This window comes from Triticum aestivum, chromosome 3B, assembly GCF_018294505.1.
Source record: "Triticum aestivum cultivar Chinese Spring chromosome 3B, IWGSC CS RefSeq v2.1, whole genome shotgun sequence".
Lineage (NCBI taxonomy): Eukaryota > Viridiplantae > Streptophyta > Magnoliopsida > Poales > Poaceae > Triticum > Triticum aestivum.
This window is the reverse complement of record NC_057801.1, coordinates 94,886,653-94,958,741: the sequence shown is the minus strand read 5'-3', so window position 1 is coordinate 94,958,741 and position 72,089 is coordinate 94,886,653. Positions and strand designations below refer to the sequence as shown.

The 72,089-nt window shown below is 46.2% G+C and overlaps 1 non-coding gene and 3 pseudogenes across 1 annotated transcript; all 4 read right to left on the bottom strand.

The window, feature by feature from the left end:
* Positions 1-47,091: 47,091 nt before the first annotated feature.
* On the bottom strand, positions 47,092-47,174 carry LOC123073007 (small nucleolar RNA SNORD24). Its single transcript, XR_006435535.1, has one exon. It is a non-coding gene; the product is annotated as a small nucleolar RNA SNORD24 (small nucleolar RNA).
* Positions 47,175-47,259: 85 nt separating this feature from the next.
* Positions 47,260-47,335, bottom strand: LOC123073075 (uncharacterized; annotated as a pseudogene).
* A 111-nt stretch (positions 47,336-47,446) lies between these two features.
* On the bottom strand, positions 47,447-47,522 carry LOC123073078 (uncharacterized; annotated as a pseudogene).
* Positions 47,523-47,884: 362 nt separating this feature from the next.
* On the bottom strand, positions 47,885-47,959 carry LOC123073073 (uncharacterized; annotated as a pseudogene).
* Positions 47,960-72,089: the final 24,130 nt, after the last annotated feature.

The following is a 72,089-nucleotide window of genomic DNA, read 5'->3' as shown; positions in this document are numbered from 1 at the left end:
CAATTCTGGGCTAGGCCTCCGGTTAGTAGGTTAGTCCCAAAAGTAATATAAAAGTGTATAATAAAGCCCAATAATGTCCAAAGCAGAATATAGTATAGCATGAAGCAATCAAAAATTAGAGGTAATAGCACCGCAGGTCCTTCAACTTGTCTTGTATGTGATAGTTTGGTCCTCAAACTTGTAATCGTAGATTATTTGGTCCTTCAACTTGTCCTCAAGGTGCATATTTGATCCTGGCCCAATCAGCAACTGCCAAGTGGAGCCAGCTGGACCGAGCCGGTCAGCGCTGCACCTTTTTTATTTAGCCCCCTGTCGTTTATTGGAATTAACCCGTGGGACACTTATGCTGGAGTGTCTAGCTAGCTCGCTATAGCCTTGCCTCGATGCACCCATGCCAACTGCTCGCCGGCTTCACCGGCTCGACGGCGGGGACGTGCAGAGGGACCCGTCGACCGAGGTACCTAGGCTCGGCCGGGGGCAGGTCGGCGGCGAGAAGACGACCGAGAGGTACTCGTCGGTGTAGCACGCGAAGGTGGAGCGGCTGAAGTGCCTCACCAGCCTTTGCCTGCCCTGCAGAGACCAACGGCATTGACGGCACAGAGAAGGCTTGTGCGTGCGTGCACGTTCGTTACCTGCATGTACGCGGCGCCGATGTTGATGATCTTGCCGTTGCCGAGCGAACGGTTCCTGCCGCGGCCGTGCAGAGCGTAGTGCCGCCCGCGCGCCGCGTCGGCCGCCATTGACGAAGGCGCACCCCTTGTTGCTGCAACGCTGCCTGCTTTAATTTGCCCGTTGCAAAACAGAAGAAGATCGTGACCGTTTTAACTCCGGTTCATTCAGGCTAGAAGACCAAACTAAAGTTATGCATGCTTTCATTGGCTGTTTGTCTTCTTCCACGGGCTTTGTTGGAGATAGTACTACTAGTTTTTACAGATATACTAAAAGGCTGCACATATTTTTAGTTGGTAGTTGCACAGTTTGCAGTTTTTGCACATACTTGATATTCCTCCATATTTATTTTTGCAAGACGGAAAGATCATTATACCTGACTAATAATAAAGAACACCAAAGCACACCAAACAAGTCGGTACGTACGGACTTTGTGAAACTGTGTCTCGCCAAAAGAAGAGGAACTTATTGAAAGTACGCTTCTTATTTTTCTGACTTAGAGGATTAACGTTGGCTTCGTCCATTTGATGCTACTATACTTGATAAGAATCTGTTCCACTACCGCACAAGCATAAATGCAGGCAAGAGAAATCACCCTGTCAACCCATGACAGAAGAGCAAACATGAGATGAATCACCTGAAATCCATGGGCAGGTAGAAGATATCGGACGCGGCAGCCACCGCTCTGGGGCCGCGCCGCCTGTTCACGCGGGCGCAGGGGTCGTCGAGCAGCTTCATCATCGAGGCGCGCCTGCGACGGCGCACGCCAAAAAGGCGAAAGATCCATCAGCTAAAACGCACCGCAGGCACGAACTGAACAGTACAACGGTGGAGAACCGAGAAGGCGTAGCGTGGCTGGGCTAGCTGGTCGCTTACGTGAGCTTGTTGGGGATGTCGCGGATCATGACGGTCGTGCGGCTGCGGCCGTGCCAGGCCCAGGACGGCGGGGGCACCGGCCACGCCCTCCGCCTCGTGAGCGACGGCGACGGCGACCTCTCCCGCCCTCCAGCGCTCGCGGCCGGCACGTACACCTTGCTCCTGCCCCTGGCCCGCTGCCCCCGCGACCCGCACGGCGGTGCCGCCGGCAACAGAGGGCAAGTCACGGGTCCTCCCTTGGCCTTCCCGGCCGCGGCCGCTCGCCCCTTGTGCTTGTAGTTGAAGCTGTGCATCACCTGCGCGTGCATCTTCTCAGGATCGAACATGACCCCGCGCGGGCGATGGTCGTGACGCGGCGCGGCGACGTGCTCGTGGAAGAAAGGCCGCGGCGGGAGGGGCCCGGGGTAGTGGTGCTCGGGGAATGGCGCGGGAGTAGTTGGCGGCGAGCGGGGAAGGCGGCGGGTAGCTGACGTCGCCGTGGTACCCCGGCATCATGGAATGGTGGGGCTTTAGCGGGTGAGGTGGGCGCGCGGGCGGAGCGGCGGCTGTATGGCCGCGCGTACGTGTTCAGCCCTGTAGCTGCCATGGCTGGGGAAGCCTGGTGGGAGAAGAAGGATACGGCGAGGTTGGAAGACAGGCGTTCGCCGGCGGGGTAGCGCTCCCTGGCCGGGGACACGATCTGTGATCTGTCCAACGTCCGCCTCGCGGGCACCATCCCGGTGTCCATTGCGGTGATGCCCAGGCTGTCGTTCCTCGCAGTAGACCACAACCGCCTGTTCGGCACCGTGCCCGCCAAGCTCGCCGCGGTGCCGAGCATTGGCGCCATGAGGTGTCCCGCGAGTTAATTCCCATAAATGGCAACGGGCTAAATGCAAAAGGAGCGACGCTGACCGGCTCTGCCCAGCTGGCTCCACTTGGCAGTTGCTGATTGGGCCAGGACCAAATATGCACCTTGAGGACAAGTTGAAGGACCAAATAATCTATTTTTGCAAGTTTGAGGACCAAACTATCACATACAAGACAAGTTGAAGGACCTGCGGTGCTATTACCTCCAAAAATTATAGATACGTTGGAGATGTATGAGTAGCTCACGGAGGCTCTCAGTGCGGAGGCCTCAGCACGCCGTGCCGCCAACACTGCTGCGTTGTGAGCTCGGTCCTCGCGCTTAAGAACAAAATATCTTTCCTTGATGTGATAATCAAAGAGAGCAGCGCACACAGATATGTGTCCACAACATGTGATTGGTTAAACAACAAATTATAAGTGAAGTTATCAGCCCTTCCCTTGAGAATCTTATGCTCCTTTAAAACATCAAAATCTAAATATCGAGTGGGTAGGATAGGGTCAAAGGGGAAAGGTGAAACACCCAGTCCTCGTGCTAAACATGTGGCATAAATTCCACCATAGAACCAGCCACTTTTAGTGTTATGCTGAAGTCTACGTACGTGCAACAATCGCTCCAAGGTTATAATTCCTTTCACCAGTGAGAGCGGTGTGAACGAGGCTCAAGTCTGGCGAACAAAGTATGCTATAGTCTTGCTTGCCTATTATGCATTTCCCGTTAAATAATGCAAGGTACTGAATTGCGGGAAAGTGAATGCTCTTTATTCTTCCTTGCCTTACTCCCCTATTTTCACCGTAGCAAAGGCTAGCCAAGAAAATCTCATACTCAACCTTTGCTGGCTCATCAAACGAACCCAAATGGAAGATTGCAATGGTAAGCAAAATTTTCTAGTGGAATAGTAAATGGTTCATCATAAAGCATAAACGACACCCTACACTCACATGGAAAATATTTAAATCCTTTGACAAATGATTCAGTGAGAAGATGGCGCTGTTCACACTTATCTGAGAGGTAAGGACCGAGACCGGCATTGTGAACATATTGCTCAAATTCCTCCTTGATGCCCACCTGCATCATATACTCATCGCAAGGCCATAAGCATGTTTTGGTGGCCAAATCTCGCGTGGAACTTTCACTTGGTTCAACGTAAAACCAGCGGGCAGAACAGTCACTAGAGGATGCCCCCGAGGATCGTCTCCTCGAAGAAATCCTTCCAAATAGGTTCATCATGTCCGTGTACAATTTTCTGAAAATAAAAATTTTGGAGTGACAAAAATTTGTCAAAAAAACTTTGTAAGATTGATAGCAACTACTCATAGGGATACACAGAGGCCATAACAAGCATTCAAACAACTTAGAACACTAAGAATTCAACATGCAAGCACATCTACAGCAGCACCAAGAGTAGCTATGTATTCAAAGTATAAACCACAAAACAAAAACTAATTGGACAAATGGTGGAGTCACATACCAATCAACAATCTCCCGAAACAGTTTCAGAAATGGAGCTTCGACCAAAGAGATCGAAATTGGCAGCAAAATGAGCAAGAACACGGGAGAGAAAGGGAGAGTGATTTTTTGTGGAGGGAGGTGACAATGTGGGACAAAGAGATAAGTGAGGGGGCCCACGTGGGGACCACAACCCCCAGGGCGCGCCAGGGGGTGCTGGCGCGCCCAGGTGGGTTGTGCCCACTTGGTGCACCCCCTCTGGTTATTTTCCACCAGAAATCATTAAATATTCAGGAAAAATCATATAAAATTTTCAGGACATTCTGAGAACTTTTATTTTTGGGGTCATTTTTTATTGCATGGTAAATTCAGAAAACAAACAAAAACATGGCATTTTATTTTATTTAACTAATAAAAACAGAAAACAAAAGGTAGGGACAAAATGTAGTGCTTACTAAATTCATCAACTTCATAGCGTTCAAAAATGATTCATTAATAAGGTTTATCAAGTCTTATTAACAACCACTTTCGATTATCATGAAACCGAAGAACTTTCGTAAATCACTAAGTTACCTCAATGGGGATATGCATTTCCCCAACAATAAGCATTTCATATTTCTTTTTGACAGTAAGTAGAGGTATTTGAAAACTTCCAATAGTGATTGTCGGAGACTTTTCAATAACATTAATACCATTCACTTGGAATTGTTTCTTCGGAAAGTGCACCGTGTGCTCATTACCATTGATATGAAAAGTGACCTTGCTTTTATTGCAATCAATAATAGCCCATGCAGTATTCAAGAAGGTTCTACCAAGGATAATCGACATGTTGTCGTCCTCGGGCATCTCAAGTATAACAAAGTCAGTCAAAATAGTAACATTAGCAACAACAATGGGCACATCCTCACAGATACCGATAGGTATGGCAGTTGATTTGTAGCCATTTGCAAAGATATTTCAGTAGGTGTGAGTTTATTCAAGTCAAGTATTTTATATAAAGAGAAAGGCATAACACTAACACCAACTCCTAAATCACACAAAGCAGTTTTCACATAATTCTTTTTGATAGATCAAGGTATAGTTGGTATTCCCGGATCTCCAAGTTTTTTAGGTCCTCCATCTTTGAAAGTATAATTAGCAAGCATAGTGGAGATTTCAGCTTCCGGTATTTTTCTCTTATTTGTGATGATGTCTTTCATATATTCTGCATAAGGAGGCACTTTCAAGATATCAGTCAAGCGAGTACACAAAAGGACTGGCCTCAGCATTTCAGCAAAGCGTTCAAATTCTTCATCATCATTCTTTTTAGTTGACTTGGATGGAAAAGGCATGGGTTTTTGAACCCACGGTTCTCTTTCTTTACCGTGTTTCCTAGCCACAAAGTCTCTTTTGTCATATCTTTTATTTTTAGGTTGTGGGTTATCAAGATCAACAGGTGGTTCTATCTCAACATCATTATCTGGTTCTTTATCATTTGTTGGTTGAGAGTCTTCATGAACCTCATCATTTTCTTTTTCATTATCATTAGGTGAGTGTTCATTACCAGATTGAGTTTCAGCATCAGAGATAGAAATTTCATTTTCATTGTCAGGAGGTTTTTCTATTTCAGGTTCACTAGAAGTGTGCAAAGTCCTATCATTTTTCTTTTTCTTTTTCTTTCTAGAAGGACTAGGTGCACTAGTGTTATCTCTCTGTGAATCTTGTTCAATTCTTTTAGGGTGTCCCTCAGGATAAAGTGGTTCCTGAGTCATTTTACCTCCTCTAGTTGCAACTCTAACAGCAAAGTCATGCCTATTATGATTCATTTCATCAAGCAATTCTCTTTGTGATTTAGCAACTTGTTCTAATTGAGTTTGAACCATAGAAGCATGTTTTCCAACACCTCTAACATCATTTGATATTCTAAATAACAAGTCACTCAAGTGAGCAATCATATCAGAATTATATTTCAATTGCTTCATAACATTTGCATTGAAGTGATCTTGTTTTCTAATATAGTTTTCAAACTCATAAAGGCATTGACTAGGATGCAGATTGTGAGGATCATCATTTTCATTAAACTTCATAAGAGAATTTACCTCTACCACCTTAGGCAGTGGTGGTGTATTAAGCCCATGTATTTATTCAATAGGAGGTAAATTTTTAACATCCTCAGCTTTAATACCTTTTTCCTTCATAGATTTCTTTGCCTCTTGCATATCTTCAGGACTGAGATATAATGTACCCCTCTTCTTCGGAGTGGCTTTAGGCGGTGGTTCAGTAATAGTCCAATCATCATAATTTTTCAATATGTTATTCAATAATTCTTCAGCTTGAGCAACACAACCAGCACAACTATCTAGGAAGTCCCTAGAAGCATCGGTTAGTCCATTATAGAAGATATCAAGTATTTCATTTTTCTTAAGAGGATGATCAGGCAAAGCATTAAGTAACTGGCAAAGCCTCCCCCAAGCTTGTGGGAGACTCTCTTCTTTAGTTTGCACAAAGTTAAATATTTCTTGTAAGGCAGCTTGTTTCTTATGAGCAGGAAAATATTTTTCAAAGAAGTAATAAACCATATCCTGGGGACTACGCACACAACCAGGAGCAAGAATATTGTACCAAGCTTTAGCATCACCCTTTAATGAGAAAGGAAATAATTTGAGAATAAAGTAATAATGAGTTTTCTCATCATGAGTAAAAAGGGTGGCTACGTCATTCAACTTAGTAAGATGTGCCATAACAGTTTCAGTTTCATAACCATGAAAAGGATCAGATTCAACCAAAGTGATTAACTCTGGGTCGACAGAGAATTCATAATCCTTATCAGCAATACAGATAGGTGAAGTAGCAAACTTAGGATCACATTTCATTCTAGCATTCAAAGATTTTTGTTTATACTTGCATAGTAATTTCTCTGGATCATCTCTATCATTGCAAGCAAGAATATCTCTAGTTGCTTCTTCACTCATAACATAACCTTCCGGTACCTTAGGCAATTCATATATAGGAAGGCTAGTTCTAGCAAGTGTTTCAGGAGTTTCAGTTTCAAGCTCATCATCAGATTCAACAACATCATGTTGTATTACTCTAGCAATTTGTCTATCAAGAAATTCACCAAGTGACACATCATCATTATCAAGCAAGGTACTAGCATCATCATAAGCATCATTCATAGTAGAAGTAGCATCATCAATAACTTGCGACATATCAAAATTTATAGCATGTGGTGATGTCGCAAATTTACTCATAACAGAAGGTGAATCTAAAGCAAAATTGGATGGCAGTTCCTTACCCCCCTCGTCTTAGAGGGATAAATCTTAGTCTTTGAATCCTTCAGATTCTTCATAGTGATAATATGATAATAATCCCAAGTGACTCAACAAATATAGTTATGCTCCCCGGCAACGGCACCAGAAAAAGGTCTTGATAACCCACAAGTATAGGGGATCACAACAGTTTTCGAGGGTAGAGTATTCAACCCAAATTTATAGATTCGACACAAGGGGAGCCAAAGAATATTTGAAGGTATTAGCAGCTGAGTTGTCAATTCAACCACACCTGGAGATTAATTATCTGCAGCAAAGTGATCAGTAGCAAAGTAGTTTGATAGTTTTCATAATAGTGACAACATCAACGGTAATAGTAATAGTGATAGCATTAATTTGTAGCAAGTGTAACAATGATGATAGCAGTAGTAACGCAGCAAAATCAATAAGGATAAATTCGTAGGCATTGGATCGGTGACTTGTTGGATGATATTCATCATGAGATAGTTATAACCTAGGGCGATACGACACTAGCTTCAGTTCATCGATATAATGTAGGCATGTAACGCCCCGGATTCGATGCGCCAGGTGTCTGCCAGTTATTCGCCGTCATTGCCATGTCATTTTCTTGCGTGTTGCATTTTATCATGTCATCATGTGCATTTCATTTTGCATACGTGTTCGTCTCATGCATCCGAGCATTTTCCCCGTTGTCCGTTTTGCAATCCGCCACTCCCATGTCATCCGGCGTCCCCTTTTGCCTCTTTTCATGTGCGGGTGTTAAAGGTTCTCGGAATGCACCGAGGTTTGCCAAGCGGCCTTGGTATAGCACCAGTAGACCGCCTGCCAAGTTTCGTGCTATTTGGAGGTCGTTTGATACTCCAACGGTTAACCGGGTAACCGTAAAGCCCCTTTGTGTTGCAGCCCAACACCCCTTCAAAGTGGCCCAAAGCCCAGCAAACTCCCCTCCATGCTCTCGGTCGTTCGATCATGATCGCGTGGCTGAAAACCGCTCCTCATTTGGACACTCCTAGCTCCCTCTACCTATATATAGGTGCCTCCCCCTCCATTTTCGCGGATGAAACCCTAGCCCCGCTCCCCTCGCGCCGCCGCAGCCGGACACCTCCACCCGCGCCCACAGCCAATCACGCCGCGCCACGTCGCCTCCCGCGCCCGACCCCGCCGCCTGCCCGCTGCAGGCCCGCGGGGCCCGTGCGCCGCCGCTGCCTGGCCCGCAGCGCGCCGCTCGCCCGCGCCCTCCCGCCGGCGCGCCTGGCCGCCGCCACCCTCCGCCGCCTCACCGCCGGCGTCCTCCGCCCGCCTCCTCGCGCGCCTCGCCGGCGACCGCCGCTGCTGTCCGCCCAGCCGCGCCCCGTCGCCTCCCCGTCTCCTCGCGCCGCGCCCCGTCTCCGGCTCCTCGCCCCGAGCCCCGCCGTGCTCCTCCGCCCGCGCGTCCGTCCTCCGCCGCCGACAGCTCCTCCGCCCGCCGCCGCCGATAGCTTCGCCTGAGCCGCCGCCTCACCGCGGATCCGGTCGGGCCGTACCGGATCCGGCCGGCCCCGAGCATCTCCGGCCTCCTCCGTCACCGGCGAGCTCGCCTCGCGCCTGCAATCGCCGCCTGCCGGCGTTGACCCACCGCTGGGATGGCCTCGTCCCAGATCCCCGATGACCCCCGAACCAAACGGCACGCCTGCACCGCCCCGTCCCCGAACCTCACCGTCCAACTTTCTCCGGGGTGAGATTTTCACCAAGTCCCGGAGTATTTTGTTATTATCATGCCATGTTCGTCACATCGTATCTCTGCAGCCGTAGCTCCGTTTTGTGCGTATAATATGTCAAATTGTTCGGCTCAACGAGTACGTAATTTCATTCCATTGCGTCATTTTCATTTGAGCTCATCTTGATGCCCGAAATGCTGTTGGAAGAGTGCATGTTGATGTTAATCTGCTGAAACTGTTATAACTTGCTCATTTGTCATTTTTGCCATGATTGATGTGTGCATCCTATGAGGTTGATGTCTACATGTGTTTTGATCTATGATATGTCATCTTTCCAGGGGTGCCATCCATGTATTTTTGTGAGTTGTGTGCTGATTGCATCGAGCTTGTTAAGTAGGGTACTTGCTGTTGCTGTTTTGCTAGGCAAATTCTGTTATATTTTGTTGCTATGTTAACCTGCTGCTACAAGTCATTTCGTGCATAATCTGGAGATGTTCTATAAACAAGTTTTGATCTAAATGTTATGCCCTATCCATCCATGCCCCTGGTTGCATTTATAGCTTGCTGTAGATTGTTCATATCTTGCTCCAAAGTTGCTTGATAATATTGCTATCAGCCTGTTATCATTAAGTTCACTAGTTCCCATGTGTTTTGCTAGTGTTCCATGCACCCTATGACCTTGCTCTTGCCATGTATAGCTTCACAAACATGCCTTCTTACTGTTGGTTGCCTTGCCATGCCATGTATTTCTCTGTGGTGAGTGGTTCAAGCTCACCAACATGCCTACTAATTGTTGTTTCTGCCATGTTTGAATCTGTAATATAACTTGCCATGTTTACATGGGTGCCATCATATTTTTTGTGCCTTTTTGGCTCATGGTTAGTAAGGGACTTTTGATCTATGCAATTAGTAGATTCATTCCATGCCTTTGTTTGCCATGATAAGTTCCTGTAACATGTTGTTTGATAGCTCTAAACATTGCAACCTGATGTTATTAAGTCTGAAACTGTTATAATTTGCAATCTTCCCATGTCATTTTGAGCATGTTCTAGTTGTTTCTGGAGATAACTCAGTGTTCATGTTTTGTTATGCTTTACCTGTACTTCATGCCCATGCCTTTTGTTATTATGTTTGGGTGCTGTAGCATGTTGTTTTGGTGCTTGCGATATGCCTAGTTGCTGTTATGGACAGATTGTTGTTATGACTTGTATAGGGTGTATGTGTTGCACCGTTGCTCCGTTTTGAGTGTGCTCTATATGAAACTTGCGTGATTTTGCATGTAGCTTCATATTATCATGTTGCATCCTTTCTTTGAGTGGTTTGCTTGATGTTTGGATGCATTTTGCATCAATGCCATGTTTAACTTGTTTTGCTCATATCTTCTAGGCCGTAGCTCCAAACTAAATGAACTTTATATGTAACTTGACTAGAATTTCGTTTAGATCATCTTGGTGCATCTTAACTTGCTGTTTAACAACTTCAACTTAAGGTTTATTCAGATCTGGACCAATTTCGAAATATGCATATGAGGACTTACCGGAATTGTTATATGTTGTTCCCGGCCTCATTTAAACTTGCCTTGATGTGTTGTTCTTGTTTGCATCATCTCTTGCCATGAGTAGCCTCATCTAGCTTTGTCATGCATCATGCTTGTTGTGCATCATGTCTTGTTTATGTGTGGTGTGTTTACCATGTTGTGTGCTTCTTCTCGATAGTTCCCGTTTCATTGCGACCGTGAGGATTCGTTCGTCTCTGCTTGGATTCGTCTTCCTGGCTTTATCTTCTTCATGGACTCGTTCTTCTTTCTTGCGGGATTTCAGGCAAGATGGCCGCTACCCTGGATCTCACTACTATCATTGCTATGCTAGTTGCTTCGTTCTATCGCTATGCTGCGTTACCTATCATTTGCTCTTCAAGCCTCCCAAATTGCCATCAACCTCTAACTTTTGACACCATTCCTAGCAAACCGTTGCTTGGCTATGTTACCGCTTTGCTCAACCCCTCTTGTAGCGTTGCTAGTTGCAGGTGAAGTTGAAGATTGCTCCATGGTGGACAGGGTTTATGTTGGGATATCACAATATCTCTTATATTATTAATGCATCTATGTATTTGGTAAATGGTGGAAGGCTCGGCCTTATGCCTGGTGTTTTGTTCCACTCTTGCCGCCCTAGTTTCCGTCATACCGGTGTTATGTTCCCGGATTTTACGTTCCTTACGCGGTCGGGTGATATATGGGACCCCCCCTGGCAGTTCGCTTTGAATAAAACTTGTCCAGCAAGGCCCAACCTTGGTTTTACCATTTGCCTCACCACCACCTATACCCTTCCCTTGGGTCGGCCAACCCAAGGGTCATCTTTATTTTAGCCCCCCCGGGCCAGTGCTTGTCTAAGTGTTGGTCCGAACTGAGCTGCCTGCGGGGCCACCTCGGGGAAACTCGAAGTCTGGTTTTACTCGTAGCTAGTCTCATCCGGTGTTGCCCTGAGAACGAGATATGTGCAGCTCCTATCGGGATTGTCGTCGCATCGGGCGGCTTTGCTGGCCTTGTTTTACCATTGTCGAAATGTCTTGTAAACCGGGATTCCGAGACTGATCGGGTCTTCCTGGGAGAAGGTCTATTCCTTCGTTGATAGCGAGAGCTTTTCATGGGCTAAGTTGGGACACCCCTGCAGGGTATGAACTTTCGAGAGCCGTGCCCGCGGTTATGTGGCAGATGGGAATTTATTAATGTCCGGTTGTAGATAACTTGACACCTGATCCGAATTAAAATGCATCAACCGCGTGTGTAGCCGTGATGGCTCTTCTCGGCGGAGTCCGGGAAGTGAACACGGTTTCTGTGTTATGTTTGACGTAAGTAGGAGTTCAGGATCACCTCTTGATCATTACTAGTTGACGACCGTTCCTTTGCTTCTCTTCTCGCTCTTATTTGCGCAGGTTAGCCACCATATATGCTTAGTGGCTGCTGCAACCTCACCACTTTACCCCTTCCTTACCCATTAAGCTTTGCCAGTCTTGATACCCATGGTAATGGGATTGCTGAGTCCTCGTGGCTCACAGATTACTACAACAACAGTTGCAGGTACAGGTTATGCGATGATCATGACGCAAGAGCGATGCTTGCTTGCGTTGAGTTCTTCTTCTGCTTCTTCTTCGATCAGGGGATAGGTTCCAGGTCGGCAGCCTGGGCTCGCAGGGTGGATGTTGTTAGAGTTTCTGTTTATGATTCATCCGTAGTCGGATGTTGTTCTTGTATGTTGTATTGTTGTATTCATGTGACATTGTATGTATTGGATGTATCCCCACTATTATGTAATGTTGATGTAATGATATCCACCTTGCAAAAGCGTTCCAATATGCGGGTCTATCCTTGGTGGGACCTTCGAGTTCCTTTTGGATAGGGTCGCATATTGGGCGTGACAAGTTGGTATCAGAGCCTCGACCGACCTTAGGAGCCCCCCTTGATTGATCGTGTAGTTTGGCCGTTGTTGAGTCTAGAAGAAAACTATTTTCTGAGTCTAGTTATATCGGAGAGTAGGAATTCTTTTTACTCCTCAGCCCCTTCGTCGCTCTGGTAAGGAATCTTGACCTAGGTGTTTTGAACTACTCCTCTTCCCCTTCAAATTTTTCTTTAGGATCACGCGGTTAGTTTTTGTTCGTTGTCCATCCTCTTTTGTCCGGCGCATTCCTCGTCAAGCTGATTCGAACCTCTCTCTCTTTGAGAGATCAATCCTCAGCTCTTTTCGATCGATATTGTTTCCCTGTCCGAAGTTGTCTTTGTTTTTCCCACCCGCCCTCCCTTCTTTTTCTCGGAACCGGAGTCCGTAATCGAGTATCCATCCTACTCGTGCGAAGTCTTTACTTTCTTTCCTCAATGTTTTCAACCGGTGTTTCCTCTTCAAGATATTCGTCGTTTTCCCCCTTCCAAGTTGCCTTTGTTTTTCCCGCCCTCCCACCTTTTTTCTTCCCAGATTTTGAGTCTCTTTCGACCATCAATTTCATTCGTATGGAGTCTCTTTAGTCTTCCCTCAATTATTTCAACCGGTGATTTTTCTTTTGTTTGACATTCTTCATCTCTTTTTCTTCTCCGGTGGACTCAATTCAAGTTTTTCGGGTTGATCAGATTCTTTTCCTTGGATCAAGTGTTCTCCTTGCTCGTTTGCCTCTCGCCATTCAATCATTCTGGAGTTCAAGAAATCTTAGGAGATTCGTCTGTGTTCCAATTAATTCGAGGGTGTCACCTCATTCAAATATTTCAATTGTTCCGGTGCTTCATCTATCTGTTCATCATCCCTTTCCAATGGTGTTCTATTTTAGTGGGCCCTAACCCACATGTCTTTTCCCAGGATCTTACCTGACTCTTCTAAATTCCCCCGGAGTTATTCTCAAATTCTTTTCAAGTGTGACGTAAGTATGAATTTCATCAGTCACATACCTTCTCCAAGATCGCTTCCAATTCTTTTCATGGTTGCCTCAACCTCTTTGCTTTTCATTCAACCAGAGTATCTTAGTAATTTTGGTGGTGTTTCTCGCCGTCATTTGAAGATCGAGGAAGAGTTTTTCCTCTAAATCCTGTCCATTCTTCTGAAGATTCAGGGTTCTAGCTTCTTTTTATCTCCTCAATTATTCCATTTGTCAGTTATTCTTTTCACCCATCCAGAGTGTGTCAGAAGTTATTTTTCCATTTCTTTTACCGGAGGCCATCATTCGAGTTATCATTCTCTATTTATCCCGGTGCTTCGTTCAAGTATTCTTCAATCAGTTTGCGATCTCTACGTTCTCGTCTCTCTGAATTCCCTCAAGTGCCTTCGTGCTTTTCTAATTCTTCACGGTGATTCATTCTCCTTCGTCATTCAATTTTGTAATTCTTACGGTGGTTCGTTCAAGATTCTTTTTCCTTGTTTATCATATTAATCCATTCGTTAATCCTACTGGTGATTCATGAAGACCTTCTCAAGTTTGCGTTATGTCACTTCTCAATCCTTTTCAAGAAGTATAAGTAGTATGCAAAATCTGTTGCTTGTCATCAATTTAATTTGATGAAGGATAAGCATACAATAAATCTTATTCTTATTTCCTCAAAGTGAGTAATCCTTTCCTTCGGAGTTTGTTTGTGATGAATAAATTCTAGTTCCAAGTGTTCTCATCTTTTCTTTTCCGGAGTTCAATTTCCTCGGCCATCTCGTCGGAAGACCCATCTAAATCATCGCAAGGCTCATCTTATTCTTTCATCCTTCATTTCTATCTCATCACCTTTTTGTCATCAGAGTTCTTCATGGTGGTTCTTCATGATTCAATTCATTCTTCAAGTGTTCATCAAGATTCTTGTTCAAGGAGTTCTAGTATCTTTTAATCTTGCATCTCGAGGTGCAATTAAATCTCTGTATCCTTTTGAAGTGGAGTTTTGCATTTCTTCTCTCTTCTCAGCTATCCAATCATTTCCGCTTGTGGTCGGAGATCACCTCATAATTTTGAGATGTTATCCATAAGTCCACTACAAGCTAATTCTTTTCGTTGTTGATTTTCTCAACAACTCCATTCAATCTTTTCTTCTAAGGGTGCTCTCTATTTCATTCGTGGCACAAGTTGTCATTTTCTTCTCCGTTCTTTTCATTCCATTCTTTCAATTCTTTTCGGAGGTTTTGTGTTATGTCTTCATCAAGTGTCCTTCCATCCTCTCAAGCTCGTGTTCTATTCCCCCATGTTTCAGTCGGAGTGCTGCCTAAATCCTTTCAATCTTATCCGTTTCTTTTCCCATTCTAACCACTCCGGTTAGAACGAGTGATCTCATAGTCTATCTGATTCCGTGAGTTTTTCGATTCTCGTCATTCTCGTCATTCCTCTCTTCTTCTCGAGTGCTCTCTATTCTTTGCTTCTTCTCTTGATTTCTTGCTTCACCTCATCCTTTTCTCTTCCGTCTCGGTCCTAAGATCTCGGGACGAGATCTCTTGTTAGTGGAGGAGTGTTGTAACGCCCCGGATTCGATGCGCCAGGTGTCTGCCAGTTATTCGCCGTCGTTGCCATGTCATTTGCTTGCGTGTTGCATTTTATCATGTCATCATGTGCATTTCATTTTGCATACGTGTTCGTCTCATGCATCCGAGCATTTTCCCCGTTGTCCGTTTTGCAATCCGGCACTCCCATGTCATCCGGCGTCCCCTTTTGCCTCTTTTCATGTGCGGGTGTTAAACGTTCTCGGAATGGACCGAGGTTTGCCAAGCGGCCTTGGTATAGCACCGGTAGACTGCTTGTCAAGTTTCGTGCTATTTGGAGGTCGTTTGATACTCCAACGGTTAACCGGGTAACCGTAAAGCCCCTTTGTGTTGCAGCCCAACACCCCTTCAAAGTGGCACAAAGCCCAGCAAACTCCCCTCCATGCTCTCGGTCGTTCGATCACGATCGCGTGGCCGAAAACCGCTCCTCATTTGGACACTCCTAGCTCCCTCTACCTATATATAGGTGTCTCCCCCTCCATTTTCGCGGATGAAACCCTAGCCCCGCTCCCCTCGCGCCGCCGGACACGTCCGGCCGCAGCCGGACACGTCCACCCGCGCCCACAGCCAATCACGCCGCGCCATGTTGCCTCCCGCGCCCGACCCCGCCGATGGCCCGCTGCAGGCCCCCGGGGCCCGTGCGCCGCCGCCGCCCGGCCCGCAGCGCGCCCGCTCGCCCGCGCCCTCCCGCCGGCGCGCCTGGCCGCCTCGCCGCCGGCGTCCTCCGCCCGCCTCCTCGCGCGCCTCGCCGGCGACCGCCACCGCCGTCCGCCCGGCCGCGCCCCTTCGCCTCCCCGTCTCCTCGCGCCGCGCCCCGTCTCCGGCTCCTCGCCCCGAGCCCCGCCGTGCTCCTCCGCCCGCGGGTCCGTCCTCCGCCGCCGACAGCTCCTCCGCCCGCCGCCGCCGGACAGCTTCGCCTGAGCCGCCACCTCACCGCGGATCCGGTCGGGCCGGACCGGATCCGGCCGGCCCCGAGCATCTCCGGCCTCCTCCGTCACCGGCGAGCTCGCCTCGCGCCTCCAACCGCCGCCGGCCGGCGTTGACCAACCGCTGGGACGGCCTCGTCCCAGATCTCCGATGACCCCCGAACCAAACGGCACGCCTGCACCGCCCCGTCCCCGAACCTCACCGTCCAACTTTCTCCGGGGTGAGATTTTCACCAAGTCCCGGAGTATTTTGTTATTATCATGCCATGTTCATCGCATCGTATCTCTGCATCCGTAGCTCCATTTTGTGCGTGTAATATGTCAAATTGTTCGTCTCAACGAGTACGTCATTTCATTCCATTGCATCATTTTAATTTGGGCTCATCTTGATGCCGGAAATGCTGTTGGAAGAGTGCATATTGATGTTAATCTGCTGAAACTGTTATAACTTGCTCATTTGTCATTTTTGCCATGATTGATGTGTGCATCCTATGATGTTGATGTCTACATGTGTTTTGATCTATGATATGTCATCTTTCCAGGGGTGCCATCCATGTATTTTTGTGAGTTGTGTGCTGAGTGCATCGAGCTTGTTAAGTAGGGTACTTGCTGTTGCTGTTTTGCTAGGCAGATTCTGTTATATTTTGTTGCTATGTTAACCTGCTGCTACAAGTCATTTCGTGCATAATCTGGAGATGTTCTATAAACATGTTTTGATATACATGTTATGCCCTATCCATCCATGCCCCTGGTTCCATTTATAGCTTGCTGTAGATTGTTCATATCTTGCTCCAAATTTGCTTGATAATGTTGCTATCAGCCTGTTATCATTAAGTTCACTAGTTCCCATGTGTTTTGCTAGTGTTCCATGCACCCTATGACCTTGCTCTTGCCATGTATAGCTTCACAAACATGCCTTCTTACTGTTGGTTGCCTTTCCATGCCATGTATTTCTCTGTGGTGAGTGGTTCAAGCTCACCAACATGCCTAATTATTGTTGTTTCTGCCATGTTTGAATCTGTAATATAACTTGCCATGTTTACATGGGTACCATCATATTTTCTGTGCCTTTTTGGCTCATGGTCAGTAAGGGACTTTTGATCTATGCAATTAGTAGATTCATGTCATGCCTTTGTTTGCCATGATAAGTTCCTGTAACATGTTGTTTGATAGCTCTAAACTTTGCAACCTGATGTTATTAAGTCTGAAACTGTTATAATTTGCAATCTTCCCATGTCATTTTGAGCATGTTCTAGTTGTTTCTGGAGATAGCTCAGTGTTCATGTTTTGTTATGCTTTACCTGTACTTCATGCCCATGCCTTTTGTTATTATGTTGGGGTGCTGTAGCATGTTGTTTTGGTGCTTGCGATATGCCTAGTTGCTGTTATGGACAGATTGTTGTTATGACTTGCATAGGGTGTATGTGTTGCACCGTTGCTTCGTTTTGAGTGTGCTCTATATGAAACTTGCGTGATTTTGCATGTAGCTTCATATTATCATGTTGCATCCTTGCTTTGAGTGGTTTGCTTGATGTTTGGATGCATTTTGCATCAATGCCATGTTTAACTTGTTTTGCTCATATCTTCTAGGCCGTAGCTCCGAACTAAATGAACTTTATATGTAACTTGACTAGAATTTCGTCTAGATCATCTTGGTGCATCTTAACTTGCTGTTTAACAACTTCAACTTAAGGTTTATTCAGATCTGTACCAATTTCGAAATATGCATATGAGGACTTACCGGAATTGTTATATGTTGTTCCCGGCCTCATTTAAACTTGCCTTGATGTGTTGTTCTTGTTTGCATCATCTCTTGCCATGAGTAGCCTCATCTAGCTTTGTCATGCATCATGCTTGTTGTGCATCATGTCTTGTTTATGTGTGGTGTGTTTACCATGTTGTGTGCTTCTTCTCGATAGTTCCCATTTCGTTGCGACCGTGAGGATTCGTTCGTCTCCGCTTGGATTCGTCTTCGTGGCTTCATCTTCTTCATGGACTCGTTCTTCTTCCTTGCGGGATTTCAGGCAAGATGACCGCTACCCTGGATCTCACTACTATCATTGCTATGCTAGTTGCTTCGTTCTATCGCAATGCTGCGTTACCTATCATTTGCTCTTCAAGCCTCCCAAATTGCCACGAACCTCTAACTTTTGACACCATTCCTAGCAAACCGTTGCTTGGCTATGTTACCGCTTTGCTCAGCCCCTCTTATAGCATTGCTAGTTGCAGGTGAAGTTGAAGATTGCTCCATGGTGGACAGGGTTTATGTTGAGATATCACAATATCTCTTATATTATTAATGCATCTATATATTTGGTAAAGGGTGGAAGGCTCGGCCTTATGCCTGGTGTTTTGTTCCACTCTTACCGCCCTAGTTTCCGTCATACCGGTGTTATGTTCCCGGATTTTGCGTTCGTTACGCGGTCGGGTGATTTATGGGACCCCCCTGACAGTTCGCTTTGAATAAAACTTGTCCAGCAAGGCCCAACCTTGGTTTTACCATTTGCCTCACCACCACCTATACCCTTCCCTTGGGTCGGCCAACCCAAGGGTCATCTTTATTTTAGCCCCCCCGGGCCAGTGCTTGTCTAAGTGTTGGTCCGAACTGAGCTGCTTGCGGGGCCACCTCGGGGAAACTCGAAGTCTGGTTTTACTCGTAGCTAGTCTCATCTGGTGTTGCCCTGAGAACGAGATATGTGCAGCTCCTATCGGGATTGTCGGCGCATCGGGCGGCTTTGCTGGTCTTGTTTTACCATTGTCGAAATGTCTTGTAAACCGGGATTCCGAGACTGATCGGGTCTTCCTGGGAGAAGGTCTATTCCTTCGTTGATCGCGAGAGCTTGTCATGGGCTAAGTTGGGACACCCCTGCAGGGTATGAACTTTCGAGAGCCGTGCCCGTGGTTATGTGGCAGATGTGAATTTATTAATGTCCGGTTGTAGATAACTTGACACCTGATCCGAATTAAAACGCATCAACCGCGTGTGTAGCCGTGATGGTCTCTTCTCGGCAGAGTCCGGGAAGTGAACACGGTTTCTGTGTTATGTTTGACGTAAGTAGGAGTTCAGGATCACCTCTTGATCCTTACTAGTTGACGACCGTTCCTTTGCTTCTCTTCTCGCTCTTATTTGCGCATGTTAGCCACCATATATGCTTAGTGGCTGCTGCAACCTCACCACTTTACCCCTTCCTTACCCATTAAGCTTTGCCAGTCTTGATACCCATGGTAATGGGATTGCTGAGTCCTCGTGGCTCACAGATTACTACAACAACAGTTGCAGGTACAGGTTATGGATGATCATGACGCGAGAGCGATGCTTGCTTGCGTTGAGTTCTTCTTCTGCTTCTTCTTCGATCAGGGGATAGGTTCCAGGTCGGCAGCCTGGGCTCGCAGGGTGGATGTTGTTAGAGTTTCTGTTTATGATTCATCCGTAGTCGGATGTTGTTCTTGTATGTTGTATTGTTGTATTCATGTGACATTGTATGTATTGGATGTATCCCCACTATTATGTAATGTTGATGTAATGATATCCACCTTGCAAAAGCGTTCCAATATGCGGGTCTATCCTTGGTGGGACCTTCGCGTTCCTTTTGGATAGGGTCGCATATTGGGCGTGACAAGGCATGTATTCCCTAAATAGTCATAAGTGCTTTATTAAAAGAACTTGCACTAAAAAAAAGACACATCAGTGACATTTTGGGCCGAACAATTTTTTTCTGTCATATATATGACACTTCTATGACGATAATTGTGACAAAACCCGGTATCATCATAGATGTGGTGGGCTCCTACTTCTATGACAAAAAATCATGACAGAAAATGGGCTTTTCGTCCTGGGCGGGCCGGAGACGCAGCTGCATGACATTCTTTGGGCCTTCCATTAGGAAAAAACCATGGTAGAAGCGAGGGTGAGGAAAATTTCGGGGAGTTGCCGGTTACGGTGGGAGGTCGGGGGCCGAGCGATGCGCGTTTCTCTCGTACATGTACACGCGTGTGTGCGAGGCGTTGGCTCTAACTGAACCCGAGCGAGGCGTTGGGCTCTAACTGAACCCGAGCGATTGCACTGCAGGCTACGCGTTACTGAACCCAAGCGATCGATCGATGGCTGTTAACTAAACCCGATCGAGCGATTCCTTCGCTACTGCTGCTAACTGAAGCCGATCGATGCTGCCTCTGGGATGAACAGTGAGCATGCTGGGGGGGGGGGTTGGATGAACAGTGAGCGATGGCGTTGCCTCTGGATGAACATGACCCCGTGGTGTGCTAGAGGGCTGGATGAACAATAAACGGTGGAGGGGTGCCCGTGGAGGGGTGGTTGAACAGGACCCCGTGGTGTGGAGGGCTGGATAAACAGTAGACGGTGGAGGGGTGGTTGAGTAGTAGCCGGTGGAGTAGCGCATGGTGGAGGCTGGATGAACAGGAGCCCGTGGAGGCTGGAGGAGGTTGACGGTAGCCCGTGGAGGCTGGAGGAGGTCGACGATGGAGATGAACAGTATCCCGTGGAGTCCCGTTTTGTGGTACGCCACACCCCTCCGATGAACAAGACCCCCGTTTCGACCTAGGAGGTCCGTTTTGTCCGTTCTGCGGTACGCCACACCCCTCCCGATCAACAGGACCCCCGTTTCGACCATAGGTGGTCCGTTTCCTCCATTTTGCGGTACGCCACACCCCTCCCGATCAACAGGACCCCCGTTTCGACCATAGGAGGTCCGTTTCCTCCGTTTTGCGGTACGCCACACCCCTCCCGATCAACAGGACCCCGTTCCGAATGTAGGAGGTCCGTTTCCTCCGTTGTGCGGTACGGCAGGCCTTGTTTCCATCGCCTGTTAGCCCTCCCAATGAACACGACCACACATTCCGTTCTGACCCAACCGGTTGGCTCCCATGCGTTCCGTTGCCTCCCGATGAACACGACGCATTCTGTTGCCTCCCCATGAACACGACGATGATGCTGTTTCTCTGTTCCGACCCAACCATGTACACGAGCCCTGGCCGTACGTACACAAACATGGCCGTATTTTCTTTCTTGCACCCTCACCGCTGTACGTACGTGTACATGCTACGTGCGCGCCTCTACTACGACATGTGCACGCCTCTACTACGACACATGCGCGCCTCTACATCGAGCAGTATGTACGTACACGTTCGCGACCAGAATGACAACGCTACGTACGGTTCGACCAGGTGGGTCCCGACTGTCAGGCACTTCCTTGCGTGCGAATATGTAGCTGGTGGGTCCCAGTAGTTACGGGGCGAATCGTTTTTTTTTGCCCGAACGCACTTCCTTGCGTGTGAAGATGTAGCTGGTGGGTACCAGCAGTCAGGGAGGCGAATCCTTTTTTTTGCCCAGACGCACTTCCTTGCGTGCGAAGGTGTAGCTGGTGGGTCGCAGCAGTCAGGGGGAAACGTTTTTTTTCGTGAAATACGGTGGCCCGTCCGGTGGGTCCCCGCTGTCAGGTGGAGGAATAATTATTTTCCGCGTAATAAGGAGGCACTTCCTTGCTGCGGCCGTGGACCCAGCTGTCAGCCTCTCCACGTATAGTCCACATCCGATGGAACCCGTTCCTTGACCACGTTGACCACGCCGCGCCAAGAGCACCAGGGCGGTGGACGACGGCAAGGCCTAGGAAGGGGACGACGGGGAGCCGGGGAAGACGCGGTAGTGGAAGCCCGCACGGAGAGGAGTACGAGGGTTCACTGGTTCGGCTGCGGTGTGAGGCTGCTGTCGCCGCAGGGCCTTGCCAGCGGTGGGAATAGTAGGGGCGGTGAGGCCTCCACGGCAGCACATCCGGCCACGGGAGGCAGGAGCATGCGACACGACCGACGCTGCTTTGGGCGGCTGGAGCAAGAAGACCAGAGGTTGAAGAAGCACTACGGCCGTTGGATGGACATCGTACGGTCACTGGAGCTAGAATCGTTTATATTGACTAAGTTGACAAAGCCATCCGTCCCCGTCAACTTAGTAGGCCCACAAGTCAGCCTCCCACCAAGGTGGGTCCCAGCTAGCAGGTGGGTATTCATTTTTTTGTGCGTAATAAGGAGGCACTTCCGGTGGGTCCGAGCTGACAGCAGGGGGAACATTTTTTTTCATGAAATACGGTGGCCCGTCGGGTGGGTCCCAGCAGTCAGGGGCAAACGTTTTTTTTCACGAAATACTAGTGGCCCGTCCGGTGGGTCCCTGCTGTCAGGTGGAGGAATAATTATTTTCCGTGTAATAAGGAGGCACTTCCTTGCGGCTGTCGTGGACCCAGCTGTCAGCCTCTCCATGTACAGTATTCTTCCGATGGAATTCGTTCGTTAACCACATTGACCACGCCGCGCCGAGAGCACCACGGCGGTGGACGACGGCAAGGCCTAGGAAGGGGACTACACGGAGCCGGGGAAGACGCGGCGGTGGATGCCCACATGGAGAGGAGTACGAGGGTTCACTGGTTCGGCTGCGCTGCCGTCGCCGCAGAATAACAGGGGGTGTGGGTGAGTGGATTTGAGGGATGGCCTGGCCAGTGGTGGGAGTAGTATGGGGGCGGTGAGGCCTCCGCAGCAGCATAGCCGGCCACGGGAGGCAGGAGTATGCGGCACGACCGGCGATGCTTTGGGCGGCTGGAGCAAGAAGACCAGAGGTTGAAGAAGCACTACGGCCGTTGGATGGACATCGTATGGTCAGTCGAGCTAGAATCGTGCATATTGACTAAGTTGACAAAGCCCTTCGTCCCTGTCAACTTAGTAGGCCCACTATACTGGGTCCCAGCTAGCAGGGCGAGTATTCTTTTTTTGGCATAATAAGGAGGCACTTCCTTGCGTGCGAAGATATAGCTGGTGGGTCCGAGCTGTCAGCGGCGGTAACATTTTTTTCATGAAATACAGAGGCCCTTTCGGTGGGTCCCAGTTGTCAGGTGGAGGAATCATTATTTTGCGCATAATAAGGAGGCATTTCCTTGCATGCGGCCGTGGACCCAGCTGCCAGCCTCTCCATGTACAGTCCACTTCGGATGCATGTCGGTCGTTGACCACGTTGACCACGCCACGCCGAGAGCACCAGGGCGGTGGACAACGGCGAGGCCTAGGAAGGGAATGACACGGAGGCAGGGAAGACTCGGAAGTTGTTTCCCACGTGGAGGGGAGTACGACTGTACGAGGGTTTACTGGTTCGTCTGCCGTCGCCAGAGAATAACAACAGGTGTGGGACTGTGGGCGAGTAGAGGGATGGCTAGGCCAGCAATGGGAGTATGGTGGGGCGCTGAGGCCTGCGCGGCAGCACAGCCGGCCGCGGGGAGGAGGGAGCAGGCAGTCCCATCGGCGCTTGTTTGAGCGGCTGGAGCAGGAAGAGCAGAGATTGAAGAAGCACGACGGCCGTTGGATGGACATCCAACAGTATACAGGCCATCTGTGGAAAGCCTCAAATCTGTGGAAAACAGCATACGGCCCATCTGCCATTATTTCAAATAGTTTACAGCCCATTTACTAATTCTTACGGGTTTTTTTGAGCCCATATTCTTCTTGTTAGCATTACAACCCATATTGTGGCCACGGTTAAAAAATTATATGAATTTTTGCATATGTCGGTGCAGTCTGAACTATTTTTAATCCCAAAATTTCGAGTCACATTCAGACTGATTTTAAAAATAAATGTATATCCATATAAAATCCAATAAATTGTCCACGCATAAAAATCAATGCAATTTAAAATCTCGAAATGAAAAAAATATATTTGAAACTAATTGCCGTTTTGATCTGTTTTAAAAATGTACAACCCATTTCTCATTACTGATAGGCCATTTTCTCGGCTAGCCGAATGAAGCTCTCCTCATCTTGAAAGATTTGCAGCCCAACAGGCCTGATAAAGCGACTTACTTGACAAATCACAAAAAAACTAGGCTAGCCATTTTCAGAAAGAAAAAAAAACTACTAGGCTGGTCTGTGGTAAACATAAAAGAAAAGGCTGTCTAGACAGGCCAGAGTGTCCCGCACAGCCCAGTTGACACCCTGCATCTCAAACAAAAATTAGATAAATGCCACTCCAATTATGGCGATTCATAAAAATTCCACTGCAATTTCCAAACTTTGAAAAATGCCACTGCAATTTTTGCAAACTTTGAAAAACGCCACTGCAGTTTGCAAACTTTGAAAAACGCCACTCCAGACTTCGAAAAATGCCACTAGAAATGGCATTTTTCAAAGTTTGGAAATTGCAGTGGCATTTCTCGGAGGCATTTATCAAGTTAGCCCAAAACAAAAATAACTGGGCGAGCTGCTGGGTCCCTGGTGTCAGCCGCTCGTTGTGCAATTCTCTCGTTTATTGACTACGTTGACAATGGCATGGGACCCAGATGTCAGAAATCCACTAGGAGGAGCCATTTTTTATTGGCTTGAAATAAGGAGGCACTTGCTTGCGTACTGCCATGACCTTAGCGGGTCCCTGCTGTCATCCTCTCCATGTATAATCATCTCCTGTGTGTACGCGTCAACTTGCTAGGCCCACAAGTCAGCCTCTAAACCTGTGGAGGACAAATACAACCCATTTAAAAAAATAACAGCCCATTCCATACGTTCAAACGGAAAGTTCAACATTCAGAGCAAAGTAACAGGTCTGATCCACATATAGAGTACTGAACTTCCACGTTGACAACCATCATAGCCAAGTTAACTATCTACTCCTACTAATAATCTAGTAGCATACAAGTACTAACTTACTCTTAGCTAACTAGATGATGCCGGCCGCCATCTATGGTACACGCTAAACTCCGGCACCGGCGTCCTGCGCCTCGCCTCGGACTTGCTAGAGGTGCGATAGGGCGCGTTGCTCACACGCATTGGCCCTTTTCGTGCCAGCGTGGTCCACCGAAGCTTCGGCTTCCAAGCGGGAAACCCACTTGACGAGCTGGTAGTAAAAATCGGCGTCGCGAACGCGTGCATGCCCGACAGCCTCCAGGGCTATTTGACGGGCGCCGGCCTCCACGTAGTCGGCCCTGTTGCGGGTGCTTTGCTCGCGACTCAGAGCGTCGGTGCGCTGCTGCTCCATGTCCCCCTGGAGGTGCAAATCATTGATACGCTGCTCCTCCGCTAGGCGGTCGCGCTCCAACAACTCCTGCTCCTCCGCCATGTGGTCGTGCTCCAACAACTCGTCGATCTGCGCATTGCCATCTAAAGACAGATAGAATGCCTCCTCCCTCCGTCTGCCTTCCGGTGAAAAACCGAACACTAGTTCCGGCGGTGACCGCCTCCGGCGTCGCCTACCGCGGATGGGCGGGGTATGGCGGACGTGGCGAGCGACGTCGGGCCGGTGGGGGCTTATGAGGATATGGCGAGTTGGGTCACGGTGGCACCGGAGAAGGCCGGTAAACAATACTTATAGGGGGAAGGTAGCGCGACGGTCATCGGAATTCAATACATAATGGCTTAGCGCGCCAGCTTGTCATGGAAAACTAGGGAAACTGAAATTATGACTGTGCCATCCCGTCCCGTCTGGGTTGCACGTCGGTCAAACGAGTGCACTTGAATCATCTCCCTCCTTGTCAATAATGATTCCACAGATTTAAAAAGCCCGCAACAATTAAAGCGTATCTTTTTTTGCATCAGTTAGCTGCCTTAATTACGGCCGGCTACATGCAGGCACTCAGAATCGCTCGTAGGCAGTACGTGAAGCAGCACGCAACGTGTCGCAGTTGAGGGCATGCATGCATCCACTTAAATTGCTGGAATTAATTAGGCTTAAACTTATGCATGCCGTTAATTATTGCCATGCCTTGGTCTTGCTGCTTTGCTCACGGGACTAATAAACCTGGACGGAGGGAGTACCTTGGTTGGTTGAATTAAGCCCTGCAAACCGGAAAGGAGGTACAAGTACGTGCGTGATCCGCTATTTATTTGTGTAGGATCGAGTAGGTCATTTCTTGAATTGAGCCCTGCAAACCGGAAAGGAGGTAGTACGTGCATGATCTGCTATTTATCCGTGTAGGATAAATAGTGTAGCTTGTCAGTTTCTTCAAAGGTAGGCATTTTTATCTGTGTAGGACCGATAGTGTAGCTTGTCAGTTTCTTCAGAGGTAGGCATTTTTATTCAAAAAACTGCCACTTTGCATCTTGCGTCGCAAATAAAACTGCCAGGAGCGCATTTATAGGCTAGCTAGTGATCGATCAGTAACTTGTAAACAGTAAGCGAACAGAAATAAGTAACTGCTAATGCATCTCAATGATTCACAGATCATATACAAATATGTAGCTCCAAAAGCAAAGATCAGCCACTTCGGATCTTGCGTCGCAACTAAAACTAACTAGTACAATTCCCATACATAGGATCAACATGTTAATGCATCTCAATGATTCACAGATCATATACAAATATGTAGCTCCAAAAGCAAAGATCTAGAAAAAACAACTGTTCTTCCTACTAACATGGATGCTTCTCTTGGCCAACATTCAGTACAGATTGAAAGACAAATTTGTTTGTGAAGTCTACAATTCCTCTTGCAAACGTAAGTGGTTTCACCAATAGATGGAACCATGAGAATGAACCACACATGATGGAGGAACATCCACTCCAATATGATTTGGTCTTCTCTCGATCACACCGCGAGACTATTTTCGGAATACAAACTTTAACTTAGGAAAAATGATGCCCATTGTATAATCATACCAAAGCAATGAAGCACCTAGTGTTGGCCAGTAAATAGTACAATACTACTTTTCTGCAGTCCATGAAGTGACTATCCAATCTTTGTGTCTATTTTCAAATGGCACTGCATGTAGTGACTATACTATTCTCTTGTGCAGTTCAACCAAAATAGCAACGGGCAGACATCTCTGTCTGCACAAATATCAAGCAGCTAGTAAACATATACCACACCATGTTCGCAGTGATGGAAGAGGTGAAATCGATACAACCGAAATTGAGCATCCAATCATTGAATCCTGTCCTGCACCTCCAATGTAGGTCCACCCTGCCAATAAATTCACATGCAAACCACTAGTTTTACTATCTAATGACAGTACAAAAAGAGTAGCAAGATAGTAGCAAACCATGTACCTTCGTAATGAACAGCTCATAGTGCCACCAATTGGATATAAAGGTTTGGAAAAAAACATGCTCCTAATGTTGAACCAGTTGGACTTTTTGTGCAGTTCCACTAAAATCGAGCATCCCTGTTTGCATAGATATTGAAAGTGTGATTACTATAAAAGTGGCACAAGTTGAAGCATAGACTCACAAATATAAGCATTCCAATTTCTTAATGGGAAAAGGTAGCAAGACTGTTTCTAACCACCTGTTTGAAGGAATAAATAAAGCAACAACGGCTGATGTCAGGAAGGCATATATAGTTTTTTCTGAAAAATTGAGCCATTCCCGACCTTTCCTCTTCTTTTAATCAAATTTTGTGCAGTTCTACTAAAATAAAATGCCATCACCGCCATGACAATTCAGTGACACTGTACAAAAGGAAATGACTTAACATTACATCATGATGTTAGGTATGTAGTCGACAGGCATTAGAGACAAACATACAGACCTCCTCCGATAACATAATGAACATTAATTTTAACAAAGGTGTGACTAGCTTTACTGGGATAATTTGAGTGAACTCTACACCCTCTATTCCTTAATATAAGATGTTTTCGCGGTTCAATTTAAAGTACCCAAACGTCTAGTATTTAGAAAAACAGGTAGTAGTTTCTTGAGCACATATCTGGGAAAGCTTGCCACACTTTATTTATGTCCATACGCTAATGCAACACCATTCGAATACTACAAATCTACACTAATCCAGTGGCTAGTGCAACAGTAGAGTAGTTAGTTTATTACATGTTACAGTACAATGGTTTTACTGAATAGATTTCAATAAACTCTAGCACTGGAAGGTTTCTATAAGAATTAACAATACAAAATGTAAAGGTAACAAGTTTCAGCATTGGTATACTAGCTGTGCATGAGCATTAAACCAAATACAAAAGTCTGAAGGTAACTAGCATTATTAACTAATGAGAGTATAAAAAAATTGCAAACCATGTACCTCCAAGGTAAATATCATTTCGAACTCGGGGGGACCTTAAAAATTGCTATCCCAATCTTGATAATCGATCAAACATAAAAACTTGATCGAACGAATCAACAGAACAGCCGGAGGAGGAGGTGCCCACTCTTGACCTTTCCTCTTGTCTTCATAATTGTCTGTGCAGTTTAACCAAAATAAAATGACATCAGCGCCTTGGCATTTTGGTGACACTGTATGAAAAAATTAACTTATCTCATGAAAGTGAGGTATGTAATCTATAAGCATTAATAGTGCAAAAATCTAAAGGTAGTAACAAGTTTCATCGTTGGTATACTGGCTGTGCAACAGCATTAGAATGCCTTAGCTGAAAAATCTTTAATACATCCACAATCAATAGCTAACCCTGAAATAATCCAGTGACATTAAATGGCATTGCTTAAATTTATTGGTGGCATTAGACTGAGAGCGGCATTAATTAAATGTGGCATCACTTTAGAAGTAGCATTGCTTGACTTGACTGCTGGTGTTATACTAACAGCAAAAAAAGTGGCAATAAGAGCATGGGAGGCCCATTCGGACAGTGGGCGCACCAGTACGATGTACCTCCACGGACGCAGCGTGGTGAGGGAGGTATGGTTGCCTAGAGCAACAAATATCCAGGCAGCATATGTGGATTACGTCCCATTTTTGTTCTCTTTAGCCACCTTTTTCCTATGTGAGGACAACAAACCGATCAACCTGGTCATTCTCTATTGCGTTGTCATGCCTTTCTACCCTTCTTCAAACAAGAGACACGAGACTAAAAGGGCAACTATCCCTAGGTGGTTTTGGTAATTCATAACAACATATAGCTCATTGAGCTAATGCTATTTCAAGACTATTATTTCAGGAAAGCTCAATGAATGGCATGGCATGGATGATGAAATTGGATCCCTCAAAATACTAAGGACAAAGGATTGGCTCAAGCTCAAAAGCTCAAGACTCTTCATTTTATATTTTAGTGATCCAAGATCACATTGAGTCTATAGGAAAAGACAATACTATCAAGGAGGGATGAGGTGTTGCTTAATGAGCCTCTTGCTTCATGTGCTTAGTGATATGCTCCAAAACCCTTAGCTACTTTCTCACATCCACAAATGACCTAAACCTAAAGCCAAAATCGGTCACACCGATTCTTCCTATACGGCGCCACTGATTTCAAATGTCATAGCCACTGCCACAAACCCTAAGCAAATCGGTTCTACTGACAGGGTTCTCGGTCTCACCGTGATGGGATTGTAATCTCTTTGTTTCCCTTCATAACGTTTCGGTCTAACCGAAGTGAGCGATCGGTCCCACCGAGATTGCAATGTAAACTCACTGTTTCCCTTTTGTAACATTTCGGTCTCACCGAAAAGAGCAAATCGGTCCAACCGAGTTTACCTGACCAACTCTCTGGAAAGCTTATTACCAAAATCGGTCTCACCGAGTTTGTGTAATCGGTCTTATCGAGATTACGTTATGCCCTAACCCTAACCAAATCGGTCTTACCGAGTTGCCTGTCAGTCCCACCGAAAATCCTAACGGTCACTAGGTTTACTAAATCGGTCCGACCGAGTCTGTTGAATCGGTCCCACCGAGTTTGGTAAATTGTGTGTAACGGTTAGATTTTGTGTGGAGGCTATATATACCCCTCCACCTCCTCTTCATTCGTGGAGAGAGCCATCAGACTAAACCTACACTTCCAACTTACCATTTCTGAGAGAGAACCACCTACTCATGTGTTGAGGCCAAGATATTCCATTCCTACCATATGAATCTTGATCTCTAGCCTTCCCCAAGTTGCTTTCCACTCAAATCTTCTTTCCACCAGATCCAAATCCTATGAGAGAGAGTTGAGTGTTGGAGAGACTATCATTTGAAGCACAAGAGCAAGGAGTTCATCATCAACGCACCATTTGTTACTTCTTGGAGAGTGGTGTCTCCTAGATTGGCTAGATGTCACTTGGGAGCCTCCGACAAGATTGTGGAGTTGAACCAAGGAGTTTGTAAGGGCAAGGAGATCGCCTACTTCGTGAAGATCTACCGCTAGTGAGGCAAGTCCTTCGTGGGCGACGACCATGGTGGGATAGACAAGGTTGCTTCTTCGTGGACCCTTCGTGGGTGGAGCCCTCCGTGGACTCGCGCAACCATTACCCTTCGTGGGTTGAAGTCTCCATGAACGTGGATGTACGATAGCACCACCTATCGGAACCACGCCAAAAACATCCGTGTCTCCAATTGCGTTTGAATCCTCCAAACCCTTCCCTTTACTTTCTTGCAAGTTGCATGCTTTAATTTCCGCTGCCTATATACTCTTTGCATGCTTGCTTGATTTGTGTGATGATTGCTTGACTTGTCCTAAGATAGCTAAAATCTGCCAAACTCTAAAATTGGGAAAAGATTAAGTTTTTAATTGGTCAAGTAGTATAATCACCCCCTCTAGACATACTTCAAGGTCCTACAAGTGGTATCAGAGCTTTGGTCTCCATTTGCTTTGATTTCCATAGCATTTGGTGGTTATAGCCTTGGTTTCACAACCTAGGAGAGTATGGCGTCTAGCGAGGGAAATTATCACCGTATAGGTCCTTACTTTGATGGTACTAATTTTGCTAGTTGGAAGCATAAGATGAAAATGCATATTCTCCGACATAACCCCGCCATTTGGGCAATTATTTGTATTGGCTTGCAAGGTGAATTCTTTGATGGGAGAGAGCCGAACCGTGAAGCTAATGCGGAAGAATTGAAGATGCTGCAATACAACGCTCAAGCTTGTGATATCATCTTCAACGGATTGTGCCCCGAAGAATTCAACATAATCAGCCGTCTTGAGAATGCAAAGGAAATTTGGGATACTTTGATTGATATGCATGAAGGTACCGAATCCGTCAAGGAATCCAAGTTGGATGTGCTCCAAAGTCAGCTTGACAAGTTCAAAATGAAGGATGGTGAAGGTGTCGCTGAAATGTACTCTAGGCTTGCTCTTATCACAAATGAGATTGCCGGCTTAGGGAGTTAAGAGATGACCGACAAATTCATCATCAAGAAGATCCTAAGAGCATTGGATGGAAAGTATGATACCATGTGCACATTGATCCAAATGATGCCAAACTACAAAGATCTCAAGCCAACGGAAGTCATTGGAAGAATTGTTGCTCATGAGATGTCACTCAAGGATAAGGAGGAACTTCACAACAAGTCAAGTGGTGCTTACAAAGCCTCAAGTGAAGCCCCCACATCATCAAGTGAGAAACAAACCTTCAATGAAGAATTGAGCTTAATGGTGAAGAACTTCAACAAATTCTACAAGAGTAGAAGCAAAGAAAGAAGGTCCAAGTCAAGATCTTACAATGACAAAAGATCTTCTAGTCGAGAGCGAAATTGCTACAATTGTGGGAGACCCGGACACTATTCCAATGAGTGTACGGCTCCCTACAAGAGAAGAGAAGATTCTCCAAGAAGCAAAAGATAAGAATCACCACCAAGAGAGAGGAGGAGTCGAGATGATTGTTATGAACGAAGACCCTCACGGAGAAGCAAGGATTCGGAAAGGAAGGACAAGTCATCAAGGAGCTACACAAAACGAAGACATCAAGCTCATGTTGGTGAATGGGTATCTGGCTCCGACTCCGACAATCACTCCGAGAGAAGCTATCACTCCAACTCCGAATATACTCAAGATGAAGGTGTTGCCGGTCTAGCACTTGTGTCAACCAACTCCTACGACATATTTGATTCACCAAATGAAGGAATTGGAAGATGCTTCATGGCCAAAGGTCCAAAGGTAACACATCCTGAGTATGTTGATTTCAATAGTGATGAAGATGACTTTCTTGTGGATGATGATTTACTTGTTGACAACTCTAGTGATGAATACTATGATGAAACGTCAATTAATCATGCTAATCAAGATAAAATGAATGACAATGATAAGGAGAAGATTGAGCTTCTAAATAAAGAACTAAACACTCTTAAGTTGGCTCATGAAACTATCTTCGAAGATCATCGAGAACTTTTAAGGGCTCATGAGAAGTTACGCTTTGAAAAGCTCAATCTTGAGCAAGAGCATGAGTTCTTAAAAGCAATCAATGATGATCTCCGTAAGAAAAGTTCTTCTTACATTGCCAAGCATTTACTCTTATCTACTTACATGCCTCAAAGTCAAGTCTAGTAACAAGTACAAGAAAGATTGTTCCTCTAGTAGTAACAATAATAATGTCAAATCCAATATTGTTGCTTCTAGTAGTTCTCTTGATTCCACTAATGATTCTCTTAGCCAAGTTACACTTGAGCAAAAAAATAGCTTATTGAAGGGAATTATAGAGAAAGGTGTTTACAAGAGCCTTGCCGGGAGTAAGCAATTCGAGGAAATTGTACGCAAGCAAGGAAGGCACCGAAAGAATCAAGGTGTTGGTTTTGAACGAAAGTTCAATGCCAATGGAGTTGAGTGGTAAGAAGATCAATACCCCAAGACGAAATTTGTTCCTCAACAGGAGAAGTATGATCCCACTTCCTTCAAGGGAACACAAGCACAAGATGATCTTCCACCACAAGACCACAAGAACAAAGGCAAGGACAAGCTTCAAGAAGAGATTGATGCATTTGAAGAAGCACCTAAGGCCTCGTTCAAGTGGGTTCCCAAGACTACGTCAAGTTCTACTTCATCAAGTACAACTACAACTCCAAGGATTCCCATCAAGATGATGGGGATCCCGAAGAAGAAGAACTAGAGAGTTCTTTAGGGTGACGTCGCCAACATTCTTCACTCATATCATTATGGCAAGAACAAGTGCAATCAACTTCCACATCTTGCACTAGTTCAAGGAGTCACAAACCCTCATGTTGGTAAGGCAAGGGACAAGGTAAGTTGAAAGTGCAACTCACTCCAAAGGATTGCTCCAAATGATCTACATCAACATTGAGCATCCACATCTTCAACACCTACATGAAGTCATCATCGACAAAACCCAAGGTTAGTTCATCCCTCTAAAAGGGGTTCTCACCTCTAGGGGGAGCTTAACTCTAAGAATTGAGTCAAAGCAACTCTAATGGTGTGAACACATCAATGCATTATGTAAAAGTGGTAACCCCACTTGAGCTTAAACGATGAGTATGACCTATGATCAAATGTTTTCATTTGGCTCCTAAGTCAACATACTCATATATAGATGACCTAGTCATCGCCAATTGTTTGATAGATGCTAGAATTGGTTGTGCATGTTTTGCCACATATTTCATTTTCCATCTTATTGTGTGAGCATGTTGGTGCATATTTTACTCATTCAAGAACATCCACTTGTTGTTTTGATTGTTTGGCTTCTTTTCTTTTTGCCAAGTGGATGGACAAGAATGCCTAAGAACCTTCTCTATCTATCTATGCTTTTCTCGTCTCAAAACTCTATTCATGCTACATCACAAAATTTGATCAAGTCAATTTCGAACCACTCTGTGCGAGGAGCACTCGGAGTCCCCGATTCATCATAGACTTAAACTTCAAAAACTTCTTTGTGATTCTCGGTCTGACCGATTCCTCCATTTCGGTCCTACCGAGATCATTAAGTTGATCTAAGTTTTCAATCTCGGTGCAACCGATTTGAACTTTTCGGTCACACCGAGTTGCCGTAACTGTACACAGTTATGCATCTCGGTGCCACCGAGTTGTTCCACTCGGTCACATCGACAGGGTCGGGCTATATACAGTCACGGGCAAAAATTTGGAAATTCCTTCGAACCCCTTCGCCCGCGCAATAGCTCGCTCTGCCATCCAGGGTCTCCGGATCGTCTCCTCGTCGCCAGCCGCCTCCTGTCGCTGGTCTCTGCCGCCGTCAACGGATTTCAACCCCGCCGTTGCCGCCGTAGCGAGTTCATCGCCAAGCTAGGGTATGGACTCGATCACTATGCTATCCTCGTCTGATTTCTAGCACATTGTGTTCTTATTGATTCTTGCCATGTTTGAAACACTCCTATCCAGTCAATGCAATCCGTAGATTAGATGAGATTCGAAATTTTAGGTTTAGGTTTCCGCCGAAACCATCTCGGACCCACCGAGTTGAAAAACTCGGTCCCACCGATTTGGCTTATGCCATTGCACTAGTAACTCTCGGTCTGACCGAGAATTGCTAATCGGTGAGACCGATTTTAGGACTTTGTGAAACCCTAGCAGTTTCGGTGCCACCGAACTATAACTCGGTCCGTCCGAGTTTATCAGTTTAGGTTCCAAAACTGCTTCGGTATCACCGAGTTTGAAAATCGGTTGATCCAAAATGCTTTCTGTGGAAAACTAAAACTGAATTTTTGAATCATTCTTTTGCAAAAATCTCTGCATTTTGTGATGCTCATCCACTCTATCTCATCTATAACTTTTCACAGGGTTAGCAGTCAGTGTTTGCAGCATGTCAGACCAGAGTGACAGCCAGAACAGGTCAGAAGAGCAGATTCAGATGAGTAAGGGCACTAGTCCCTCAAGTTCTTCTGATGATGGGAGCAGAAGCACTCCTAGTAATCTACCTAAGGCTGCTACCAGGAAAAGGAGGGAGAGAACTTCAGACTCTGAAGATGAGGACTATGTGGCAGCTGAAGATGAGGCTACTTCCAAGAAGGTAGTGCTCAAAAAGTAGTATGGCTCAGCACATATCACAAAGCCTGGACTGAATAAGAAGGTTCCTGCCAAGAGGACACCTATGCGCAAGGTCAGAAGGTCCACTCAAGTGCCAGAACAGACTGAACCCAAAGAGGCACCTGCAAAGAAAGTCATAACTTCCAAATCCAAGAAAGTTCCTACTGGAGAAACAATGAAGTTTACCATTGAATCAGAGGGTGAAGCTGCTCAGGATAAGAAGAAGAAGAGAGCAAGAACCACAACTGCCCAGGTTCTTGGAAATCCCTCAATGAGAAGAGACTCTGAAGAGGAAGAAGAGGTTGCTGCACTAGCACCCAAGGCACCAAAGCTTATGGGTGATGCTATTAGATCAGGGGCTGCAACATCTAAGCCCAAGGAAGCACCCAAAGCTGCCCCCAAGGCCAAGCTTGCACCAAAGAGGAATACCAGGAGTATTCCAGCTGCTGAGAAGAACAAGGCCCCAGTGCCTAATGTTGCTGATGAGGAAGATGAAGAAGGATAGGTCCTAAGGAAGCTCAAGCCCAAGATACCAGACCACAATGATGCCCATCCTGTGGCTGAGGACATGAGGATCAGGAAGGACTCAGGGTTGAGGCTATGGAGGATGTCAGATCCATATGCCTCAAGGAGAAGAACTGCTGTTGATTATAGGTTCCATACAAAGGAACAGCAGGACTTCTATGAGACAATCTTGTTGGACAAGAAGCCCATAGTATGTGATATGAGGTGGGTCGACTGGACCTACATAAAGGACAATGAAGAGCACTATCCTGGAGTGCAAGACAGTTTTGTTGCTTGTGGAGTTGCAGATTATGTTGGGCAAAAGCTCACCAACTGGAATGATGAACTTATCATGCAATTCTACTCCACAGCACACTTCTATCCAGATGGGAGGATAGTTTGGATGTCTGAAGGTACAAGGTACCAGTCAACAGTTGAGGAGTGGGCAAATCTGATCAATGCCCCAAAGGAAAATGAAGATGACCTGGATATTTATGCCAAGAAGAAGATGGACCACAATTCCATGGCACACATGTACAAGGAGATCCCAGACAAAGCTGTTGAGACACATAAGTTTGGATCGATCAACTTCCTTCTGTCCGGGCTGCCAACTATCAATTGGATCCTAAGGCACACTCTGTTGCCTAAGTCTGGTGACCACAACATGATCAGAGGGCATGCAATCAACATGTTGCATTTGTTTGATGTGCCACAGAAATTCAAGGTCATGAGCCTTATGGTTGAAACCATTAAGAGGACTGCAGCAGATCAGAAGAGGAGCTGTGGATATGCCCCTCAAATTTAGGAGTTGATTAACTCAAAGATGGGCACAGGCAAATATCAATTGGATAAGGAACATTTTCCTCTCTATCCAGATTTTGAGGACAATCATGTTGTCATGAATGAGAATGATCCATCATGAGTACATGCTCAAGTTAAGAAGGAGAAGGCAAGGAAGGAGAAGGCTGCCAAGATGCCAACTCAAGAGGAGGCATCTGAGTATTTCTTGAAGAACAAGCAGGAGCAGCTTGGTTACTTAATAGAATCAACTCTGAGGATTGAGAAGGGATTGGCCACCCTCACTCAAAATCAGGAGAGCTTGGAAAGAATCATGGAACGCAAATTCCATGACCTAGATGTCAAAGTAACTGAGATTCAGTCAGTTGTGGAGCAGCTACAGGATGGCATGCAGGAGAGGCAGGGCAAGACTACCACTAATGTGTTTGCCAGAGTGCCTAGAGCCCAGAGGTCAATTGCAGTGCCTGTGACAGACACCAGAGCCACGTCATCTGCACCAGCTACAACTCCTACAGCTCTAGTGCAACTAGCTCCAGCATCAACTCCAGCACCCTCTACTTCAACTGAAGCCTTCATTCTTGGAGTTATCCGGACACCACCACCTGAAGATCAAGCCCGAGAGTCGATCTAGCACTATGCATTTTCTATGAACTTTTTGGTAACTTGTTGCCAAAGGGGGAGAAAAATGTATAGATCATAGGCTTCGAGAGAGAGTGTTGCTTTTATAATGTATAGATCATAGGCTTCGAGAGAGAGAGAGTGTTGCTTTTATTCTCTCTTGATTTGTTGGTTAAACTTGTTTGCTTTTGATTGCTTGAGATACTATGCTGTGAGACATTGATGATCATGTGTTTGATCATAAGCTACACTTATGCATGTTTGATGATACTATCTTATCTATCCTATGTGATCATTCACTTTGCTTGGTGATGAGTGCATGTATTCAATCTTTATTATTTTGAGCACTCCACCAAGATGTATGTGACATGGAAGAGTAACCCATGAGCCTAATTCATTGTGCATTTGCAGTCCAAAGCAAATCTTAAACTATGCACAAATTTAGGGGGAGCTCTTGCTTATCACATACTTCTCAAAGCGACGATGTTGTTTAATCTTATTATCATTTGTCGAAGCTTTGATCTATATGTTGTCATCAATTACCAAAAAGGGGGAGATTGAAAGTGAAACTATCCCTAGGTGGTTTTGGTAATTCATAACAACATATAGCTCATTGAGCTAATGCTATTCCAAGACTATTATTTCAGGAAAGCTCAATGAATGGCATGGCATGGATGATTAAAGTGGATCCCTCAAAATACTAAGGACAAAGGATTGGCTCAAGCTCAAAAGCTCAAGACTCTTCATTTTATATTTTAGTGATCCAAGATCACATTGAGTCTATAGGAAAAGCCAATACTATCAAGGAGGGATGAGGTGTTGCTTAATGAGCCTCTTGCTTCATGTTCTTAGTGATATGCTCCAAAACCCTCAGCTACTTTCTCACATCCACAAATGACCTAAACCTAAAGCCAAAATCGGTCACACCGATTCTTCCTATCCGGCGCCACCGATTTCAAATGTCATAGCCACTGCCACAAACCCTAAGCAAATCGGTTCTACCGACAGGGATCTTGGTCTCACCGAGATGGGATTGTAATCTCTCTCTTTCCCTTCGTAACGTTTCGGTCTAACCGAAGTGAGCGATCGGTCCAACCGAGATTGCAATGTAAACTCACTGTTTCCCTTTTGTAACATTTCAGTCTCACCGAAAAGAGCAAATCGGTCCCACCGAGTTTACCTGACCAACTCTCTGGAAAGCTTATTACCAAAATCGGTCTCACCGAGTTTGTGTAATCGGTCTTACCGAGATTACGTTATGCCCTAACCCTAACCGAATCGGTCTTACCGAGTTGCCTGTCAGTCCCACCGAAAATCCTAACGGTCACTAGGTTTACTAAATCGGTCCGACCGAGTCTGTTGAATCGGTCCCACCGAGTTTGGTAAATTGTGTGTAACGGTTAGATTTTGTGTGGAGGCTATATATACCCCTCCACCTCCTCTTCATTCATGGAGAGAGCCATCAGACTAAACCTACACTTCCAGCCTACCATTTCTGAGAGAGAACCACCTACTCATGTGTTGAGGCCAAGATATTCCATTCCTACCATATGAATCTTGATCTCTAGCCTTCCCCAAGTTGCTTTCCACTCAAATCTTCTTTCCACCAGATCCAAATCCTATGAGAGAGAGTTGAGTGTTGGGGAGACTATCATTTCAAGCACAAGAGCAAGGAGTTCATCATCAACTCATCATTTGTTACTTCTTGGAGAGTGGTGTCTCCTAGATTTGCTAGTTGTCACTTGGGAGCCTCCGACAAGATTGTGGAGTTGAACCAAGGAGTTTGTAAGGGCAAGGAGATCGCCTACTTCGTGAAGATCTACCGCTAGTGAGGCAAGTCCTTTGTGGGTGACGGCCATGGTGGGATAGACAAGGTTGCTTCTTCGTGGACCCTTCGTGGGTGGAGCCCTCCGTGGACTCGCGCAACCGTTACCCTTCGTGGGTTGAAGTCTCCATCAACGTGGATGTACGATAGCACCACCTATCGGAACCACGCCAAAAACATCTGTGTCTCCAATTGTGTTTGAATCCTCCAAACCCTTCCCTTTACTTTCTTGCAAGTTGCATGCTTTAATTTCCGCTGCCTATATACTCTTTGCATGCTTGCTTGATTTGTGTGATGATTGCTTGACTTGTCCTAAGATAGCTAAAATCTGCCAAACTCTAAAATTGGGAAAAGGTTAAGTTTTTAATTGGTCAAGTAGTCTAATCACCCCCCTCTAGACATAATTCAAGGTCCTACAGAGACTCGTTCCTTAGCTACTGATTTCCCCCTTTTCAACCTAGATGCAGGTTCGATGCCTACTCTCTTGGATAGTACAGTCTCCCTTCCTTTCCTTATTCAACCCAGACATGGATTAGTCTGCATGAAGTAGGGTTTCCTTTAATAGTGCAAATTATGGTTTTCGTCTGCGTGGCCAGCAGAGCAGAGGATACCAAATTGGGAAGATGGTGGAGTGGAAAAAGATCCACATGCAACGACGTGGCAGATGGGGCAATAGAACAAGGGTATGGTTCGAAAAGAGGTAGCATACCTGAGGGTCGGCGGGAAGTGGCTTCGCTCGTGGTCGTTGTCCTCCGCACACACTACGGCAACGAGCTTGGGGACGGAGGCCATCCCGCGCGGGCACTAGGTCTGAGAGGACGGCCTTGTCGTCAGTGCGTGACCTCGCTCGCCGACGACGAGTGCGTCAACGCTGCACGTCCTTTTCTTCCTCGGAGGATCTGTGACCACCGGTGAGGAGGGAGAGAGGGGCCGTCTTTTTTAGATCTAGAGAGAGGGTGGTAGTGTGAGAAGCAAGTGGGCAGCCCTTGGCAAGAAAGCGCTGAAGCTCCAGCCTATATATCTTTTTATACTGCTAGTACTGGAGGTGGACTAGTGGTAGAGTAGTTTATATTTTCTCTGTGTACAGTACCAGTTAGTCGTGCTTCAAAACTAAACGGCACGCCATTAAAAAAACAAAGGTCGATAACTAATGCGGCACCTCGGGCCAACGCAGCCAGATCGCATTTTGCACGAGAATTACACACCATGTTTCGTTGACATGTGGTCCCGTTCCAACATATCAGTGAGACAACGGCGAGTAGTATGAGTATTTCCGAACAGACGTGTAGGCTGGGGCGCCTCTTCGTGAACCGTGGCAAACTAGCAACCGTCCACCGACTCTTCGCCTTTCCCTCTTGATTTGGAACTGCTGTCGCACACTCTTCCTCTCCCTCCTCCATTTTCCTTCAGCCCTTCACCCTTTCTTCTGCCATTGTTCGATCGTCTTCTCCATGGAGGGAACAGGCCGGAAACGACCCCGTTATTCTTGCCCCGATCTGAAAGATGACGTGGTGGAGGAACTCATTGATCGGTGGGACGTCATCACCTCGGCTAGCATGGCAGGTTCGTTCAAGCCCATTCTCGACTCAACTAATAACATCATTACAAGGAACCCAAGAGTCAAAGAGCGGTTTGTTCTCCCCTATCTTCTTCGCCGTGACCCCGATGACTGGCGCCGGCACAACGGAGGCCTCGCCCTGTGCAAGTTGATGCCGCTTGATAATGATACGTATGATGTTAAGATGCCATCGCTTGAGGGCAAGGCTTGGGCGGGCACAAATGGAGATTGGGTTGTTTATATTGGGTACAACTGCGTGTGTGGAACTTGTAAATGTGTACACTCGTGACCGGGCTCCACTTCCAAAAATCTCAAACTGCCCAGAGGTTGAGCACACCGGTATTCTACGCACGTTCAAATACGATCATGGTGACTGTCTTCTACGGAAGATAGCAATTTGTCGAGTTCCCAACCGCTCTTGGAATTACAACAACTATGAAGTTGTTGCTATCTTCGACAAGCTTGTTGCCGTCCTTGATGGTTTGACTCGATGGATATTGCTCACAAATCAGTTTCTGTACACGGATGAGTATTGTGATGCAATTCAATACGAGGGCCTTGTGTTTGCTGCCACCACTCGTGGCACTATTTTTGCATGGGATCCTCGTTGTTTCGGTACGTTTGTCTTCCACCGTAATTATAATTGTTTCATCCACATGCTTGCGGGTTAACAAGTTTCCCTTTACTAATTAACCTTCTTCTTGTGTTTCCAAGGTCCTGTGAACATTCCACCACCTATACTTGAAAATTTTGATAACCAAGGGGGAGATGGCCATGGTGATGATCACGAGCATGAGGACGAGCAACGCCCATATACTCTGTGGCGCCTGGCAACTAATTCCGATGGATCACCTCTTCTTGTGTGTATACAGACCACTGATGACGTTATTGCTAAGGAAGCAGGTGTAGTCTCCCATGGTCGCACTCTCTGGACATATTCCAACACCCGTTGCATGGTATTCGGGATGGATACTAGTGTGCTAGCGCCAACTCCTTCTCCCTGGTACATAATAGTCTTGGAGAAAACTCGCTCTTCCTTGGACAAAACTATCCGATGATGGTGAAAGGCGATCCAACTGCTGTTGACACAACATTTATGAGAAGCATCTGTGTCTATACCTCAGACATTTGGGTGGTTCCCTACCCTTGTACTGATATAGTAGGCTACTTTAGCCTGGATGATCAGTCATGCGTTGGTCTCCAGATCGACAATGGATGGCCCGTCTGAAAGAATCACTTGTGGTTCAAAGCAAGCATTTCCAATGCTGAGGAATGGTTGAGTTGAAGTTCATTTCATTGCTTGTTATTTGTTGTGTGGTGAAAACTTTAGTATTTATAATGTATCTCGTTGTCGATGTGGGTTGATGACCTATTGTATGTAATAAAATGATATGCCTATGATAAACTTACTAAATTTATGAATGGCTTTTGAGTCGCTTCTCTGAGTGAGTGGTGCGACAAGGCAAAAAAATATTTTCCGAATACATAATTGTACGTGCATTGCAATAGGTTATCGGATGAGGCCAATCAACAATAGTAGTACACTATTTGTACTAGCTTCACATGCTTCGCGCGTCGGGCGGGTGTTTTTACTGTAGCCATATGTTAATGTGTTCGCTATACGTAACCAGCACCTCGAATCCTCGATAGTATATAGTAGGAGTAAATAATAGGAGTAGTAGGGTGGCATGGGCCAGAACAAGCTTTCACGTCCAGGAGTACGGCACACGCAACCAGCATGACTTCCATCTGACACCATATTATTTCTTGGAGTCCATGCTAGAGCAATCTCTTCAACCTCGTCGTTTCTCTAACTTCAGCCATCGCACGGTGGGCGAGGTGGGAGTTTGCCGATAGTCGGTTTCCTTAACTGTGGTCCCACTTGTAAGGCCAACTCCAACGCACGACCCCAAACGGACCTCCGTTTTGCACGAACTCCAACAATAATTTTGACTAGAAAAGCAAGACCAAAGAAAACAAGAACCACAAGAATACATTTTACTACTCCTGTAAGTTGGATTAGTGCCTTCTCGATGCATTCATTGTTGATCTACGGAGGCTCGATCTTGCGTGCTTCTTTCTTCTTCGAGTGTAAAGAAGTAGACGTTGCTTCCTCGCATCTAGTCTCATGTCTAGCCTCTATTCTAGTAGGAGTATCAACAAGTGCAATAATCTCATCTCTAGCCTCTGTGCTAGCTAAAAGTGATAGAACATCTACTAAATTGCGCTCTATCAATATATGGATGTACTCTTCTTTGCAATACAAAAACTGGCATCCATTCTACTCCCTCTGTTGCACAATACATGCCTTCTATTTGTCAAAAATATATATGTATCTAGACATGTTTTAGTATATAGGTACATCCATTTTTGGACAAATGGAAGTCAAGTATTTTGGAACGGAGGGAGTACACAATAAATTTTTTAAGTTAGCACAACTAGTCTAATCCGAGAGCACAACCGAAGATTTGGTCGGGTTCTATCTCCTTTTGCCGACACGTGGGACATCCAGCATCCAGGTCATATCATGAAAGAAAATAGAGTGGTAGTTGAATCCACGAGATGTGCATCTTGGGTTAAACTATAAATAGAATCTTACTACTCTTGAGTAACTCCAAAAGCGGCCACCGAAGATCTTTATTGGATTTGTTTTTCATCACCAGCACGTCGAGGTGAAAGTTGTGCAGGTTCAGTGGGTCCTCTTGCGTTTTCACTGACATGTGGGGACACATGTGAGCAAATAGACGATGGGCTCCGCGCGTCCGCTAGCTAGCTGAGAAGAGAGATAGAGGAGGGCTGAGCACGGACTGCAGGAAATTTGTTCTACGTTCCTCGATATAGGATCGATATAGTGGGGTGGCATGGGCCATAACTAGCATTCACGTCTAGCAGTACGGCACACGCCACCAACATGAGTCCCATCCGACACCAATTTTCTTGGAGTCCGTGCTACAACCATCTCTTCTCCCTCCTATTTTCTCAGCCATCACGCGGTGGGCGGGGTGAGGGTTTGCCGATAGTCGGTTTGCTCAACTGCATTCCCACTTGTAAGTGAAAATGCAACACCGCATGCATTCCCGCTTGAGCGGCGTGCCGGACCAACCGTGTGGGGGTGCAGCGCGAACGCGGCAGGCTTTTCCTTTTGAACTCGTAACTTGTAAAATTTGGTTCTACTCCATGGTGCGACCGATAGATAGAAAATAACGATTTTGCCTAGAGTAATGAGAAGTTTGGCTCTGGCGCCGTTCATGCATGGAGTACGCACGAAAATTATGAAGTTGATGCGGAAGGTAAGATAATTACTATAGTATCATATACTACTACATGGATTTGACGGAAAGATAAAAATACATACGGATCCATCAACGACATCCTCACGCCCCGTGTGCCGGGTCACCAACCGACGTGTGAGGAGCAGCAGCGTTGGCGGCGAGCTCAACGTGCTTCTGAACAGTGCCGTCCAAGGTTGCCCTGCGGTCCAAGAAGGCCAGCGTCCTATCGTCCTCCTCTTGCATGTAGTAGTCCTTGTGGATGATTTACGCGTAGACATGGGTGATTATGTCGATGGTGTCTTGCTGCGCCAGGCGCTGCGCGGCGAGCGCGACCTTGAGGTGGACATTCTCCGGCGCGACGGCGGGCAGTCGCAGGGCCACCAGTGTGTCGAAGAGGTTGTCACCATAGTGTCCGTCGAGGGTGGTGAGCATCGCAGAGCCTGGGCGCGTTGGCTGGAGGCTTACGTCAAAGTCGTCCGCGAGCTTCTTGACGACGGTGAAATTATCGAGGAAACCGACGAGGACCTCGTCAAACAAGGAGACGAAGCTGTTGTCCAAGCGGCCCCTCGCCCTAGCGTCCTCAAGCAATACTACCTGGAGACGTTCCTCGGTGCCGGGCCGTAGGCCGGCGTCGTGGACCATCTGGCATAGCCGGCTGATGCTCGCGCTCATCGCCTCCATGGGTCTAGCTTAGCTTCTAGTCAACTGATCTTGCAATTTGAGTGATCACTCTTGCCCTTGGTTAGCGTGCGTAGGTGCGTAGGATTTCGTACTACTCCTCGGCCCTCTATTGCACCTGCCTTTGGCTGTATGATAGGTGGGCCAGCCACCCCCTGGGCCCACGTGTCATTCACCCAAAAGCAGTTGCCGTAAGTCAATGAAGCTGCGTCCCCCTCCGTGCCGGTGCAGTATAGTCATCTCACCGGACCTCTAGTTGGGGCCAAACGAGAGAAGTTTCATGTTTACTGGTTTATTGGTCCCCTTTGCATTTTGCGCCAAGTTTTGACCTTTGATCTAACTAATAAAATGTTAATGCATGTAAACAAAAATGTTGTGTAAGTCACCTTACGAAAACCAAATAATCCCAAAACACTTAGGCACGGTGCATTAACTCCCTCCTTGTTTCTTATTTCGTGACATATCAACCAATGAGAGATGTGGGCCATGCATGCTTTCAATGACTTGAGACTACCAAACATGACATGCAGTGTTTAGTTCATTGCATGTAATCCTACTAGTACTCTAGTTAGCAAAAAAACATTAAGTTCTCTCGCCAAAAGGAATAAAACACCATGTATTTATTTACAGAGGGAGTGATACTAGATATTGCTAGTCAAATACTAAAATCCAGATGGACGTGGTAGTACTCCTAAATCCAGACGGTGGTGCTACTAGTACTAGTAGTAGTACTACCAATGTAGTAGTAGGAGTACTAGCACTGTACTACCCGTTGGTCAAATTATTACGTGCTGCTCCTCACAATGAAGTGACAAGACCCTGCGCCGGAGATGACACCTGAGTATAGGCGCTGTGTTCGGCATACCATAGTCAGCCTCACCGTCTGCAGTCACTATCATAATGGCTGTAGAGCTAGCCCGCTTACAACTAGCCCTGTTCGACATAATTTCCTGTGCGTAGATGCCCGTGCATTGCACGGAACACCAAGAATGGGGGTGGACGGCTCCGGCAGCGGCCATCGCGCCAAATTTTTCCACGGCTTTGGAACAAGTGCTGATTGTGAGAGACAAGGAGTTGTTTGTAAATAGGGAACAAGTGCGGCCATCTTTTTGCAAAAATGGAGAAGCTTGGTTTGTATGCGTCAGATCTAGATCCGACGGCTATTGGTGAAAGATGGGAGGCACAACATCATCACCAACTCAGGACCTGTTTGATTCGCAGGATTTTGAAAACGCAGGAATAGGACACGACAATATTACATGTTTTAAACTGATATTATAAATGTTAGGAGTAATGCTGCACCTACAAAGAGGGAATTACTAGGAAGTTTACGTAAGAACTTTCGTTACTTTAGTTGGATGCAGCATTATCGTACAAACTAAAATCCACCGCCCTGACAAGTCACTAATGGGCAAATAAGTTTTCGAGTCTCTGGCCACTTGATGTTTCAAAAATAAATTCAGCTTCTGCGAAGACTTTGTCATTTAGGCTTAGACGCTTGTGGTGATCAGCACGCCATTCATTGTTGCGCCAGAGAACGCCAAACCTCATTATCTTGAGCACACTTGCCTCCAGAACAAAGAACCTGGCCAATTTAATCTCAAATGTGCTGCCTCGGTAGTCGATCAAATCAATTTCTGTAAGATGGAGATCAAGGCATTCGATGAGATTGTTATAGTGCAGCACATTTTTCACTTTCGGGTCTTTTTTTATCTACAAAAGAAGAGAACATATTAGAGCAGCTGGCTGCATAAGATTGCCATGTCATCAAGAGGTACCAATATCATTCGCTCATACGATAGGGTTGGCTGGCTAGTGATATTTTTTCACTCTCTGTCTCTCTCTGTCTCTCTCTCTCTCTCTCTGTCTCTCTGTCTCTCTCTCTCTCTCACTCTCTCTCTCTCTCTCTCTCTCTCTCTCTCTCTCTCTCTCTCTCTCTCTCTCTCTTTCTGTTTCCTCTCATTTAACTAGGAGCACGTGAAGAGCTTGGGCATTTGTTGCCTTCACTATCACTACAAGAAATATGTCAACTTGTGACGACCACTATTGGTCACTGAAAGGTCACAAATTTCCATTTGCGACCTTTTTGTGACCAAAAATAGAAGGTCAAAAGCTGGCCGTCATAAACTGACTATAGCAACCTTTCTTCTGGAATGGTCGAAGACGTTTATGACCAAAATATGTCCACTGTGGCGTTTTGGTCACTAGCAACCTCCCCAGGCCACGTAGGCATCCAAGGTGGCAAGCTGATGTGGCACAAGATTCAGCCCGGTCCAATTCAGCGTTTTACATGGGCCGAGCCCATTAATTCAGCCTTTTATTATTTTTTCCTTGTTAATTCTGGTCGGCTTCATGGGCCAAGCCCAACATTGTAGCCTTTTTTATTGTTGGCCCATGGCCTTTTATTATTTATTGCTTTTCTATTTTCAGCCATTATATATTCAAGCTGGTCCCACTAGTCAGATGGGTCCCACTTGTCATGATCATCTCTCAAATTGGTCCCACATGTCAGAAATGTACAAAATTGACAGATTATTTTCATAAGTGGACCCATTGGTCAAGTTTCCATTTCACAAGTTTTCAGATCACATACATAATCAAAAAGATTCATCAAATATACCACTAAATAAATCTATTACAATCTTTACAACACATATATGCTACAATATGCTACTCTTCACTAAGTAGAACTTGACGGCTTCACACTTCACGGCTTCACACTTGCTTCATACTTCACAGCTTCACACTTCACGGCTTCACACTTGAGCATCTGTAAAAGAGGAACAACCACAAATTTAAATCTCAATTGCAGTATATGCAGAAGCAGTTCAAAGTTGAAACAACATCAATTAAACACACGCGCACAGAAACATAGGAGTCAAAATGCAGTATAGGACCAGGACAAGGAAACTCATGTTACTAAATCAACACACAGCTTGTAGCAAAACAACACAGAAACATGTGGATATCTCATGTGAGCATCATGCTGTGGTTTTATGAAACAATGATATAGCAACAGAATACAATATCTTCAATGCAAACCAGCAAGAGAATTGCTCGTGCTAGCTGTTGTTGCTGCCACAAAACGCATGACACATTAGTTGCAGTACAAGCTATGGATCTGGATTTTGGACTGAGATCCAACACGACGTATGTACAATGAAGTGCAGATATGCAACTAGCAGGAAATCTAAGTGAACATGGTTTGTACTTCTCACATAAATCTTTACTCTTGTAAATTCAAAGCTATGTTTGATCCCAGACGACATGAGCTGATGATTATAATGTATGACACCCTACTGAAGCAACAAACAACTCCTGACTTATTACTACAAAGAAAATAGTTCTTCCCAAGCCTCCATTTTAACAATGTATAAATCTGAGTGAATAGATGTACTCTAGAGCTATGCTGGAACCACTAGCAGAGTAAACAAACAGAGTCCATGGAAAATCTGGCAACAGCGGATGTACTGTACTGATAACATTAGACTAGAACTAAGAGCCTCAGAGATCTTGGTGGTTAAGATCATCAAGTTGGATAAACCCATTAAGAGTAGCAAATATTTTGATAACATCACATGCTCAAAGGAAAATAAACACCAGCAAACTATTGAATGAATTAAAACCCAAAACAGAGCAAAATCTCTTAAAGAACACAAAATGTCATGGTCTGTCAGAAGTAGCTGGTTGTGATAATCATGAAGTATCAGTGGGAATCCGAACGATTTTCTTCATCACGCAGAAGCATGCAAAAGACCCAATATAACACAAAGAGCAACAAGGTTGCGACCAACACAAGGAGTGCATGTACAGCCAGTCATAAAGCGGTGCGAATGTAATATAGGAGATGCCATCATCCATCAGAAGTAGCTGGTTACACTAATCATGAAATATCAGTGGGAATCCGAACAATTTTCTTCATCACCCGGAATCATGCAGTTCAACCCAACAGAACACAATGAGCAATAGGTTTCATAACCAATGAATGAATGCATGTATAGTCAGTCTAAAGCAGTAAAAATGTGCAAATGTACTTCAGGAGATGGCGTGACCTGTCGATTTTCTTCATCACCCAGGTAATGCACATCTCATCAGCCAGCAGAACACAAAAAAGAGGATACAAATATTACTGCTAAGAGGTTCGCAAAAAATCAAAGGAAAGTATTTGCTCAATAATAAAGAGTACTCCCTCTGTAAACTAATATAAGAGTGTTTAGATCACTAGTTTAGTATTCTAAACACTCTTATATTAGTTTACGGAGGGAGTACATATGTAGTCCAAGAGTTGGCATGATCCGTCAGAAGTATCTGGTTGTAATAATCATGAAAATCAATGGGAATCCGAACGATTTTCTTCATCACCCAGATCATGCACATCTTAGTCAGCAGAACATCACAAGTAACATATGTAAAACAATGATTCTGAGCATGAGCAAACAATGATTCTGAGCATGAGCAAACAATGATTCTATTAGAGTACCAGCAAATCAGACTGAAGTTTCATGGAATGATTAGTATAACTAGACCCATTTTAGTTTAGCATTACATAAAAGACTAGTAGCAGTCACACAAGCAACTATTGAGTACTGAAGAAATAGGACAGGGAAACAGCATACCCTGATGGTGCCCAGGCTGCAGCCTCAGAACCCTGCAAAACCACAAGCGACGTTAACATCAAACACACATATAAGACGCACCATGTTATGAAATGGACATATAAGATGCACATATAAGACGTTAACATCAAATTCACAGTTTAGAAAATTAGTATCTTCTTTGCAAAGGTGAAATGAGATGACTGAACTTGATTTGGCTTTTTAGCTTCCATAATTTCTACTAGCAGCAAATGTTATGAAATGGACTTACTGAATTATCTGAATCAAGGAAAGAAATCTGCAACTAGCTTCAGACCATCTATTACACAGACTAAGAAATCTATTTCCATCCAACTACTTTTACTTTTCTACAAGACTACAACAGTTTTAGACAACTCCAAAGTCCTAAATTTGTTCACAGGTTATTCAACACAAGTAAATTTGTTCACAGGTTATCTACAAGATTAGAACAGTTTCAGACACCCCACACTAACAGTTTCAAATTTCAACAGATTCAGACAACTGTTTTTCAGACTTGGAACAATTTCGGTAAACTGTTCTTCAGACCACAACAGTTTCAGTAAACTATAGCAAAGTCTAAATGTCATGGAAAACAAATGCTGTCACTAACCAAGGGTCCCGGTCAGGAAGACGACGATCTCGAGGGTCCCGCCATAGTCACCATCGGGGAAGACGCCGACGCTGAGCATGAGAATGGAGAGGGGCCCCATGCTGAACTCCTCCTCCTCCTTCTTCCCCTGCTGCCAACAAAACAAAGACAGAACCAATGACCGTGTTAGTAAGCTGCTGTGGCGGATGAGAACACTGTCGAGGGAGAAGAGGGGCAGAGGAAAGCAGCAGTGCTAATCTAGTTTGAAGAACAATGCCAACAACTCAACATGGCCTCCTACTTATTGGTAGGCAAAGTTGGTAAGCAATGATGCAGAGAATGGCTAGGTAATTAAGGGGCAACGTGATTGTGCCCAGCAGTAGTAGATGGTGGTCTACTGTTTGTTTGACAGCATTATTAATAGGTGTTTCGTGCTGTCTTCTTGGGCAACAACAGTCAGGTACAAGTACACCTAGCAGCAGAGCTGCCAAGGACGGATGGACAATGCATATCATCTGTCAAATTGGACAGTAGTATGTGACTGGAATGAAAGGAGAAAAAAGGAATTCCAGGTCCTTTTTCTGGAAACAAAATAATTTACCAGACGCATGCATACAGGGGCCAGGGAAGAAAATGATGCAGTGAATTAGTCTGACAGATAGAGAGAAAGAACAGGGAAGGGGATTGTACTACTCACCGGGACGTCCTCTTGGAAGACGCCGTTGCTGTGGGGAGCCTCCATGGCGAACTCCATGCTGTTCCTCGGAGCATCAAACCCTGCAATTGAGCCCAACGAGAATCGGTTAAACTTGCTGCAACACACTGGACTTGGCTCATTCTAAAAAACCCAGCGGAAGCTACTAATCGAGCGAGAAGAGGGGCTCACCGGTGTGCCCTTGCTTGGCGGCGACATGGAAGGCATCGAGGTCGAGGCGGGAGCGGAGCTTGGCGGCCTCGAGGTCGTAGAGCGCGATGAGGAGGCGCACGCCCTCGGCGTCCACCGGGACATAGAGCGCGGACTCCTCGGCGCCGGCCAGGAGGTGGCGCACGGCCTCGGCGTCCGCGGATCAGAGGGCCGCTATCGGTGTCAAAACCGGCGGATCTCGGGTAGGGGGTCCCGAACTGTGCGTCTAGGCGGATGGTAACAAGAGACGAGGGACACAATGTTTTTACCCAGGTTCGAGCCCTCTCGATGGAGGTAAAACCCTACGTCCTGCTTGATTAATATTGATGATATGGGTAGTACAAGAGTAGATCTACCACGAGATCAAAGAGGCTAAACCCTAGAAGCTAGCCTATGGTATGATTGTTGAGATGTATGTTCGTCCTACGGACTAAGGACCTCCGGTTTATATAGACACCGGAGAGGCTAGGGTTACACAGAGTCGGTTACAATGGTAGGAGATCTACATATCCGTATTGCCAAGCTTGCCTTCCACGCCAAGGAAAGTACCTTCCGGACACGAGCCGGAGTCTTCAATCTTGTATCTTCGTAGTCTTGGAGTCCGGCGGATATTGATAGTCCGGCTGTCCGAACACCCCCTAGTCTAGGACTCCCTCAGTAGCCCCTGAACCAGTCTTCAATGACGATAAGTCCGGCGTGCATAATGTTCGGCATTGCAAGGCGGGTTCCTCCTTTGAATAATTCGGAGAAGATAATGAACACCAGGATAGTGTCCGGCTCTACAAAATAAATTCCACATTCCACTGTAGAGAGAATAAAATATACACTTAGCTCAATCTGCTAACGTATTATGCGGCGTGACATCACATCGCAGCCAAGTCCTCGTTTGAATCGTTTTTTACTATTCCACCTCAGCACGTTTAGCGAAGCGGTTTCCTTGGCACGTGTTGTCGAAGTAGAGATCGTGTTCCCCTTATTCCGGGATCCTCGTCAATACGTGCATGGGTAACCCAACCGTTCCCGTCGCCACGCCTCCTCTATCAAAGGGGAATCTCAAACGGTCACGGAGACGGCCCTTGGTATTTCTTCCCCTTTATAAGGGGACCAAGGCCTGTCCTTGTTCTTTAATCTCGCATCGAATCTTTCCTCCGCTCCCAGTTCCAACACCCAGAGCATCAGATTCGAGCGCTTCGGATCCTCAACCATGTCCGGCTCCGACCTCCAGGGCCGGTGGATGCCCTCCTCCGTCACGGAGGAGGACATATTGAAGTTGCGTGAGGCCAAGTACCTAGCCTACGAGGTTTCGCACAGGTTGCCTGTCCAAGGGCAGGCTGTGCCAGCCCCCAAGCCCGGAGAATATGTCGTTTTCCTATCCCACCTCCGCCGGGGTTTAGGCTTCCCGACGGATCCCTTCGTGAGAGGGCTCCTGTTCTACTACGGGCTAGGCTTTCACGACTTGGCTCCGGAGTCTATCCTCCATATCTCCGCATTCATCATCGTCTGCGAAGCCTTCCTCCGCGTCATCCCCCACTTCGGCCTATGGCTGAAGACCTTCAAGGTGGAACCGAAGATGATTGGGGGGCGTCAAGCGGAGTGCGGTGGGGCGACCATAAGCAAGAAGGTCGATGCCCCATGGCTCGAGGGTTCCTTCCAAGAGGAACTTGGATTGTGGCAGCAGGAGTGGTTCTATATCACCGCTCCAAGGGGCAGCAAGCAAAAGCCGCCGCCCTCCTTCCGCCCGGGACCTCCACGCTAACTGATGTCATGGGTCAACCAAGGGCTCAATTGGGGGCCGTCCAAGGACGCGCCCTCACTGCAGGGCCGGATTCGAGACCTCCTAGCAAGGGAGATCGACCTGGTCAAGGTTATGCAGGTCATGCTAATCAGGCACCTCCTGCCCTGCAAACGCCGTCCTCTCTGTCTATGGGAGTTCAATCCGGAGGGACCTCGTATTCTCCAGGATTTTATGGGTGCGACACCCATGGAGATGTACAAGCTGTTCTTCGGACCGCAGGTGGCGTGTCCGGATTCGGCCGAGGACGCAGGCCTAAGCCGCGATCGCCCGGATACTCAGGTAGATAGCTCAGAGTTCGGACATTCTATTTATATGCCTTTCAAAAGTTCGTCTCCTAACCCTTTGTTCTTTACAGGAATGGGTGGCGCGATCCAGGCTGATAAGGTGTTCGGCCCCCCTCCCAGAGACCGCACTGGAGCCCGTGCTGGTCAGAATGTTGGAGGTTGCGCCCGTAGAAGGGGGCGATGGGGGAAATAAAGGAGCTAATACTTCGCCCAAAGGGGCGACTGAAGAGGAGGGAGACAAGAACCCCTCCCTTCAGCGGGAGAAGAGGACCGCCTCCGAAGATTCGGAGGCCGAAGCCCCTAAGCGTGTGAAGAAATACTCACCGGGGGGTCCGGCGTCCGGAAAGAGTCCGGACGCGCAATCATCGCCGAAGGACCAGCCCTCCAACGAGCCGTGAGTATGAAAGAGGAAATTAAGTAGTAAGGGAGTACCTTCATTTGTGCTTCTGTGGGTAACCGAAATATTTATATTTCAGTTCGGATCTGCATCCTTCTCAGATGAGTTCATCTTCGGGGGACCTTCTTCCGGAGATGATGGAGAGCGATACGCCTCCATCCGCAGCGCCGCCAAATGAAGCAGGCGAGCCCGAAGTGTCATCACAGAGGGTATCCCCGAGTCCGGAGGGGCCAGAGAGTTCGGTGCCTGCCAGTGTCCAGCCGGGAGGACTGAAGAGTCTGCTTGAGAGGGCGTCCATTTCAGAAGATCACCGCGCGTTAATGCGTATGGTGATTGGAAGGATTTCGTCCGCTGAAAGCGGATTGCGTAATGCCGCCCTGAGCTTGCTGGCGGGATTTGAGGTATGCGAAAATAGCGCACCCCTTTGTCTTTTAACAGTTTTGCATATAAAAAATGCGCCCTGTATAGATAGTAGCCCCTGAGACTCGGTAGGTTGTCGGAAAAGACAGCGTCCGAGGATCGAAATCTCAAAATCTCAATTAATGAATACCGCCGTCCTTGTGCAGGTGGCAGATAGTCCGGGGGCCAGCCGGACTGATGAGTTTGCTGAATTAAGTCGACAACTTGACGTTGCAGATGCTGACATCGCACTTGTCAACCGGCGACTTCACGAGTCGCAAGGTAAATAAATTCTCCGCAGTTGCTTTATTTAATGGGGGTCGAAGCCCACCTCTGATAAATTATATGCTGTGTATACAGATGGTGCTGCTGCGGTGGAGAGTCTTCGGGCCGAACTTGCTCTAGCTAAGGAGCAAGCCCGAAGGAGTGACGCAGCTGCCTCGAAGGCAGCCGAGGAGTTGAAAGCCGAAAAGGCTGCACACTTCCTAAGCAGGGCGGAGGTGGCTGAATTGGCCAGGAAATTAAAGGATGCTACCGACCGCAATGAGGCTCTTGAGTGGGAGCGCTTATCGGAGCGGGAAGACCTGAATAAGGCCACCGCCGAAGCCAAGGATGCTCGCTCTGCAATGCGGGCTATGAAGGAGGAGCTGCGCCAGGCCGGAGAAATCACGGCTGGCAAGCCTTTTCTGATGCGTCGCCGGTTTATGGATTCCAAGTATGCTCAATTTGAGCGGCTGTGGAGTTCGGAGGATCCGTATATGGACTTGGCTGTGAGTGCAGTTGATGCCGTTAAGCACTTCCGGAGCCAGGGGGATCACGAGACGGAAGAGTTATATTGGTCTCAATTCCACAGTCCGGATCGCCCACTTCCGCTGACGGACCGGTTGGCCGAATGGGCCGAACTGAATAGGTTGTCCGGACTAGCCATGACTGACATCGTGGCCCATGTCTGGCCAGAGAGGTCCAAGGCGACGAGCTACTTTGGCTTACTACAACAATTCCTTGGGGCGGTGCCGCATATAAAGGAGATGAAGCGGTCGACCTACATAGAGGGCGCGCGGATGGCTTTGGCCCGTGTGAAGGCGCATTATCCGGAGATGGACGCCACCGCTGTTGCTGCCCAGAGTTCGGATGAAAACCGGCTCCCTGCCGAGCACTATTTCGGGGTAGTCATGCGCGGTGCTCGTAAAATAGAGGCGCAGTGCTCAAAGAATGTAACGTTCAAATGAACGCATTAGCTTGTAAATCAATGATTATGGTATAACTGCTTTTTATACTTGTGCATCCAAGTAGTAAAACTTCTCCTGTGCGGCCGTTTACGTATACTTGTGTATAACCTGAAAGATGTAGTCTTCGGCTTCAGCCCCCTCGCACAAGGTGCTGGGGTGTTCGCAAAATAGCGCGTTTTCACACTTAATCCGACGTCTCGGTCCTGTTATAAGGAGGTGGTAGCGTAGCGAACGAGGCAATCCGGACTATAATGCTTTATCTCTTTCACTTAGCCAATGGAGCTCGAGGGTGGGGCTACGATATAGCCCCTGGTGGCACCGCACATCTCCGGATTCGGGGTGCGTATGTGCCTGACCGGGAAACGGTCCTTCGTCAAAGCGGGGAATTCTAAACATTCCGATAGTCGATCGAGTGGCTGACCAGACTCTCTCTATATCATGACAGTCAGTTTTCGGCTTTCTCTACTGAGGTGCTCGCCCAGCCGAACTGGGGCACAATCGCAGTAGTTCTCCTGGTGCCGCGTTAGCCGGGTGATACGGAACATAAGGAAGCAAAACACAGGAGCCGGGCAAACCCAACGTTTGACCAAAGACATGATTCGGAGCTGATGCATATAATGCCTAACTCGAGACGCCGAACACTCCCGAAGGTGTTCGGACTTTATAATAATGGGCAGAATTATGCCCTAAGCCCCTAGTGTCCAGGTACGGGCATGGTCTTCTGACGCGGCCGATGCCAAAGCATCAGGCTCCACTTTGGCTGTAGGAAGAAGCCAAGGGAGAGTAAAAACAAGAGACAGTGATAAAAAGGTCTACGCAGGGTCTTAATCTGAAAAGAATCCTTGCAACGGGTCCCTACTGCACATCTGCGCCTGTGTCTCCGTTGCGCCGTTATCCTGGACGGGTACGCATGTTGTTCATCTGTAGAAAGAGAGGAACGTTTTAGTTTTAGAAACAGTTCGTGCGAAAAATATGCAAAAGAAGAAATATAAATAATTAAAGCAAGGTTTATATGAAACCACGGTGATTTGTGCACGCAGCCCCCTGTGAAAGGGTATGCGGCTAGGAAGCCCCTAGCCTGCTGAGTCCAGATTCGTCTATCCGAGTCCGGGGTCCTTAAGTGACCTTCGCACTGAAATGGTGCCATGTGGACCGGGCATCTTGAGTGTAAGAGACGCGTAATGCGGTATGGTGTTGAAGCGGACAAAAGCCTTTCGTCCCAAGAGTTCTTGATATTCACTTTCAAATGGGACAACGTGAAAAATTAATTTTTCACGTCGAAAATTGTTCGGCGATCTGAACACGACTTCTAGTAGTATCGAGCCTGTGCACTTGGCGTAAGGGCCTGGCTTCACTCCTTTGAAGGAAGTGCGGCTGTGTCGAATTTTGGTAGGGTCTATCCCCATTCTACGGATTGTGTTTGAATATAGCAGGTTTAAGTCACTGCCTCCGTCCATTAGGACGCTGGTGAATTGTAATTCGTCTATTATGGGATTCATTATCAGGGGAGTCCGTCCCGCGTTTCGAACGCTTCTGGAATAGTCCAGGTGGTCGAAAGTGATTGGTTTTGATGTCCAACCTCTATTGTCCGCTGTGTCGGGCCGTGCGAAGCTCTTTTTAGAAAGTGCCGCACTATTTTTTCGTTTTATCACATGAAGTGAGTTTACTGCTTTAACCCCTTGTGGGAAAGCCTTTTGCTTTCCGGTGCTCTGCTGTTGGGGTTTATCCTCTTCGCTTGACGCGTCGAGCCCCTTGTGTTCGGCATTTAGTCGGCCAGACTGTTTGAAAACCCAACAATCCCTGTGGGTGTGATTTGCAGGCCTTCCGGGGGTACTGTGGATTTTACATATCCGACCCAAAATCTTCTTTAAGCTGGACAATTCGTCACTGTCATCCTTTAGAGGCTGCGTTTTATTATTGGGCCGCGAGCTTTTAAATCCGGCGTTGACTGCCGTGCTCTTTGGGCTTTTCTCTTTATTCCGGCGCTGCTCTTTTCTGCGCCGTGATTTTCCGTTTCCATCTCTTATCTCTGATGTACTAGGGTCGCTGGTGCTGCATCTTGCTAGCCAGCTATCCTCGCCCGCACAGAAGCGGGTCATGAGGCTTGTCAGTGCGGACATTGTCCTCGGCTTTTCTTGACCGAGGTGCCTGGCGAGCCATTCGTCTCGGACATTGTGCTTGAAAGCTGCTAAGGCTTCGGCGTCCGGACAGTCGACTATTTGGTTCTTTTTGGTAAGGAACCTGTTCCAGAATTTCCGTGCTGACTCTCCGGGCTGTTGAGTTATATGACTTAGGTCATCTGCATCCGGAGGCCGGACATAAGTCCCTTGAAAATTTGCTCTAAACGCGTCCTCGAGCTCTTCCCAATTTCCAACAGTATTTTCTGAGAGGCTTTTAAGCCAATGACGGGCTGGCCCTTTGAGCTTGAGTGGTAAATATTTTATGGCGTGGAGATCGTCTCCTCTGGCCATATGTATATGTAGTATATAATCTTCTATCCAGACTCCGGGGTCTGTTGTTCCATCGTAGGCCTCTATGTTGATGGGTTTGAATCCTGCTGGGAATTCATGGTCCAGCACCTCATCGGTGAAACATAGCGGGTGCGCGGCGCCCCTGTATTTGTGTGTGCCGTTATCATCGGACACTTGGCGTGTTGCCTTGCTTCTTGGGGCCTTCTCCTTTGGCCCATAAATGGACCTGGCTGGGCCATCTATCCTTCCGAGTTCATTGGTGGAGTTGTGTGTGGCGCCGCTTTCAGAATTTGGCCTGACGTCTGGCCGTCTATCCAACCAGGCAGCTCTTTTATTTTTGGACGGTGGGGGTTCTATGGCCTCCTCGTCGAATTCCGGTGTTGAGCACTTTGCCCCATCTCATTCTGAGTGTATCTTCCGCTGTTTTGATCTTCCGTTTTTCCTTCTTCAGGCTTCTTGCAGTGCTGCCGAGTCTTTTCCGGAGGTTCTCATTCTCCGGCGATGTGTCCGACATGTGGTCGTCCGGACTGTTGTCTTCGCCGGGCTTTGATTGACTATCTGACTCGTCGTGTTCGGACGGTTGCTTTTGTGCATGTTCGTCGTCCGATTGTGAGCCCTGCCGTATAGCGGGCTCGTTGGGAGCGTTGTTGTCGTCGAGGCGGGACTTAGCGCGGCGTTTGCACCGTCGCTTTGGTCGTTTATCGGCGGGGTTATCTTCTGCCGTGGCCCGTTGGTCCTTGTTATCGCTCCCCTTTGGGGTATCCACCATATATATGTCATGCGACAAGGTGGTCCTGTTGTGCTGTATAAGCTCTGTTTTTTGTTCGTCTCCGGCATCGTCGTCTATTCCGTCGATGTCTTCGGAGTCGCAATCTAGCATGTCGGTTAGATCGTCGACAGTGGCTACAAAGTGGGTGGTGGGTGGGATCTGAATTTCTTCGTCGTCCGAACCCCAACCATCCTGGCCGTAGTCCGGCCAGGGCTCTCTTGATAACGAGAGATGTTTTAGTGAATTCAGGATATCGCCCAAAGGCGAGTATTGAAAGATGTCCGCGGCGGTGAATTCCATAACCGGCGCCCAATCCGGATCGATCGGTAGGGGCGCGGGAGGCTCAGTGTCCGGCAAGGGGTCCGGCACCTCGGAATCGCGAGCTTCGCAGGGGACAGGATCAGTATTCGGCTCCATCGCTGTGGATGTTGAAGCCCCGAGGGCGGCGTCTACCCACCGGCCCTCGATATAGGCGATCGGCTCCGGGCTAATGACCGAAGCGGATCCGAGTGTGGCCACCAAGGCACTGTCCGGCGGCAGAGCTAGATCGTGCCCATCGTCACAGTGCGGCGCGCGTGGCTGTGGCTCGAGTCCGTCGAAGATCACAGTGCGGCGCGCGTGGCTGTGGCTGTGGCTGTGGCGCGCGTGGCTGTGGCTCGAATTCCGGCGTGGCGGCTAGGGTTTGGTGAGCGGGTGCGGGTGCGGGAGAGTGGGGGCGTGGGGGCTAGGGTTGGAACGGTGGGGAGTGGGGGCTGCGTGGGTGAGGGGGGTGAGAGGGCTACGTGGGTGAGAGGGTGAGGGGATGAGGTCCGCCGTTGGATCCCGGAGCATCCAACGGTGTCGGATGCATGATCCGCGTGATATGCCTATAGACCAATCAGAACGCAACAAACAATTTGAAGACTTTATGACCTTTTAAATAGGTCACAAAAATCATTTTCCATTTTTAGTGCTCAAAATGAGTTCTTTTTTGTAAAAGACCTACCAAATATTTGTTCAAATGATATTATTTATATTCTTTATATTTGTTCAAAATGAGTTCTTTATACTCTGCAAAAGTTTACATCTTGTAATAGTAAACAGTATCGACAAAGTGATTTTTTATATTCTTTGCACAAAAAATCATTTTCCATTTTTCGAGTGCCCCAAATGAGGTTTTTTTGTGAAGGACCTACCAAATAATTGTTGCAAAATTGGACCAAATCATTTTTATAAAATACTAGGACATATTTAATGCACAATTGACCAAATGGTTGGGTGAAAAAAGTTTTGATGCACCTCTCGTGAAAAAGAAAAATTTCCACCGATTCAGAGGGAAGCGGGTCAAATTTGAACTGTAGCTACCTCGTAGTTTGTTCTTTATTTTTTCCAAAAATCATTTATAGGTACATAAGTATCTATTTAATCAGAGAAACACCAAAAAAACTTCCAAGATTCAACCACTAGCTAGGAACGGTCAAGCCCGCCGTTTTGACCGCATTTTGAAACGGGCATAAAAAATTCAAAAAAAATCAAAAAATTGGAAAACCTTCGCATTGTATCATTATATGTGTCCAAGTTTCCAGGAAAAATAATAAACTTGTAATACGGTAATTATTTTAAAAAAGTGTTCTCAGAAATGAGCTATCATGCGTGAAGATTCATGGCTTTCAAGCCAAATGATCAATCTTATGGCCACATTCATGGCATAGTTTGTTCAAATGATCTCTTATTGTGCACAAGGGTGCATCTTGGAATTCCAAACAATGTTGCCTAAGGAAGTTTTCATTTTCTTTGCACGAAAGAACCATTTTCCATTTGTCGAGTGCCCAAAAGGAGGTTTTTTTGTGAAGGACCTCCCAAATAATTGTTGCAAAATTGGACCAAATCATTTTTCTAAAATACTAGTCCATATTTAATGCACAATTGACCAAATGGTTGGGTGTAAAAAGTTTTTATCCACCTCTGGTGGAAAAGACAAATTGCCGCCGATTCAGCTGGAAGCGGGTCAAATTTGAACTGTAGCTACCTCGTAGTTTGCTCTTTATTTTTTCCAAAAATCATTTCTAGGTACATAAGTATCTATTTAATCAGAGAAACACCAAAAAAATCCTAGATTCAACCACTAGCTAGGAACGGTCATTCCCGCCGTTTTGACCGCATTTTGAAACGGGCATAAAAAATTCAAAAAAAATCAAAAAATTGGGAAACCTTCGCATTGTGTCGTTATATGTGGCCAAGTTCCCAGGAAAAATAATAAACTTGTAATACAGCAATTATTTTTAAAAAGTGTTATCAGAAACGAGCTATCACGTGTGGAGATCAATGGCTTTCAAGCCGAATGATCAATCTTATGGCCACATTCATGGCATAGTTTGTTCAAATGATCTCATATTGTGCACAAGGGTGCATATTGGAATGGCAAACAATGTTGCCTAAGGAAGTTTTCTTTTTCTTTGGACGAAAGAACCATTTTCCATTTTTCGAGTGCCCAAAAGGAGGTTTTTTTGTGAAGGACCTCCCAAATAATTGTTGCAAAATTGGACCAAATCATTTTTCTAAAATACTAGTCCATATTTAATGCACAATTGACCAAATGGTTGGGTGTAAAAAGTTTTGATCCACCTCTCGTGAAAAAGTCAAATTTCCACGGATTCAGTTGGAAGCGGGTCAAATTTGAACTGCAGCTGCCTCATAGTTTGCTCTTTATTTTTTCCAAAAATAATTTGTAGGTACATAAGTATCTATTTAATCAGAGAAACACCAAAAAAATTCCAAGATTCAACAACTATCTAGGAACGGTCATTCCCACCGTTTTGGCCGCATTTTGAAATGGGCATAAAAAATTCAAAAAAAAATCAAAAAATTGGGAAACCTTCGCATTGTGTCATTATATGTGGCCAAGTTCCCAGGAAAAATAACAAACTTGTAATACGGCAATTATTTTAAAAAAGTGTTCTCAGAAATGAGCTATCATCTCTCAAGATTCATGGCTTTCAAGCCAAATGATCAATCTTATGGCCACATTCATGGCATAGTTTGTTCAAATGATCTCATATTGTGCACAAGGGTGCATCTTGGAATTCCAAACAATGTTGCCTAAGGAAGTTTTCATTTTCTTTGGACGAAAAAACCATTTTTCATTTTTTGAGTGCCCGAAAGGAGGTTTTTTTGTGAAGGACCTCCCAAATAATTGTTGCAAAATTGGACCAAATCATTTTTCTAAAATACTAGTCCATATTTGATGCACAATTGACCAAATGGTTGGGTGTAAAAAGTTTTTATCCACCTCTCGTGAAAAAGACAAATTTCCGCCGATTCAGTTGGAAGCGGGTCAAATTTGAACTACAACTGCCTCATAGTTTCCTATTTATTTTTTCCAAAAATCATTTCTAGTTACATAAGTACCTATTTAATCAGAAATACATGGTTTGATGGAGAGACATCGAGGTTTCGACGGTGGCCGAGGGCCCCAACTCTAGAGCGCGTAAGCTCGCATGCCCGCCGCGTGGTCACCGCGTGGCCGTGGCATTGCCATGTGTTCTGGGCGGCCTAGGCATGTCTAGTGGTTTGGGAACTCCCCAGGTAGGTGCTAGGAAGAAAATCACAACATAAGATTCTCACGAGGAGACCGATCGATGCTTAAACATGAATAAGCGGCCAAGTGTTTGATTAGCGGTACGGGAAATGTACATGGCTAATGGCCGTGAGTTTTGGCTGAGGATGATCAGTTACTAAGAAGACCGTCTTCACAAATTTTCAGCTCAAAAGGAGGAGCCTAGGTGGTACTTGCTTTGCAAACCACCACACTGGACATAAATACGAATGTTGAAGCTCGGCTCAAAATAATGAATGGATTGAGCTGGCATTTGGTGGAGGATGGTTATTTGGGCATAGGAAAGCACTGTAGAAAATGGATACTATTTGGACATGCCAAAGTGGTACTTCCTTCACAAACTGTTGTTCTGAACAGAATAGGAAAATGAATATTTTTGAATTATTTTTGAACTAGGAAAGGAAGGTTTTTACATATTTGATGAAGATATGACCCAAAGAATTTATGAGATTTGTTTGGGAATTTTGGGAATGACAGAAATATAGGTTGCTTCACAACCTAGGGCAAAAACTGCCACATGGACATGACACATAGGCAAAACTGATGAGATGGCGCCTAGTCATCACAACCCACCACAATTTACAAGGCTATGACCATCTATATTGGTTGTTAACAACTAGAAATAAGGCAGCAGACTAGCGCTGTTTGCTTTATGACCATTTCGTGTAAGGAAATTACGACCTTTCTGACCAAAATGGTCGCAATGGTTTAGGGTTTGGAGCCCCCCGAACAGCTTTTGACCAATTGGTCTGAAATGGTCATAGATCTATGACCTATTCTTCCAGGGTCACTGACAGAAGGTCACAAGTTGACATATTTCTTGTAGTGTATGTGGCCAATGCCATATTTCGCAAAAGTATGCCACATAATATGCATCAATGTCAAATCAAAAGACTTTGGCACCGCTCTCGCGATTTGAGAGAGTTGGCACCGCTGTGCACACAGACCCACATGTATAAACAAATCAATCAAACCAACTACACCAGCCTCTCACTCTCCCAAACAAGTGTTTTTTTGCCTCAGTCCTCTCTCTCTCCCATGTAGTGTTTTTTCATTGCGTGAGTTAATTTGGCACCGGAGCAAAGTAGGTGATCCAGATTGGGGCACTAGGTGAGCAATGGAGGGGCATTGATGCCAAATGCTTCACAAGTGAATTTGGCACATGTTTTGGCCTACATAGCCCACTTTTGTACTCCCTCCGTCCCAAAATTCTTGTCTTAAATTTGTCTAAGTATGGATGTATCTAGTTACATTTTAGTGTTAGATACATCTGTATATAAACAAATGTAAGACAAGAATTTTGGGACGGAGGGAATACTACCTCGTATTTAGTATAAAATTTTGACCATAGATTTACCTAAGAAAATGCCAATTCATGTCACTAAAAATTACAACATTTGAAATTATGTTCAAATACGAATCCAACGATATAGTACTTAGTGACACGCATTAACATTTTGTCAGTTAAATCTATGGTCAAATTTTGATACTACAAAATTTGAAGAGTAAACCAGGACGGAGGTAGTACTTGCTCTTTGGGTAACCATAGAGTTACTGGAGTAGTCTAAGTTACTTTCCACTATGACTAGCCTAGGCTACTATAGTAGTACAACATAAAAACGATGCTGGTGATCACGTGAGAAAAAATACTAAAAACATTTCTTTTAGTGCAGTGCGTAGATGCAGTTTTGAACACTGCACTTGTCATCGTAATTTGGGAAAAATACGAAAAAATTGAGCTACATTGTGATTACCGTTTACTTATAGGAAAGAAGTTTCACCTTGATGAGTAGCTTCTCCGTGCACGGAAAGCATGTAAGGAATCCAACAACTTGATCCAGATTGGGGCCGATAGATTTTAGTGCTAAGATCTTGACTGTGCGCATGGACTAGGTCAAGCTTGTGGGAATCATTTTGTGGAAGACGGTCGTAAATACATCAAGAAGAAATTTAAAAATGTGAATTTTGAGAAGACGGAGAAGAAGATGAGTGCTGTACCTGAACGATTACGGATCCAATAAAGAGTTCGGAGAATTTGGCAGACGAGTACACCAACGCTGTCAATTTCGGCGCGTCAATGACCCTGATTTTTATTGGACCTTCTAGATCTGATACAAGCAATCTCTCAAGGAAAGGCGCATTCTCAATGACCATAACATGGAATAGCTGGAGTGATCTCTTCCCAATTGATGTCTTGTTGCGGGGCCAGCAAGACACATAAATCCATCAGAGATTTGTCGAGGCAATGTGGAGGCTAATGAACCCGTGGATCTGCTCAAGATGAAGGTACTCGAGCGCAGTACAGCTGCGGAGCAGGTGCTCCATAGCCTTCTTCGAGATGACAATGTCGAAGAGGTCGAGCTGCTTGAGTTGAGGGAGAAGAAGGGCGGGCGCGACATTAATCTGGGGAAGATAGCAGGAGATAAAGCTGGCGCGGCGCAGCGTTGGCATGAGGCGGAGCGCGGACGGCGGCAGAGAGCGACATCGTCCAACTTCGAAGCTGAGCTCCTCGAGATGATCTAGGGCAGGGGATAAGAACCACTCGTCGAACTTGGGTTGGACCTTGCAGTTGGTACTGAACATGCAGATGTCAAGGCGTCTGGCTGGCCCAGGGTGCGATGAAAGGATGTTGGAGACTGCGGCCATGCATTTGCAATCCCTGTCGCAGAGGCAGCTATCGACGGTGAGGTTGAGGGGGACGCAGCGCCAGAGGGGGCGCCATCGCCGGGAGAGCAGGGCGGTCCACACAGCAGATTTGGTGGGGAGGAGGCCGATGATGACGAGCAACATGTTGTCGGGGAGGCTGCTGATGAAGTCCAGGCTCGCCGGATGCGGTTTTGGCTCGAGCCGCCTCCGCTTGTTGGCTGCCTCGCCGTCCATCTCAACCGGCAGCGACGCCGGTGTACATGTGTGCTGGTGTGTGTTGTGTGCTGGGTGTGCGCGAGTGCGTCCTTCTATGCATGCCGCCGTGCAGTCATGAATTGTGCGCGAGTGCGTCCTTTGCGCGCAAGAAGTTTGTCCTCAATGCGCCCTCAATTTACTAGTGTGCGGGGTGCTACCCCGAGTGGTTTCAACTTTGTTTACTTCACCGCATGTCAGATGGGCCTCTCCTTTCTTATTTTCACCCACTGCCACATGGGCCAGCACACGAAGATACAGAACATGAGCTGACAAGGCAGCATGTGGATTGGTTGACCGGTCAACTAAATAATATACGGAACTATACACTGACACAGTGAGCGTATAATTCCTCGGTATAGAGAGTTCGAGTGAGAGGGGAGGCCCGTGAGATATAGCAGAGAGAGAGAAAGAGCTACTCCCTCCGTTCGATAATGTTGTTCCAACATTTTTTTAAGTCAAACTTTTGAAACTTTGACCAAGTTTATAAAGAAATTACTTGTATCTACAATACCAAAGATAAATGATAGTATGAAGTAAGTACATGTTGTGATGAATCTAATGATCATTCCAGATGTAAATGTTTTTCTCCACATATACCTGGTCAAACTTTTGTGAGGTTTGACTTTTCAAAACATCCATATGCTTATGGACATGACAGAGTCCCTAACTAGAGAGAGAGAGAGAGAGAGAGAGAGAGAGAGAGTGAAAAAAGTGTGTGTGCGTGTGTGAAAGAGATACGGACAGCACACGATGAAAGTAGAGAAAAATCGTGCGTGTCTTATGCAAACATATCACACATGCATCTTCGACAACGGAGGCAAGGTGAGGAGATAGTGTGTGCTTGTTTGGAACCGAGAGAGCAAGATCCCTAGCACGTGGCCAAGAGGGGTCTGACAAACAAGGGAGAGAGGTCGAGAGAGACGTACGGAGAAAATGCAGACATGGGGAGGAGAGAGTGTATGTTTGTCATAGAGAAATCCCCTAGAGATCGTGATGGGATTATATGGGTGGGAGATCGAGTGACAAGGTGTGTGCGCGATAGAAGATGCCCCGAGAGATATTGAGATAGACGTATGGATGGAAGGAGACAATACGTGGGTTCCTGATGGCTAGTAAGATATAATCATACTTAGGAGGGGGGGGGGGAGTGCTTGCGCCTATGGCCCTGTTTGGAGACTCTAACTCAGTTAGAGGTTAGAGTTAGATTCTAACCCTAAACTAACTCTAAGTAAAGAGGTGTTTGGATGGCAGGGTTAGATGGGGCGCGGATACGGCGAGGCACCTTCATGGGCGGTGCAAGAGGGAGGGAGGGAGGGAGAGGACGAGAAGCTTCGAGGAAGTGGGGAGGGATCTGCTGCGGGGAGAGCAAGAGAAAAAAGTGTTTATTAGTGGTCCTGAGAAGAACTAACCCAAATAAGCACCTCTTGGATGGGTTAGTTTTTTGGATGGGTTAGATGCATCTAACCCAAACTAACCCTCCTGTTTGGATCTTTTTGGGTTAGTTGACTCCAAACTAACCCAAACTAACTCTAACCCATGGATCCAAAGAGAGCCTATGATGGAGTGAGGGATTATGGTACTTAGGGGGGGTGCATGTCACATGGAGAGAGAACAAGGGCGGAGACTGTTGGATGGGTCTATATGTATAGCGCGAGCGAGACATGTGTATGTGTGAACCAGGGAGATATAAGGCAAGTTTGGCTTGCGTCCTGAGCATATTTTGCCTGGCCTGGGGTTGTGGCTGGATTTCATGCATGCTTGTTTGGTTGCTACATGTGAAAAAGAAAGCACGCATGGCCTGTGTTCCCTTGCACTTTAATTAGCCTGGCTAAACTGCGGACACTGCAAGTAGCCTAGCCCAGGCGACCGATTTCGAACGCCTGGCCGTGCCTGGTCATGCGGCCACGAGGCTAACATCAACATGGATGGATATTATCATTACATTGATGCATGGATTGATTGATGGGACGTTGATGCTTTTCCTGGCCCAAGCATGAACCAAACGCTTCAGCACCACACAAGCCTGGCCAGGCAGAAACATTTTATATTTCACGTCCACACCAGGCAGTACCGGCCATCAAGGCATGAGGGTCAGGTCACGAACCAAACTGACCAATAAAGTTTGAGAGAGATTGAGGAGCCCTGATAAGGCTGAGTGATGCGTCAGATAGCTGAGAGGGAGAAAGAGATATTCCATCCGCTCGATAATGCAGTGCATGTAAATTTTTTAGAAGTCAAACTTTGGAAACTTTGATCAGGTTTACGCAAATGTTATTTATATCTACAATACCAAAGATACATCATACAAAACTACATCTCATGGTGAATCTAATGGTATATGTTTGTCGTACTAGATGTAATTCTTTTTCTCCACGTACATGGTCAAACTTTGTGATGTTTGACTTTTCAGTAAATCTATATGCTATGGACCGAGGAGAGTGCCTCGGTCGAGACAGATCAAGTGCGCGTGAAGGAGAATGAGTAAGTGTGCAAAAAGAGTATGTGTGTGAAAGAGAAAGTGACAACAAACGATAAATTAGAGAGAGAGTGTGTTTTTTCGTTTCCTATGCGAACATATCACGCATGCATCTCGGAGATGGAAAAGCGAGGCGAGGAGATACACGAAGATAGCTAGTGTGTGATTGTTTGCAATGGAGAGAGACACCCCTGTAGCACATGTCCAATAGAGGTCTGGCCAACAAGGAAAAAAGGTCGAGAGGGACACATGGATGGCATGGACGCATGGGGAGGGAGAGAGGGTGTGTTTGTGATAGAGAGATCCCCTGGAGATCGTGAGGGGACTATATGGGTGGGAGATCAAGGGAGTGCGTGCGCGATAGAAAGATGCCCCGAGAGAAATCGAGATAGACCATGCACATGTTTGTGATGGAGACTAAGATTAGCTACTCATATACATATAGGGGGGACTGCGTGTGCCTACAATTGAGAGAGACCATCATACTTGGCTAGCTGGGCATGAGATTGTGTGTGTGTGCGTGTGAGATGGAGAGAGAATGAGGGAGAGAGATAGAGTTTTAGATGGGCCTATCGAGTGCGAGTGAGATATGCATGTGTATGTGTGACCCAGGTGGATGGAAAGTTTGAGAGAGGGGGGAAGAGCTCCGACACAACATAGTGGTGCGTGAGAGAGTTACTGGCAAAGAGCCACGGAATTTGTGTGCGTACGATGAGTGCACCCAAGATATCTAGCTTGGACGAGCTAGAGTATCATACATAGTGTGCGAGAGAGATCTATATATATGCATGTGAACTAGAAAGACCCCCCCCCCCAAACACACACACACACACACACAAAGACAGAGAGAGAGAGAGAGAGAGAGAGAGAGAGATGGAGAGAATGGGAGAGGGACCAACAAGGTTTTTGTGTCAGATGCATGCGATAGAATTGAAGATTGTCGGCGAGAGAGAGAGAGAGAGGGAGGGAGGGAGAGAGAGAGAGAGAGAGAGAGAGAGAGATGGAGAGAATGGGAGAGGGACCAACAAGGTTTTTGTGTCGGATGCGTGCGATAGAATTGAAGATTGTCGGCGAGAGAGAGAGAGAGAGAGAGAGAGAGAGAGAGAGAGAGAGAGAGAGAGAGAGAGAGAGAGAGAGAACAGTAGTGCGGGAGAGGGAAGGTCGCGTTTTATGCATCAAAGACTGATATAAACCATGTTTTGATATAAACTTGCATTCAAATATTTAAATTGGAGTACATGTTGGTTGCAATCCACACATGAACGGATATATGCGTATATCAAACAAGTTCATTAATTTGACTTTCAACATGTTCATGGAGTAGTATAATACTGTACAACATGCTACTCGATTGAGGTGTTCAATTTTGGATTTAGTTCACTATTTTGACCTACTGAACGAGCTATTTCATTGAATTGAGATATTTCATTTTGGGTTTGATTCGCGTTTTTGAGTGGGTCAACTATTTGTCATATAGTAAATCGCTAGCAACGAGCATGTAAAAACACATTACTCCCGAGCATCATCTCTCCATCTAAAAAAGAAGTGGCAAGTTAATATTTCAAAATTTGATTCGAATCGACTTGGTAAGGTAGACGTGGATGCTCGTTCTCCCAAAATTTGAATGAACCGTTAAACATCCTCTCTGCTCGGTGGAATTCGCCTGAGCAAATAAATGGGAGATGCGAAATTACTGTTCTATGTGGGACACGCATCAATTGGCCCATTGTACATCGAGGGTAGGTTTGTAACTTCATCCAAGCGCGCCTTCTCCTCGGCCGAAATGACATGTGCTTAATAATTCATAAACAATGGTCGGCAAAACACGCTCTCCTTGCCTGAAATAGCTCACGCCCACTATTTGAAAACACGCTCTCCTCGCCCGAAATTTTTCGCGCCCACTATAGTTCAAAACACGCCCTCCTCGCCCGAAATCGCTCCCGCCCACTATTTGGGGAGAAGCAAAGTTACTCTACTATCCCCGACCCTCAGTACACAGACCCAAGCCGAGAAGCCTATAGGCAAGGGTAGAACTGTAACTCCTCCTCACATTTCAGAGAAATGCGTCTGTAAGACATGGTTCCACTCCCCTCCCAATCCCCCCCCCCCCGCCCGCCCCCATTCATACCTCGTGGGCGCCAAATCACCTTCTCCCCGGGAAGCTCCCTTCTCCCGAGCCGCGAAACCTCAGCCCCACCTCCATGGCGCCCCCCACCGCACCAATTTCACAGCCGCCCTACTCCCTAATGCCGGAGACACTGTCCATTTGCCGTCGTGCACTGGGCCGTGTGCCTCTTACTCCATGCTGCTGGTGCTGCCTCGACGATGGCCGCGTGAACCATACCGGAGCCGATTCACCCCCGCCGTTGTTCACGGCGCCGGAGCGGCTCCAACTTTGGGTCCGTCTAGAGTCCTGGCGCTGCTTCCACGTAGCCGTCGACCATCGCGACATCGCTCTTTCCCTGCCGCTGGTCGCCACCGCAACCGCGCCGGCCTCACCAAATCTGCAGCTGGACCTGCCTACTTCACCATGCCACCAGATAGGTCGCACCCTCATCTCAAATAACTTTATTTAGGCGTCAGTTCTCTGAATTTTTATTCTGGGCCAATCGATTCCCAATGGGAAGCAGCACCCCTCGAGGCGGCGGAGCTTCTAGGCTGCCGGTTGGCTGGTGTCTAACATAAGGGTGTGGGGCCGCAAGTTTGTTGCGGAAGTAGTGCTTCGATGGCTATCTTTTAGAGTTGCGTGGGTTGAAGGTACTGCCACCGCCGGATGTGGATGACGGGGAGTCTTTGTGGATTGGCCCGGGGGCGGCGCAACCACGGCAGTGCGGTGGGGCGGGGAGCGGGGTTTTGGCCGGGGCCACGGACGGCGGAGGCAGGCTGCTCTGCCATTGGTCGCTGGCTCTTCGGGGAAGATTCCGAACAGTGTCAGCCGGGAGGCACAAGACGGCCATCAAGCCATCCGGCGTAGATCGGACAGTACCAAAATAAAATAAAATTGTGTGACCCCAATTTAGTCTTCAGTCAACAGACGTGTGACCACTCTCGTACCTTGTTGTTGATGTCTTAGTGTATTTCTTCAGATCAAAGAGATATGTCGTTCTTAACATTATGTGTTATCTGCATCTTCTGACACACCGTCTTCCGACTCACTGCAACTGCTCCAACAAGGGAAGCATACACCAGAAGGGAGCTATAGTCCCCACTCAACAGTTCCCTGCATCGAATGCGCGTGCCCGACATGGACAGCCACAACAACTGCAGGGCCATTGTCAAGTCAGCACATGATGCTCACTCGTATGGATGGCAGCCAAATAGGTTGTACCCTCATCTTAATTGTGTGCAACATTTATGGCTTTGTTATTCATCTAAGCATGGAAAATAGATCATCACATTTCACTGTATATTCAGGCTGATCTCTTACGGGTCTTGTTCAGGAGTTCACGTTGTTCCATAGTTCAGCTAAGATACTTGTTCTTTAGGTAACGCTGTTCCATAGTTATCATCCATCAGCCAATGTTATCCCACAGGCTGGTGATTATAGTATTATACCACTTCTAGTATTACCTATGTTGTTCTTTAATACTTTTGTGTGCCATCTAGTTAATCTCGAGTACAAACGATACATATTCTATAGCTTTCATCTGTGTTCTCCCTTTAGTTTATGAGACCTGTTGCTGCTAGTTAACCCCGGCCCTACTATTTATGTAGTCTCCTACAGGCATTCATTACATAAATCTAACTACTAGTTGTCTTCCATGCATGTCAGATATAATTGCACACACTTATATATCCACAAGAACCTCACGGAGCAATGTAAAGGCCAATAAACTTGATGTTAATGATGCCCAATATGATGGAACATGTAAAGGCAGTTCTTCAGAAGACTTGCAGAAAGATGATGAATCCTCTTCACCCCACAAGGTCCTTGCTCTAACTTGGCCTGTGATATGGGTACAACATGCATATAATGTCCTGGAGTGTATCTACTCTATTGCAATGCCATGTGCTTAGCATGCTGATCATGCATGTAAATATGTCATGCCTTCCTGTTTTTCAGTACCTATTCCTTTCATGATAACATGTTTTCAAATTCAAGTACTGTCATTCTACTCTATCGCAATGCCATCTGCTTAATTTGGACATCATGCTTCTGAATATCTTCTGCATTGTTATTCATCAGTATGTACTTCATCTGTCTGCCATACCATGTTTTTTACATTGAAGTGTTGTTTTAGTGCTCTGTTGCAATGCCATCTTATTTTCCCAATCATACACATGTATGTTGCCTTAGTTATATCTGTACGTATTCCACTAGCATATAGTTTTACATTCAACTAGTGTTTTTTTGCTGTGTTGTCCTGTCGTATCCCTAGCTCTTACACCATACTCCCTCCGTCCGGATTACATGTTGCCGAAATGGATAAAAAAGGATGTATCTAGAACTGAAATACGCCTAGACCCATCCATTTTTTTCCGGTTGGAGGGAATACATGTCAATATGTCATGCCTTTCTATTCTTCAGTACCTATTCCATCTCTCTGTTGTCGCATGGTTTATAATTAAAGCACCATTCTTCTATACAAGGCATGCAAGGGGAAGACGACTATGTTAGAATCTGAGGGGTTACAAACAAGGTCTTTGCAAAAGATCCAAACGCCAGGAGATAATAAACCAAGTCCAGTTTTTATAGATATTGCTCCAGCATAGAGAAACCCAACTCCTACTGATAATAAGCAGATTCCAGTGGCCAAAGAACTAGTCCGCTCTAGTCCAGCAAAAATATGTCAACTCAATTCTAAGAAGCGTGTGCGTATCCTTGCATCATGAAATTTTATAGCATGCTGATCATATTTTCTACATGTTTCTTACCCATCTCTCTTTTAGAAAATATGCTTAACAGATAGAAGAATTTCTGCAATGGTATCGTTTATGAGAAAAGATTCTTGCAGGAATTCTCTCTGCTCTAATGTAGATGTAAGTACCTGTTTGTAACATCCCAAAATTCTAAATTTTGTAATGTTATATTAAATAGATAGTTATGATTGATTGTTTGATTGATTGTGTGAAGTTGAATGACATTTGAAATTTTTGAAAGTTAAATGAGAGGGAATAAAAGGACTTTCCCAAACTTTCATTTTTGCATTCCTGACCTCCATGAATTCAAATTCTTTTCACCACAAAACCCTGGGGAGAAGATGACATGACTTCTTCCATTTATTTAAATGACAAGGGGTGTTCAAAATATTTGAATTTCATTTGAAATTATTTCCAATTCATAAACTTCAAGCAACTCAATGATTTTCATGAGAGAAGATAAAATGACTTCTTCAAAACATATGAAATATGAGTTGGGAGTTTAAAAGAATTAAATTCAAAGTTCTTTTATTTATTTTCAATTTGGAGTTATTTGAGTTTTATTCAAATTATTTTTCTCCAAAAATAAAATATATGGAAAATAGGGTAACATGATTCCCTACAGCAGAAAATTGGAGAGAATTAAATTTGAATTAATTTTGGTACTTTTAAAATGATTTTAGTGGGTTTTACTAGAGCAGTAGCACTGTTTGAATTATTTGATTTTTTGTAAATTCTAATTAAATCTGGATTAATGTTCATGTTGTAGAAAATCTTTTTCTACAAATTTTGATATATTATATGCCTAGAGTATTTTATTTTTTAACTTATAAGGTTTTCTTTTCTTTCGTTGCGCTGTTTAAAGAAAAGGTTCCTCCCGCCGACTGGGCCGGCCCAAGGCCAGATCCACAGCCACGGCCCAGCCCAGCACGCCACCGCCTTCATCCCCGACTCCCGAGCGCGCACGCATCACCGCCGCCGTGCTCCGCCCGGCCTCCCGCCGCCGCCTCTCTTTCCCCTACTCCAAGCCCGACCCGTCCCTCCTTTAAATACCCGAGGCCCCGGGCCCCGTTCCTCTCCTCCCCGAGCTGTCGCCGCTGCCCACGCAAAACCTCGTTGGAGTTGCGAGCTCCGACGAGATCTGCGACCGAGCGGCGACACCGCCACCATCTTCCCCTCGTCGCGCCGCACCTCCCCAACTACTCCGCCGTCG